This window comes from Coregonus lavaretus, assembly GCF_964263955.1.
Source record: "Coregonus lavaretus genome assembly, chromosome: 8".
In the NCBI taxonomy this organism is placed as follows: domain Eukaryota; kingdom Metazoa; phylum Chordata; class Actinopteri; order Salmoniformes; family Salmonidae; genus Coregonus; species Coregonus lavaretus.
In genome coordinates, this window is record NC_139995.1 from 51,316,597 (window position 1) to 51,387,463 (window position 70,867).

Here is a 70,867-nt window from a genome sequence, read left to right on the forward strand (position 1 = left end):
ACAAAGAGATGCAGTCAGTTTCAGAATGGGTGGCAAAAAACAAGTTAGTCCTAAATATTTAAAAAACTAAAAGCATTGTATTTGGGACAAATAATTCACTAAACCCTAAACCTCAACTAAATCTTGTAATGAATAATGTGGAAATTGAGGAAGTTGAGACTGAACCGCTTGGAGTAACCCTGAATCGTAAACTGTCATGGTCAAAACATAGATGCAACAGTAGCTAAGATGGGGAGAGGTCTGTCCATAATAAAAGCACTGCTCTGCCTTCTTAACAACGCTATAAACAAGGCAGGTCCTACAGGCCCTAGTTTTGTCGCACCTGGACTACTGTTTGGTCGTGTGGTCAGGTGCCACAAAGAGGGACAATTACAATTGGCCCAGAACAGGGTAGTACGGCTAGCCCTTAAATGTACACAAAGAGCTAACATTAATATGCATGTCAATGTCTCCTGGCTCAAAGTAGAGGAGAGATTGACTTCATCACTATTTGGATTTGTGAGAGGTACTGACATGTTGAATGCACTGAGTCCAGAACAGACTATGGGAGGCGCACAGTACTACATAGAGCCATGACTACATGGAACTCTATTCCACATCAAGTAACTCATGCAAGCAGTAAAATAAAAATAAATCAACTTATGGAACAGCGTGGACTGTGGAGACACACACAGGCACATGCATACATGATGACATAGGCACTATACACACATGGACTTTGTGTAGTAGATATGTGGTAGTAGAGTAGGGGCCTGAGGGCACACACTTAATGTATTGTGAAATGTAATGTTTTTCTAATTGTATAACTTCCTTAACTTCACTGGAGCCCAGGACGAGTAGCGGCTGCCTTGGCAGGAACTAATGGGGATCCATAATAAACCCCAGGAAGAGTAGCGGCTGCCTTGGCAGGAACTAATGGGGATCCATAATAAATACAAATACGACAAGCCTCAAGGGAGACAGCTTCTCTTTGTAACAGACTTGCCTGATCCCAGCCAATAATGGTCATGTGCCATTATCCTTTGGGTATTGGGCATGTTTAAACAAGCACAGGCATCATCCTACCATTGTAACAACCAATGCCAGAGTGCTTTGGTAAGAGCTGGTTTAGTATATCGTCTCACCAGGCAGACTATACACTTCCTACTACTCTTACAGAAAGGACAAAACTCACAATTGTTCTTTTTGTTTTTAGACTTTATTGAAAGAGAAACCAAAAGATGTACAATGATACCAAAGAGAAGTCTTCACTGAAGCTAACATCTCTAGTAAGCTCTAAGACCAGACCAAGGACAGTGAATTCCATTGAAACGATAGGAAGCATAATTCACATCACGACAAGATGGAGATTCCTCTTCTAAACCCTCAGAGAACGATGACAAGCAGAGAGGGAGTTAAACAGAACAGTGTTTTAAGTGAGGGATGGTTGCATAGAAGCTTGTTGTGTGAATCACCAAATGGAACTATAAAAAGACTCAATCTCTGCATGATTGAGAAAGTAAAGAACATGAGACGAAAGTGTGTCTCTAATCAGCAGCAAACCACACATTACTAAACAGACAGGTAGATCTGTAATTTACCAATCCCAGCAGCAAAGAGTTAGTTTTACTGTACCAAATACCTGTACAACTGAGACTATTGGGATATTTGGTGTCACCTTCTATACTGCAAACCTGCCATGCACATTTCCATGGTACACTACAGTTATATTTTCAATTGAGGAAAAAGATTGCATTAAGATCTTGAAATAAACTGAATTAAAGTAGTATAAATGACCCCAAAAAAAAAAAAAAAAAGGCATGAAAGAAACACTTAGAAATGCAGTCTCTCTCTTATACTTTTGGCTCCATGGTCCCTTTAATTAGGTAGCTCAAACAATAATACAAAATAAAAACAAAACTGACCTTGAGCTTGCTTACAGGTCATACAATTTACCAACCCCGGTAGAAAACAAGTAACGGAACATGAGGTATATTTCTCAAGCGGAGGATGACCAAAGCATGGCAGAAACCATAAGAGAAAGACGACAATTGCATTAGAAAGACAATTGTCTACCTTAAAAGTAAGCTTCAGCTAAATGCAAACAAAACTCAAAAATTGGTACAGGATCAAACGGCCCAAAAACCTAACTGTCCAGTTTATCTTTTGTAAAATGACAGAATTTTCAGTGTAATTTGGATAACCCTTTAGATGTTCAGGTTAAACAAGGAATGACCCATTTTAGACCCATCTTTAATCAAATGAAAACTAAGCAACAAATAAAAATGAAAAAAATACTGTTGAATAGAACAGACAACTTACATACACTTAGTTCTGATAGCAATTAAATTCACAACCGTATACTTCCCAAAGAATCAGAAAATAAAAAATATACATGATGGCTCAGTTGAGGAAAGTCTGCAAATGTGCAGGCAAATGAGGTAGCATAATACACAAAGGATGACTGGAAACAAGTCCATATGGCTGCTTAGTGACTGTAAACCACAAAAAAGAGGAAAACATTTATTAATGCAGAAGTAAAAGTGATCTCAATCTGAGATTGTAGTTTTGTTTAATTTAGGTAGTTAAATTTAAACTTTGTACTAAATCGATTGTGAATTTCATTCGATATCTCCTCCGATCAAAAGGTTACATTTCTCTAAATGTGATAAAGATTCTCAGTAATAGTTCGTCACACATTTGCGATATTGCAAGAATGATATTGTGTAAGATCCTACCAGGTGTTTGGAAAGCTTATCAAGATAATACCTTTCAACAATATGGCTCAAAAAGCAAAGAAATGAAATATTTTAAATTTAGAACAAACAATCTTAAAACAGAATCAAATAGATCAATATGCTGCTCTTATGTAAAGTGTGAGTTGGAAAAAACAATTCACAAAATACATGAAAATCATGACCAATTAACATATTTTGAGTTGGGAAAGGAGAGGTGGAGTAGGGTGGCAGCCAGTCTCTCAGGAGCAATCCAAGAGTTTAAAAACATGGTACACCTTAAACAGGGTTTTGACATACTACTGGGCTGAGTCTAAATCAAAGAATATCCCTATGGGTGATATCACAATATCCACTCCACAGCATCAATCTCATCACATCTCAAATGGCACCCATCGGCTTTAAAATGCACACTTTCCGAACAAAAATGGCCAAAAAAAAGGTTCAATTAAAGTGTCAAATTAAAGAAAACAATTAAAATGCTCATCTCAATCCCACTTTCAGATGATTATCAAGGCACGGTGGGGCATAATAAAAAAGTGTTTACGTTTTAGGCTACTTGGATTTATATATCATTTGATTGGGGGGAGCAAGGGTGCACAGACCATCTGTAAAAAAATATATTTTTATCAAATCAACAATTTGTTCACCATTTTATGTCATGCCTTCTCAAGTGATGGACAAGTTTAAACGAAACTGGATGAAAATCTGCATGTAGAATAATGTATTTTGTCAATGGAAGATGGGGCAAGATGGTGGAGTGTCAGTGAAGCATGCACACTTAATTGGGCAACGAGAGCCTGAGGTGTTGAAAATATAACAAACGTGTCTTGATACACAGTGCCACCGGTTCACGGGGTGAACCCACAACAAAGACACATTCAGTTCAAACAAACAAACAAACATGGCCATCCTACTACGAAGCAGCAGATATAACGGGTATATCAATATAAATGGAGTACACGTCATCATTATTCTACTATTAATTTCAGGCCAAGTAAAACATTCCCTGTAACAATATAGGTTGGGAACTGTACTGATAAAATACTGATTCCATTTGCGGTATCCGATTAGCAGTTGGCTCGAATGCTTTCTTTTTCTTCACATTTGTCACAATAGATATTTCACAGTCTTCCAAACTACAGTGTCCTTTTCACTGATTCATTGGGTCCAGGAAGTTTGAAAGTGGTACCTGAGACAACAAGGAAAAAAAGGAAATAAATGCATGATTTAAGTCAGAGCTAACATACAAAGATTGTTCAGTTAAAACAAAAGTTTGTATATTTGATCCAAAATTGAATTAAGCATGATGGTAAAAAAAAAAGAGCGCAGGAAAAACAGATGTAGCCTTGCAGCTAGGCCTTTCAACCTTTCCATCACGAGGTTATGTGGTTATGGGTGGCAGACATCAGAGGATTTCAGGGCGAAGGCAAAGAACACCTTCTAAAACCACAATTGACAGCATTCACACAGCCTATGCTACACATTCTCACCATAAACATTTTAATCTCCATGATTAAGCTATTAACAACATACTGTTAGGTCAAGCCAGCGGATTTCTCGGTTGCATAACCTAAAATGTGTTGCATAACCTAAATGTGTTGCACGACCCAAATGTGTGGCTTAAGCAAATGGGTCAGCGGCAGCTAGCGTGAGACATTGAAACACTAGAGGCTCTTAACACCCCACACAGAAATCCTTCTCTGCATGCGGGCCTGGGTAAACAAACACCCGGGTCTTCCACACAGGCCATACTGAGGCCATCTGCCACCAGCTACTCCATGAGGGGCTATACACTCACCAGTGTGTTTACATAATCTGAAAGACAGGCATGGAGTGTGTGTGTAAAAACAGTTTGATAAACAGCCATATTCACCATGATAAATAAATGAATCTTACTATAGCCTACAAACCCAGGCTTGTGTGGGCTCTAGCCTAAAACCATTATTTAACCTAGGTCAGAGTGTGGCTCTGTTTAGAATTGCTGAGTCAATGCAGCAGTGCTCCATCCTGCTGCAGACCATTATGAGGCTACTACGTACATGTCCGACTCATCTGCAGCAGCCACTGCAGTGGGACTAATGTCTGGGTCTGAGCCACAAACCCCAGCTGACTGAAACTTGGCCCTAACATGACACGAAGGCGCAATAGCACTGTTTATCATCATATCCTTACTCAGCAAAAACACAACACCTTCATAAGGTCATATTTTGGTCGTATGTGACATCACCTTTAATTGAAGAAGCTAGTTGTGACAGTGTGATTTTGTTAGTTAGGCACTCGCTCTTTGCACTGGAATTTTAATTAACTTGATTAGAGTTGATACCATTTTCCAGACACGATAACCTTGCTTCTTCTAAAGCCTGGCTTCCTGGTAGAAAGTACTTTAAAAGGAATAAGGACTGGGTGAAAGGAGAATTGTCCTATTTCTGAAGTAAATCTCTATTTTTGATGTAAAATGGCTTGTTATAGATGGGTCCAGACACTTGTTTTGTGATGTTGTTTTTTTGTTGAAAAGTTCCCCAGCCGCGATTCACTTCCTCATTGCTCGTTGTGCAGTATAAGGGCACGCAAAAGAACACAAGCTCCAAAACACCCAAATACGTCCTTTTAGAAACGGACACGCTCTCAGTATAGTGATGTAGGTCTTTAGATGTTGTACACATGAAATTGTGTCATTACGAACTTTATCCGCAACGTTATAATCCATTTTGGTCGAGTCGCGCCATTTCCCCCGCGCAGTTGTGCAGGCCGAGCGTCTCTATAGTACAGACACAGCCCACTCAGCACAGCTTGTAGAAGAAACGGCTCGTGCTGCACAAAATGGTATACAACATTATGGATAAAGTTCGGAATGACACAATTTCATGTGTACAACATCTAAAGACCTACATCACTATACTGAGAGCGTGTCCGTTTCTAAAAGGACGTATTTGGGTGTTTTTGTTCATGTCTTTTACGTGCCCTGACACTAAACAACGAGTAAGTGAATAATAGCTGGGGTACTATTCTCTGGGTGGCTCAGCACTCAGCCCCCCAACATTTTTTAAAAGTCTGACCCCTTTTATAAAACATGACATTTACATAATTTTTTTTAGATTTACTTCAGAAATAGGAAAATTCTCCTTTAACTTTAGACCACAATTAGCTCTGTAGTGACAGTAGCTCTATTGGGTCACATTTTACCATTAGGCGTATGTACTGGGGTCACAGTCTTGGCATCAATCAGGCTGACAGTAGCTGAAGCCCAGACCAGACAGATACTTTTTTTTTTGGGGGGGGGGGGGGGGGGGGGGGGGTAGATTTTTTATACAGCCGACTCTGGGCGAATTCTACAGTTGGAGTACAGACGCTTGTATGTGAATTATTAAGACTTATGAGAGTTCGTCCTAACTCAAATGTATTTAAAGCCACCCTAACATGGTCCTTTGCTGTAGGTAGGCCTAAAAAAACATGTGGTTCTATGATATTTTAGTATTTTATTAGGATCCCCATAAATCAATCCACTGAGTCATTTTTGTATTCCATATATTCTGCAGTAAAACAACCTTTCCTATTCGAAATCCATTGCGGTTACCACTGTGAGGACTGTATGCAGATTGTCATTGTTTGGCTGGCAGTGGCAGATTCTTGCCTAGTGATTCTGTCCTATTTCTCGCCAACCTCTTATGCAACTGGCTTAAAGGGGGATTTAAAGCCTCAGCTCTCTGTCCATGGAGATGACATGTTGTGATAGCCATTTGCTGACTCACCATTGTTACACAGAAGAGTTGGTATTTAGGTTACATTTTGTGGATTCAACTTTTGTCTCAGGGCAATTCCATGGTAACGGCATCGCGCTGGGACTCAGATTTTTTACTTTAAAATGTATGAAAAACAAAAACCATTGATTTCAAAGATTAACAAACCATAGAACTCTATGCACAAGGCCTACTTTTAACAATTTACACAGAACATTTTACAAAAGAAACTAAAATATATGCTCCGAATTATGATTCAACAATGTCTGCAGAAAGAATGGGGTGTCAGCTATGACATAACACATTGACTTTGAAAAAATCTATTTTGGTTTTCGAACTACAGTAAGTGAAGTGAATTTACACCCAGTAATGGAATTGCAGTAACACAATTTCATCATGGGTCCCTGATCTGTACTACACAGAAATGCATCATTATGGATATGAAAGTCATTCTCTTCCTGGTGATGTATCCTCCTTTGCATATTTGGGTATTATTCTACACACTGGCTATTATTTTAATTAGCTCTGCCCCCAAACAGTAGCAAATCTGAACCAATCATAGACATCTATGTTTCACAAGTTTGGACATCAAAGTACAGCACAGTACATTTACATTCATGTCATTTAGCAGACGCTCTTATCCAGAGCGACTTACATACTTTTTTCATACTAGTCCCCCATGGGAATCAAACCCACAACCCTGGCGTTGCAAGCGCCATGCTCTACCAACTGAGCTACACGGGACTACAGTAAAAGCTCAGTAGAGTTCAGTACAGTAGTAGAGTTCAGTACATTAGTGTACTCAACTCGTGTGCTCTAATGTGTACTGTACAGTACTGAAACTATTTTTTACTGTACTGAACTTTACAGTACTGTACTATACTTTACTGTACTCTACTGAACTATAATTTTCTTTACTGTACTTCACAGTACTGTGCTGTACTATACTTGTCTTTACTGTATCACTTAATTCATAAACAAAATTTATATAAAAAATGTATATCAGTAAAAACACTAACTAATTGATAGCTCTACCTTATTTGTTACTTATGTGAACTTTAATTATCCTCCCTCCACATGAGGGAGAGAAATTTGAAAATATCTTAAAGATGTGGGTTTTTGGAAACGGAATTTCAAGGCACAAGGCAATGTTTCTTACAGAAAGCAGAACATTTTCTCCAAAACTAAATATAAAAGTGTTTATATTAGTTGGCAGGGGTCTTACTTCAACATTGTGTTTTGATGTATTTTTAATACCTTTTAAGACTTTTTTTGGTAGATGTTTTTTAAGATCTCTTTGCTTATTCCGATTCTTTGGATGAAAATTGGTTGAAAAATGTATATGCCTTAATAAAAAATTAAAACACAAACATGCTCCTATGAACTTCATGTTGGTGGTCAAGGAAATTACCCTCACACAAACAGTTTATAGCTATTGATAACAGCGCTCTTCTCTACACATGGATACACCTATGGAGGATTTACAGTACACGCTGTACAGGCAAGCCCTGACATAATGCAAGCCGTTTCCCATAGGGAGCATTGACTTACCAGCAGTGTGTGTTTGTGTTTCCTGTTCTGATAACAGTTTATCCTAAGTGGTGTTATGAACAAAACAAATCAAGGGTGCTTCTGTCAGTTATATGCAAGACGTGCCTTGATTATAAAAAACGTATTACATGAATTAATCTCTTTGCTGGCTTGCACTTACGTTATCACCCCTCTATCGCTACATACAAATAACTCTTTACTGTGGTGCCCTTCAGCTGGGATTGGGAAGAACGCTCTGTACTCCTCAACCAGTTCAAAGTGCTGGAGCTAAAGGAATGAAGTTGAAAACATTTGGGGAGCAGGCAGTACAAACATTTGGAACTTATCTATGAGCCGATGCCCTGGCCAGAACATTCTGTCACATTCTGTTACTAAGCATAACTCTACTGGGCTACGGAGACATATTTCAAAGCCATTCTTGCCCCAGAACAGTGCTTGTGAATAATAAAGAAAGTACATGTAGACGAAACACCCAGCGTGAAACATAACCATTGCTAGTAGACAACGCAAAAACAAGTACATCAAAATATGAAAATATTAAATGTATGGATAAGTACCTGGGAAAAAGGTCTAGTTCCGATTCTCGGGAGGGGGGGGGGGGGGTCATGCGGCACACGTGAGCTGGTCCATCCTGTTGTGTAGTTCAAGCGCATCGGGCCGGTCCTGAGGGTTGACCGCCAGCATGTCCTGCAAAAGTTTCTTCACCCCGTCCGACATGGAGGACTTGCGCTTCTGCGGGATGTTCAGTACCATCTTTGGGTTCTCTAGCAGCGCCTCGCCAACCGGCACGATGTCGGCGCCCTGCCTCACGTAAGTTCCCAGCAGCTCGCGCTTGGACTCAGCGTCGATAAAGGTGATTCGCTCCAGCATTGCCCAGATGATGATGCCTAGGGCGAAGATGTCCGCCTTGGCAGTGTAGTGGCCCTCCCACACCTCGGGTGCCATGTAGAAGTCAGAGCCGCACGCTGACGACAGCCAGAACTTGTTGACGTTGACAACGTTTCTGTTCTTGTCCTCTTCGTCCTTCCCGGTGCCTCCTAGTCCGGCACACACCTTGCTGAGGCCGAAGTCGGCGACTTTGAGAACTGGCGTCCCCGACTTTTCGGAGATGAGGATGTTGTCAGGCTTGAGGTCGCGGTGGACAATGTTGTTTTCATGCAGGAAGGCCACAGCGCTGGTGAGCTGGAGCATGAAACTGTTGTTGGTCCGCGGGTCAGGTCGTCGCGACAGGATGAACTGGTTCAGGTCTCCACCTTCACAGAACTCCATGACGAACCACAGGTAGCAGGGCTCCTCTGGGTGGCTCAGCACTCTCTCACCTGCAATGGATGGACACGAGTCAAAAAAAGGTGCAGCAGTACTAAACAGTCAAATGAACCTCTACCTTACAGAACCACGGATACAAATGAGCCAATACTGTGAAAAATAAAGGGAACGATAAACTGATGAATGATTAGCTCGACAAAAGAGTATCATGACTAAGTAATGAAGATGTTTCCTTTTCTGATCGCAGTTTAATATGCAAACTGGAAATGACATGAACATATTACAAAATTGACACATAAAATGCTTTAATTACAAAATCCATCTCTTCTGCTGTAGTATTGCCAAGGAAGCCATATAGGACATTTCAGTCTATAACCTCAGTTAATCCTACTCCCATTATCTATCATTTGTGTGTTCCAGGAAAAAGGTTGCTACAAGCTGCAACTATCGGAATTGCAAGTGGGCTAGGCTGTTGAAAAACCAGTTTGGAACAGCTTGAACGTTCTCGTTTGTATACTATCAACACAACACCTGCTAACCGGGCAAGAGGAACAGATGACTATGGTGCTACACAAACGTCTTCTTATTTACCTAATATTACCTAGGCCTACATTAATACATATTAACCTAGGCTGATATTATAGACTGGTGATAACGGTGGTATCTGCAATTGCTTTCTTCACTACCCGTTACTTGAATAACATTATGATGATACATTGAGCAACTTTATCCAAAGCTTTGTGACTAAGCATGACCTCAAGAAATAGGTAGGAATGTTTATCAAATGGATAACCCATTTAAGGACAAAAGGGCTGGATGAAAGGATTAAATTCAACATTACCGAGGCAATCAAATCAGGCAAACTGTGATCATATCACAGGTACTAATTTGAATACAAACAAGATAAACTATTTCAAATGACAAGGTAGTTGAACGTGTGAGTGAAAAGAGTGGCATGGGCTTGGTAAAGACCTTGACCTACTATAAAATACAGCAATTATGCCTACCAGAAACTAGGCCTGTGACAATAGCCTTATTTGGATATTTTATCCATGGCAAAAAATGAAAACAGAAGCAGACTATATTCTTTAGTCCTTTAAAAACCTGCTACATGTTAAATATTGTGTGCCATAGCTTGGAAAATAAATACATGTGACTGGATGACAACATAATTATGTTTGTTTCCAACATTAGTGCGGTTTTCCTAAAGAAGTTAAAACCACTTCATGTTTTGTTTCCTTGCCACAATACTTATGAGTATCGCGATTACTGGTACCTGAAACCAGGAGAAAATGATTGATCTACGTGCGAAGAATGAGAACCTCAGTCATTATCGGTCCTCTGTGGATACATTATCCCACTTGAATAAGTAGTTTGAATACTGATTCAGTTACCAAATGAAAAGTGATATAAAACTGTACGCAAGTAAACTTAATGCGTGAAAAGGAAAAGCAAACTGACATTCTGTACTGTACTGAAAACAAATCTCTCAGGGTGAACCCTATGGCTTGCAGAGTGTGGTATGGCCTGGCTAATAGCACTTGCATAACAGAGAGGGCCAGCATTGTGACAAGACCGCGACACAGCCATTACAGAGGCTTCCATTTAGTGAGCCAAGATGACGACACTCACAAAGACCCCCAATGAGAGCTGGTACGTGACAGCAACTAACGTATCCCAAATTGCTTTGCTAAAAAGCATTCAGATTGAAGAATTCACGTAAACAAAAACCAGCTGCCAAGGCCGGACAATAACGGATACAATTGTCAATGAAGCAGCAATTGCAACATCGTTTCCAAGCATTTCATTTCAACCTAACCTAGGCTATAACGTTACCGCCTCAACTGATCTTTAAAATTGTTTATTTTTATTTATTTAACCAGGTAAGCCAGTTGAGAACAAGTTCTCATTTACAACTGCGACCTGGCCAAGATAAAGAAAATAACCCGTGAGCGTCAAAATGTAAGGTGTTCATACTACTAGAACATTAAAATCCCAATCTAGTGGATATGATAATCAATGGCTTGACAAAACGAGGCCACTATAATACATATAATTAGGTTACGTCATCATTGAAAATAAAATACATTGCTTCAACGCATTGGTTTCATTTCACACTTTCGTTGAACTAGATAGACAATGGAATGGATACAAAATCCCCACCATATACCATCGGACAGCTGCGGTCATACAGAGAAATTATGACGTAACGTGAATTGATTTATATAGAACTGTGATTTCCACACAATCATCATAGGCTGGATACCTTTTAATGAAGTCTCCACCAACCGCAAGTACTGCTTGGACCGCTTGTTCCCATGACTCATTTTTTGAGCCACACCGTTTCTTTGTAACACACATTCTTCCAATTGCACCACATTCTCGTGTCGTTTCTCCAGGCTAGCAAGGGCCCAGAATTCTGCCAAGGCAAGCTCGACATTTTCTGGTGCATCGCATCGAAGTTTCTTTACTGCAACGCTTGCACCCGACCTCCGTGCAATCGCTTCATAGACCACGCCATAGCTGCCCCTTCCGACCTCACGGAGTAAACTGTACCGTGGAGCCATGACCCTTCGCTCCAAACTCCAATTTTTGACAAAGCCAGCGTCATCCTCCATGGCATCATTGTCGTCTGTGTTCCCAACACTCAAAGATCTTAGGACGTTTGCATTTTCCCTTTTCACAGACGCATCTTGCGTCCCAGTTCTTTTGGCTCTCACACTCCTCGCCCGTCTACGTCTGTTGTCACCTGTATCCATGGGTGTCTTCACGTTAAAAGCGAATGCACGAGGAAATTAGGTCTACACGGTTTTCCTTTCATACCTTTGGACTAAAACGCAAACGAGCGCTTGTTATTTGTACACCTTCCAATATTCGTGAGGATGATTTGATTACACTCGCTCAATGCAGTTACCGCGCACAATCAATATTTGAGCCTAGCTGAGCAAAAATTCAAGGAGGGGAGGGCAGCTCTAGAGACTATCCCATTCTCTTATAGCAGGGGTGTAGGAATGAGGTAATGTGACATTTTAACACAATAATGCTTTCTCAACTGTTTCTGGTTTAAACATTTGCCCATGAATACATTACCATTATAAAACATCAATAAACTAGGCCTACATCAATTGCACAACAGCAAACCTTATCTCTAATTGATAAGAATGGTGCTGGTATTGCAAACACGAGGACCTTTCTTCAGTTCGGCTTCTTGAAATAGGTCCAATGCCTTTAAAACAGCCTAATTTTATCAATTAAATTATGCAATAGAAGTCATACTTTGGATGAAATTGCGTGCACATCTGGGACAATCATTTTATAATTTTTCCAAATGTCCTGGACACATGTATGTAATTTTCTCTCCCCCTCATGTCTTCCCCATATGGTTTCTTCCTTCCAGCATGGTCTTCAACATGCGTGCGATCTCCTCGCACGAGAACACGTGAGGGAGCACACGCAGCCTGCCCCAGGGCAGCTGGACAGCAAATCAAATCAAATATTAGTCGTTAAGTACGCAGTTCACAGCAGGTATAAAAGGTGCAGCGAAATGCTTATGCGCTAGCTCGCTCAACAATGCAGTTAATCAATATCAATAATAACAGTAAAAGAGTCAAGTAAAATAGAAGTAAATAGAAGAGGTAGTAGTCATATAGTAATGGACTGTATTTACACTATATTTACAAATATAAAGTGGTTAGTGACTTGGTCACGCAGTAGAATCAATCAAAACTAATTTGATTTGTCACATGCTTCGTAGACAACAGGTGTAGACTAACAGTAAAATGTTTACTAATGGGTCCTTTTACAACAATGCAGAGTTAAAGATAAGATTTTTAAAAAATACATAAAAAAAAAATATAGTGACACAAGGAATAAATACATAGTGAATAACGAATAAAAATAACGAGCAAAAATAACATAACATCGCTATATACTGTATTGGGAGTAGAAAACAACGTGCCTTCAGAAAGTATTCACACCCCTTGACTTTTTCCACATTTTGTTGTGTTACATACTTTTTTGTCACTGGCCTACCCACAATACCCCATAAAGTCAAAGCTGAAATGTCTTGAGTCAATAAGTATTAAACCCCTTTGTTATGGCAAGCCTAAATAAGTTCAGGAGTAGAAATGTGCTTAACAAGTCACATAATAAGTTGCATGTTCCCACAGTATGAAACAAAAAAAAATGTATGCACTCACTAACTGTAAGTCGCTCTGGATAAGAGCGTCTGCTAAAATGACTAAAATGTAAAAATACATGGACTCACTCTGTGTGCAGTGTTTAACATGATTTTTGAATGACTACCTCATCTCTGTACCCCACACATACAATTATCTGTAAGGTCCCTCAGTCGAGCAGTGAATTTCAAACACAGATTCAACCACAAAGACCAGGGAAGTTTTCCAATGCCTCGCAAAGAAGGCCACCTATTGGTAGATGGGTAAAAATAAAGCAGACATTGAATATCCCTTTGAACATGGTGAAGTTATTAATTACACTGGATGGTGTATCAATACTCACAGTCACTACAAAGATACAGGCGTCCTTCCTAACTCAGTTGCCGGAGAGGAAGGAAACTGCTCAGGGATTTCACCATGAGGCCAATGGTGACTTTGAAACAGTTATAGAGTTTAATGGCTGTGATAGGAGAAAACTGAGGATGGATCAACAACATTGTAATTACTCCACAATACTAACCTAATTCACAGAGTAAAAAAAAGGAAGCCTGTGCAGAATAAAAATATTCCAAAACATGCATCCTGTTTGCAACAAGGCACTAAAGTAATACTGCAAAGAAATGTGGCAAAGCAATTAACTTTTTGTCCTGAATACAAAGTGTTATGTTTGGGGCATTACTGAGTACCACTCTCCATATTTTCAAGCATAGTGGTGGCTGCATCATGTTACGGGTATGCTTGTAATCATTAATGACGGAAGTTTTTCAGGATATTAAAAGAAACGGAATGGAGCTAAGCACAGGCAAAATCCTAGAAGAAAACCTGGTTCAGTCTGCTTTCCACCAGATACTGGGATATTACCTTTCAGCAGGACAATAACCTAAAACACAAGGCCAAGTCTACACTGGAGTTGCTTACCAAGAAGACAGTGAATGTTCCTGAGTGGCCAAGTTACAGTTTTGACTTAAATCTGCTTAAAAATCTATGGCAAGACTTGAAAATTGTTGTCTAGCAATGATCAACAACCAATTTGACAGAGCTTGAAGAATTTTGAAAATATAATGGGCAAATGTTGTACAATCCAGGTGTGCAAAGCTCTTAGAGACTTACCCAGAAAGACTCACAGCTGTAATTGCTGCCAAAGGTGATGCTAACATGTATTGACTCAGGGTTGTGAATACTTATGTAAATGAGATATTTCTGTATTTCACTTTCAATAAATTTGCTAAAATTTCTGAAAACATGTTTTCACTTTGTCATTATGGGATGTTGTGTGTAGACGGGTGAGAAAATATATATTGAATCCATTTTGAATTCAGGCTGTAACACAACAACAATTGGAATAAGTCAAGGGGTATGAATACTTTCTGAAAGCACTGTATATACAGGGAGTACCAGTACCGAGTCGATGTGCAGGGGGTACAACATATACAGTGGGGGAAAAAAGTATTTAGTCAGCCACCAATTGTGCAGTGTTCTCCCACTTAAAAAGATGAGAGAGGCCTGTAATTTTCATCATAGGTACAAGTCAACTATGACAGACAGAATGTGGGAAAAAAAATCCAGAAAATCACATTGTAGAATTTTTAATGAATTTATTTGCAAATTATGGTGGAAAATAAGTATTTGGTCAATAACAAAAGTTTCTCAATACTTTGTTATATACCCTTTGTTGGCAATGACACAGGTCAAACGTTTTCTGTAAGTCTTCACAAGGTTTTCACACACTGTTGCTGGAATTTTGGCCCATTCCTTCATGCAGATCTCCTCTAGAGCAGTGACGTTTTGGGGCTGTCGCTGGGCAACACAGACTTTCAACTCCCTCCAAAGATTTTCTATGGGGTTGAGATCTGGAGACTGGCTAGGCCACTCCAGGACCTTGAAATGCTTCTTACGAAGCCACTCCTTCGTTGCCCGGGCGGTGTGTTTGGGATCATTGTCATGCTGAAAGACCCAGCCACGTTTCATCTTCAATGCCCTTGCTGATGGAAGGAGGTTTTCACTCAAAATCTCACGATACATGGCCCCATTCATTCTTTCCTTTACACAGATCAGTCGTCCTGGTCCCTTTGCAGAAAAACAGCCCCAAAGCATGATGTTTCCACCCCCATGCTTCACAGTAGGTATGGTGTTCTTTGGATGCAACTCAGCATTCTTTGTCCTCCAAACACGACGAGTTGAGTTTTTACCAAAAAGTTCTATTTTGGTTTCATCTGACCATATGACATTCTCCCAATCCTCTTCTGGATCATCCAAATGCACTCTAGCAAACTTCAGACGGGCCTGGACATGTACTGGCTTAAGCAGGGGGACACATCTGGCACTGCAGGATTTGAGTCCCTGGCGGCGTAGTGTGATACTGATGGTAGGCTTTGTTACTTTGGTCCCAGCTCTCTGCAGGTCATTCACTAGGTCCCCCCGTGTGGTTCTGGGATTTTTGCTCACCGTTCTTGTGATCATTTTGACCCCACGGGGTGAGATCTTGCGTGGAGCCCCAGATCGAGGGAGATTATCAGTGGTCTTGTATGTCTTCCAATTCCTAATAATTGCTCACACAGTTGATTTCTTCAAACCAAGCTGCTTACCTATTGCAGATTCAGTCTTCCCAGCCTGGTGCAGGTCTACAATTTTGTTTCTGGTGTCCTTTGACAGCTCTTTGGTCTTGGCCATAGTGGAGTTTGGAGTGTGACTGTTTGAGGTTGTGGACAGGTGTCTTTTATACTGATAACAAGTTCAAACAGGTGCCATTAATACAGGTAACGAGTGGAGGACAGAGGAGCCTCTTAAAGAAGAAGTTACAGGTCTGTGAGAGCCAGAAATCTTGCTTGTTTGTAGGTGACCAAATACTTATTTTCCACCATAATTTGCAAATAAATTCATTAAAAATCCTACAATGTGATTTTCTGGATTTTTTTTCTCAATTTGTCTGTCATAGTTGACGTGTACCTATGATGAAAATTACAGGCCTCTCTCATCTTTTTAAGTGGGAGAACTTGCACAATTGTGGCTGACTAAATACTTTTTTCCCCCACTGTAGGTAGGGGTAAAGTGACTAGGCAACAGGATAGATAATAGACAGTAGCAGCAGCGTATTTACATTTTTTACATTTTAGTCATTTAGCAGACGTTCTTATCCAGAGCAACTTACAGTTAGTGAGTGCATACATTTTTTTTTCATACTACGTATGTGGTGAGTGTGAAAGTGTGTCTGTGTGTGTCTGAGTGTGTGTGTGGTGTCAGTATGCATGTGTGTGCATGTTATATGTGTGTGTTGGGGTGTCAGTATAAGTATGTGTGAGTAGAGTCGAGTGTGTGTGCATAGTGAGTTAGTGCAAAAAAGGGTCAATGCAGGTAATCCGGGTAGCCATTTGATGAGCTATTTAGCAGTTTTGTTTAGAAGTCTTATGGCTTGGGGTTCGAAGCTGTTCAGGGTCCTGTTGGTTCCAGATTTTGTGCATTGGTACCGCTTTCCATGCGGTAGCAGAGAGAACAGTCTGTGGCTGGAGTTTTTGAAAATGTTTGGGCCATCTTCTGACACCACCTGCTATAGAGCTCCTGGATGGCAGTGATGTACAGTTGTGGTTAAACGTTTTGAGAGTAGTATTGGTCTTCACAAAGTTCGCTGCTTCAGTGTTATGAGATATTTTTGTCAGATGTTACTATGGTATACTGAAGTATAATTACAAACATTCCATAAGTGTCAAAGGCTTTTATTGACAATTACATTAAGTTTATGCAAAGAGTCAATATTTGCAGTGTTGACCCTTCTTTTTCAAGACCTCTGCAATCCGCCCTGGCATGCTGTCAATTAACTTCTGGGCCACATCCTGACTGATGGCAGCCCATTCTTGCATAGGTCTGGGGAGTTTCCTGGCCATGGACCCAACATTTCGATGTTTTGTTCCCCGAGCCACTTAGTTATCACTTTTGCCTTATGGCAAGGTGCTCCATCATGCTGGAAAATGCATTGGTCGTCACCAAACTGTTCTTGGATGGTTGGGAGAAGTTGCTCTCGGAGGATGTGTTGGTACCATTCTTTATTCATGGCTGTGTTCTTAGGCAAAATTGTGAGTGAGCCCACTCCCTTGGCTGAGAAGCAACCCCACACATGAATGGTCTCAGGATGCTTTACTGTTGGCATGACACAGGACTGATGGTAGCGCTCACCTTGTCTTCTCCGGACAAGGTGTTTTACGGATGCCCCAAACAATCGGAAAGGGGATTCAGCAGAGAAAATGACTTTACCCCAGTCCTCAGCAGTCCAATCCCTGTACCGTTTGCAGAATATCAGTCTGTCCCTGATGTTTTTTTCTGGAGAGAAGTGGCTTCTTTGTGGCTTCTCCTTTTAAAGCTTACAGTCTGTTATTCTAAATCAATCAGCATGACAGAGTGATCTCCAGCCTTGTCCTCGTCAACACTCTCACCTGTGTTAACCAGAGAATCACTGACATGATGGCAGCTGGTCCTTTTGTGGCAGGGCTGAAATGCAGTGGAAATGTTTTTTTGGGGATTAAATTCATTTTCATGGCAAAGAGGGACTTTGCAATTAATTGCAATTCATCTGATCACTCTTCATGACATTCTGGAGTATATGCAAATTGCCATCATCAAAACTGAGGCAGCAGACTTTGTGAAAATTAATATTTGTGTAATTCTCAAAAATGTTGACCACGACTGTACTGGGCCGTACACACTACCCTCTGTAGTGCCTTGCGGTCGGATGCCAAGCAGTTGCCATACCAAGCGGTGATGCAGCCAGTCAAGATGCTCTCGATGGTGCAGCTGTAGAACCTTTGAGGATCTGAGGGCCCATGCCAAATCTTTTCAGCCTCCTGAGGGGGAAGAGGCATTGTCGTGCCCTCTTCACGACTGTCTTGGTGTGTATTATAAGGGATCGGGGTTTGGCTGGATCTAGACAGAGTCTGACACTTCCCCGATCTACTGAGAGGGGGAGTCATCAGACTCGATCTGCTTCACCTGAGTTCTGAGCACACCTGTCAGTAATTAGAGTAGGATATAAGGTGTGCTCAGAAGTTCAGTCGGTGCGAGGTATTGTTCCTTTGTGACTTGCTAAGCGTTTTGTTCAGAGAGAGAGAGAGAGAGAGAGAGAGAGTTTGTTTTTGATTACCAGTGTACCAGACCTGTGCTTCGTTTTTTGACTCCCCGTATTGCTTAATCTTCTGCTTGTCTATCCCAGTGATTACCGTATTCTGAACCTGTGCCCGTGCCCTCGACTACGACTACGCCCGCTCCCTTGGTACCTCTGCCTGTCTCTGCCTTGCCCGGTTTTGACCACAGCTCGCCAGACCACGATTAAGCTATTCCCTTGTCTGTACTCTAATAAAGCATCGCAATTCTGCGATTGGATCTTACCACTCTGTCCGAGTATTCATTACATGTATGGACCATGATAGATCCTTAGTGATGTGGACAACGAGGAATTTGAAGCTCTCGACTCACTTCACTACAGCCACATCGATGTAAATGGGGGCGTGCTCGGCCCTCCGTTTCCTGTAGTCCACGATCAGCTCCTTTGTCTTACTGACATTGAGGGAGAAGTTGTTGTCCTGGCACAAAACTGCCAGGTCTCTAACCACCTCCCTATAGGTTGACTCATCGTCATTGGTGATCAGGCCTACCACCGTCGTGTCATTGGCAAACTTAATAATGGTGTTGGAGTCGTACATGGCCACGCAGTCGTGGGTGAACAGGGAGTACAGGAGGGGACTAAGCTCGCACCCCTGAGAGTTCCCGTGTTGAAGGTCAGCATGGCAAATGTGTTGCCTACCCTCACCACCTGGGGGCGGCCTGTCAGGAAGTCCAGGAACCAGTTGTAGAGGGAGGTGTTTAGTCCCAGGGTCCTTAGCTTAGTGATGAGCTTTTAGGGCACTATGGTGAGTAAGACAATGTGAGCAAGACAAAAGAGCTGATCGTGGACTACAGGAGAAGTGGGTCCGAGCACGCCCCCATTCACATCGAAGGGGCAGGTCGAGAGCTTCAAGTTCCTTGGCGTCCACATCACTAACAAACTATCATGGTCCAAACACACCAAGACAGTCATTCCCCCTCAGGAGACTTGGCATGGGTCCTCAGATCCTCAAAAATTTATACAGCTGCACCATTGAGAGCATCCTGACTGGTTGCATCACCACTTGGTATGGCAACTGCTCGGCATCCGACCACAAGGCGCTACGGATGGTGGAGCGTACGGCCCAGTACATCACTGGGGCTAATATTCCTGCCATCCAGGACCTCTATACCAGGCAGTGTCAGAGGAAGGCCTCAAAAAGTGTTAAAGACTCCAGCCACCCTAGTCAAATATTTTCTTACTTCCTCTTTGAAAAATTCTGCATTGTTGGTTAAGGGCTTGTAAGTAAGCATTTCACGGTAAGGTCTACACTGGTTGTATTCGGCGCGTGTGACAAATAACATTTGATTTGATTGTTTCCTCGCTTTCAACAGTTAAATACGTTTATTGTCCTTCCTTATCTTCATCATTGTAATGACATGCTTGAATAATATAGGACTAGAATAAGATGCAGACGGTTATCATTTCTCTTCATGAAGATAAATAACTGCTATAGCCTACCTCCATCGCGCGTTCGCTCTTCTTTCAAACTCCCTGTGAGTTCTATTGGCTGTTGTATTTAACATTCAGCAAACAAGAGCTTGCATCCCTCTTCCAATAGTCTATTAGTATAAGAAATGTCCATCAAGCTGTTCTATTCTAGCTTTTCCTGGGACTCCAAGAGCTAGGGAGCGTTTTTTTAAGGAGAGGCCAGCGAAGTGCAGGTGCGTATTGCGCAAGAGACAGAGGCTATAAGTTAGAAGCTTAGCCTATGCATAACCGATCATTCATGAGCTATGTATATGGCTAATACTGCATTGAATTTATTACCTAAAGAGGTAGACTAGGACATTTATATATATATATATACAGTGGGGAGAACAAGTATTTGATACACTGCCGATTTTGCAGGTTTTCCTACTTACAAAGCATGTAGAGGTCTGTAATTTTTATCATAGGTACACTTAAACTGTGAGAGACGGAATCTAAAACAAAAATACAGAAAATCACATTGTATGATTTTTAAGTAATTAATTTGCATTTTATTGCATGACATAAGTATTTGATCACCTACCAACCAGTAAGAATTCCGGCTCTCACAGACCTGTTAGTTTTTCTTTAAGAAGCCCTCCTGTTCTCCACTCATTACCTGTATTAACTGCACCTGTTTGAACTCGTTACCTGTATAAAAGACACCTGTCCACACACTCAATCAAACAGACTCCAACCTCTCCACAATGGCCAAGACCAGAGAGCTGTGTAAGGACATCAGGGATAAAATTGTAGACCTGCACAAGGCTGGGATGGGCTACAGGACAATAGGCAAGCAGCTTGGTGAGAAGGCAACAACTGTTGGCGCAATTATTAGAAAACGGAAGAAGTTCAAGATGACGGTCAATCACCCTCGATCTGGGGCTCCATGCAAGATCTCACCTCGTGGGGCATCAATGATCATGAGGAAGGTGAGGGATCAGCCCAGAACTACACGGCAGGACCTGGTCAATGACCTGAAGAGAGCTGGGACCACAGTCTCAAAGAAAACCATTAGTAACACACTACGCCGTCATGGATTAAAATCCTGCAGCGCACGCAAGGTCCCCCTGCTCAAGCCAGCGCATGTCCAGGCCCGTCTGAAGTTTGCCAATGACCATCTGGATGATCCAGAGGAGGAATGGGAGAAGGTCATGTGGTCTGATGAGACAAAAATAGAGCTTTTTGGTCTAAACTCCACTCACCGTGTTTGGAGGAAGAAGAAGGATGAGTACAACCCCAAGAACACCATCCCAACTGTGAAGCATGGAGGTGGAAACATCATTCTTTGGGGATGCTTTTCTGCAAAGGGGACAGGACGACTGCACCGTATTGAGGGGAGGATGGATGGGGCCATGTATCGCGAGATCTTGGCCAACAACCTCCTTCTCTCAGTAAGAGCATTGAAGATGGGTCGTGGCTGGGTCTTCCAGCATGACAACGACCCGAAACACACAGCCAGGGCAACTAAGGAGTGGCTCCGTAAGAAGCATCTCAAGGTCCTGGAGTGGCCTAGCCAGTCTCCAGACCTGAACCCAATAGAAAATATTTGGAGGGAGCTGAAAGTCCGTATTGCCCAGCGACAGCCCCGAAACCTGAAGGATCTGGAGAAGTTCTGTATGGAGGAGTGGGCCAAAATCCCTGCTGCAGTGTGTGCAAACCTGGTCAAGACCTACATGAAACGTATGATCTCTATAATTGCAAACAAAGGTTTCTGTACCAAATATTAAGTTCTGCTTTTCTGATGTATCAAATACTTATGTCATGCAATAAAATGCAAATTAATTACTTTAAAATCATACAATGTGATTTTCTGGATTTTTGTTTTAGATTCCGTCTCTCACCGTTGAAGTGTACCTATGATAAAAATTACAGACCTCTACATGCTTTGTAAGTAGGAAAACCTGCAAAATCGACAGTGTATCAAATACTTGTTCTCCCCACTGTATATATATATATATATATATATATCAATCTTGAACAGGATTATGCCTATCTATTTTGGATGCATTTATAATTCAATTGACAGAGAGAAAGACCGTTGAGAGAGTGCTGTTGTGCGTATTCGAGTGATATGCTGTTTTAAAACTTAGAAATGCATCTTTACAATGACAAAATAAGGTGAACCCCTGAAAGCCAGATGGAGATGGGTACATTTGACACGCACTGTACTTATATTACTGTAGCATAGGCTGTGCTGCAGCAAATGTAGTCTTACCTTTCACAAGAAAAAAAGTTACCATGATGAGATGTTACATGCATTGTGAGCTGTGCTCCATACTGAGATGTGCTGTCTGTCCCCACCCTGAGCCTTGATGATTCATCATGCAGACAGCAGAGAGTAGGCCATGGCCTGTAGAGAAGCCAGATTTAGACATTGCATGTAATTTAACCGTTCAATTTCATGTCATGGCTGTTCATATAAATAATGTATTATAATTTACCAGTTTCTTGCAGTTATTTATCCAGAGAAAAAGGCGTGGGTTTGGGCGGAACATCTCTGTAAATCTCAGTAACCTGGTTCCTGGCTATTCAACCCTAGTTCAGTCCCAGGGACCTTAGCTTAGTGGTGAGGTCACTATGGTGTTGAACGCTGGGCTGTAGTCAATGAACAGCATTCTCATGTAGGTGTTCCTTTTGTTCAAGTGGGAATTGGCAATGTGGAGTGCAATAGAGATTGCGTCATCTGTGGATCTGTTGGGGCGGGATGCGATTTGGAGTGGGTCCAGGGTGTCTGGAATGCACAGGAGGTTGGTGGCACCTTAATTGGGAAGGACGAGCTTGTGGTAATGGCTGGAGCGGAATTGGTGGAATGGTATCAAATACATCAAACACACAGTTTCCATGGGTTTGATGCCATTCCATTTCATCCATTTCAGACCTTAATTATGAGCCGTCCTACCCTCAGCAGCCTCCACTGCTGGAAGGATGGTATTAATGTGAACCATGACTTTCAAAGCATTTCATGACTACAGATGTGAGTGCTACGGGGCGATAGTCATTTAGACATGTTACCTTGGCATTCTTCTTAGCTACTTTCTGTTTGAGTTTTTGCTTGTAAGTAGGAATCAGGAGGATAGAGTTATGGTCAGATTTGCCAAATATAATAGAACAGCAGAGTTGACTGTGTGTGTGTGTGTGTGTGAGAGAGAGAGAGTTCTGAGTGCGTGTGTGTGCTTGTATGTGTGTGTGTTTATGAGGGTTTGTGTGTGTATGTGTGTGTGTACGTTTGTGTGTACGTTTGTGTGTAAGGGTTGGATGCATGTGTGGGTAGTCAGTGAAAATAGTCTCTAAGGTGCAGATGGTCTCTAAGGTGCAGATAGTCTCTAAGGTGCAGGTCTGTGCAGGGAGACGGTTAGCTGTTCAGCAGTCTGATGGCCTGGTGGTAGAAGCTGTCTCAGAGCCTGTTGGTCCGAGACCCGATGCTCCGGTACCGCTTGCCAGTGAGCACCCATAAAGATAGATAGAGGACTCTTGTGCCCAAAAGCCAGTTTTAGCATGGGCAGCGCCATTGAGGACTTTCACCATTTTTAAGTAGTCAACTGGGTGGGACTTCTTATGGGTTAATGAAGGATCACATAATTCCATCCAGGTCATCAGGAGGGATCAGCCAATTAATTTACACTGATGCACACACCCACACAGATACATACACACACACGTGTGTAAATATTGGACTATAAATTGTGCCTTCCTATATTATACTTATGCTAAAATGTTTATTCTATTCTACTAAGCCATTTACTTCATGTTCGTATTCTTATATTCTATTATTTATTGTTGTTGCATTATAGAGAAGGAACCTGCAAATAAGCATTTCATTGCAATGAGGTGTGTTTGTCAAGGGCTACAAAAAAACGGTGTACTATTGGGGGAACTCGAGGACCCAGGTTGGGAAACACTGGTGTATACACTGTGTATCCTAATAAAACTTGAAACTTGAATTATACTCCTGAGCAAACATTCCATAACTGCAGGTGGCACTACATCCAGGGGCGGTGTGTTCAATAGGGCGATATGGGCGACGCACTGCCAAACGGGAAAAGGAAGGGATTTTTTTTCTAATCAATTATATCACGGCAACAGTAGTTATCAGTGTTGTAATCTAGACGTGTCTGGTCTGATCTGCCACTAAATGTCCAATCAGGCTAAAGTCGTGCTTCAAATGGCCACCCCCCCTTTTTGGGCGATTTCAGTCAGGTTGAAAATCGCCCAGAAGTCTGTCATAGACTCCCATGTAAAATCTATTTTTTTCAAATTTCAGAGCTTTCAATACAATCTCTATGGGTGTCTGAGGGCTTGCACTTACGCGCTTTCGTCATACGTAACGTAACCATGAACGTAACTAAGAAAAGACCGGGTAGCAGCCTCAATCAATTCACTACTACTGTAAAAATGGCTAGCCTTCAGTGCAACTCGATTGTGTCTTTGAAAGAAGTTCCTTTTTGTCGGCGAACAAATCAAGATAAATTGGCAACGAAACAATTAGGACCTCCCAGACCAAATTTAATAATTCAACAGGTTTCTACTAAAGGCGGAAAGTCCTACACCCGAGGATTTTCCAAAAATTGGTACTAACGAAAAAAGAACATTGCCACTCAACTGGATGAGGGATACAGGCTAGCTGTCCGCCGCCACAACGATGAGGTTAGTGTTGATAATCACAAGTTTACTGGAGAACTGAGACCAAGTAGAGACTTTGGACAGGGTGGATATGGTATAATAAAGGCAGTTTATTCAGAGGTAAAGATATCTGGAATCGCGTGCACGGACCCGTTCGTCAAACTCTTAGGGAGCTATACATTAAGCCCCATTACTTACCATATCAGATAAGAGAAATTGCTGCAGCTACATATATTTTACATCCTGGCCCTACATAGTTCACTATTTGCATCACTTACCAAAATATTACATGTGGTCATATATGCTTGGAAAGTGGAGATGCCATAGAACGTCAAAAAAGTAAACATTGCTGGAGACACATTGCCGTTTTGGAGAAGACATCGCGTTTGCTAGCGAAGAGATTTGTTGTGGCAAATGAACTTGGGCTGGGAATTGCCAGGAACCTCACGATAAGATATATGCATTGCGAGTCTCATGATTCTATACGTATTGCGATTCGATACTGTGATTTTATTGCGCACCATATGTCTGTTGCAGAGGGATCAGAAAGCCATGAGAACGAGTTTTGATCAGTCATGGAAATAAAAGTGCTGAAAACAAATTGGCTCCCAATGTGAAAAGATTGAGAACAAGCTATGAAGGAACAATAATGGTGTTTTGGTGCAGGTACAGCCAACTAGCGCTAAAATATTGCGATATTGTCAATACAGTATATCGTAAAGTATCACTATGTAACTCGATTTCTTTCACCCCAATCCCTCAAATTAACGGTAAATAACTGAATTGTTTGCCCCACATTTAGCTAAGATGATTAGCTAGCCAGCTAAAATGTTTTATTTAGTTAGCAGTCGCATCTACAATAGTTTACTGTCAATAACATGTCTCCAAAAATGACGTGGTGTCTCCAATTGTGTTGACATTTGACAATTGCGATGCGCATCCATGAGTATCCACTTTCTGTAGCTCAGCTGGTAGAGCACGGCGCTTGTAACGCCAAGGTAGTGGGTTCGATCCCCGGGACCACCCATACACAAAAATGTATGCACGCATGACTGTAAGTCGCTTTGGATAAAAGCGTCTGCTAAATGGCATATTATTATTATTATTATTATTATTATCTGAAGAGAGCCCCGAAACATTGTGTGCAGACATTTTATGCAATAAATGAAGTAGGTTGAATCTAGTAGTTCTGATCTTCTGATTGGTCCTGATGAGTTGGGCGAGGTCCCCTCCAGGCTACTGTCACTGTTGCATTGGCTCTGAGTCGGGTTCTCTGTCTTCAAATGTTCAGCCTAAGAGAGGGGATTTTTGTGTGTGTGTGTGTGTGTGTGTGTGTGTTTAACAGTGATGATGTGTGTGTGTGTGTGTGTGTGTGTGTGTGTGTGTGTGTGTGTGTGTGTTTAACAGTGATGATGTGTGTGTGTGTGTGTTTGTGTGTGTGTGTGTGTGTGTCCTCAGAGCAAGAACTCGTGAGTTGGAAGAACTGAGAGGCCTATGGCGTGGGTGTTGTCCTTGGCTGACAAGATAGGACCCTTTTGTCCATTGTTATTGGATAGGAACAGAACTTATAACCAGCTCCTGACCTAAATAGATCTTAGCACAACATTTTACTCAACATATCATATTCCATATTCACTATAACAAATATATTTACTACGACATTAGCAAGAACCGCCACATCCTCAGCCGGCTAATCCAGTGTGTGAAGTTTTGCGGAGTGTTTGAGTTAGCTTAGCAAGGCAAAGATGAAACTGAGGGCTCCACCAACCCTGGTAAGCCAACACTTTTGAGATCAGTCAATAAATGCTTCTGGTATTGACTTATATGCTGCCCCTGTCTTCATGTTGTTGCTGGACATATCTTTTTTAAAATGTGTGTAGGTCACCTAAATCATCAGAAAAATTGCCCCCCCTGAGAATTTTTTCAGGAGCCGCCACTGACTACATCACCAACCTTGGCTTTATACCTGTACAAACAACACACTCCAGGTGGCAGTATGCACCCTTCCACGTTGTTTACATTTCCTTTTAAATGTACGTCATTTAGCAGACGCTCTTATCCAGAGCGACTTACAAATTGGTGCATTCACCTTATAGCCAGTGGGAGGTGGGGTGGGGTAAGGGGGGGGTAGAAGGATTACTTTATCCTATCCTAGGTATTCCTTAAAGAGGTGGGGTTTCAAGTGTCTCCGGAAGGTGGTGAGTGACTCCGCTGTCCTGGCGTCGTGAGGGAGCTTGTTCCACCATTGGGGTGCCAGAGCAGCGAACAGTTTTGACTGGGCTGAGCGGGAACTGTGCTTCCGCAGAGGTAGGGGGGCCAGCAGGCCAGAGGTGGATGAACACAATGCCCTCGTTTGGGTGTAGGGACTGATCAGAGCCTGAAGGTACGGAGGTGCCGTTCCCCTCACAGCTCCGTAGGCAAGCACCATGGTCTTGTAGCAGATGCGAGCTTCAACTGGAAGCCAGTGGAGTGTGCGGAGGAGCGGGGTGACAAGAGAGAACTTGGGAAGGTTGAACACCAGACGGGCTGCAGCATTCTGGATGAGTTGTAGGGGTTTAATGGCACAGGCAGGGAGCCCAGCCAACAGCGAGTTGCAGTAATCCAGACGGGAGATGACAAGTGCCTGGATTAGGACCTGTGCCGCTTCCTGTGTAAGGCAGGGTCGTACTCTTTGAATGTTGTAGAGCATGAACCTACAGGATCGGGTCACCGCCTTGATGTTAGCGGAGAACGACAGGGTGTTGGCCAGGGTTACGCCAAGGCTCTTTGCACTCTGGGAGGAGGACACAACGGAGTTGTCAACCGTGATGGCGAGATCATGGAACGGGCAGTCCTTCCCCGGGAGGAAGAGCAGCTCCGTCTTGCCGAGGTTCAGCTTGAGGTGGTGATCCGTCATCCACACTGATATGTCTGCCAGACATGCAGAGATGCGATTCGCCACCTGGTTATCAGAAGGGGGAAAGGAGAAGATTAGTTGTGTGTCGTCTGCGTAGCAATGATAGGAGCGGCCATGTGAGGATATGACAGAGCCAAGTGACTTGGTGTATAGCGAGAATAGGAGAGGGCCTAGAACTGAGCCCTGGGGGACACCAGTGGTGAGAGCACGTGGTGCGGAGACAGATTCTCGCCACGCCACTTGGTAGGAGCGACCGGTCAGGTAGGACGCAATCCAAGAGTGAGCCGCGCCGGAGATGCCCAGCTCGGAGAGGGTGGAGAGGAGGATCTGATGGTTCACAGTATCAAAGGCAGCAGACAGGTCTAGAAGGACAAGAGCAGAGGAGAGAGAGTTAACTTTAGCAGTGCGGAGAGCCTCCGTGACACAGAGAAGAGCAGTCTCAGTTGAATGACCAGTCTTGAAACCTGACTGGTTTGGATCAAGAAGGTAATTCTGAGAGAGATAGCAAGAGAGTTGGCTAAAGACGGCACGCTTTACCAACTCATAGAAGTAGTAGAATAAGAAAATTGACTAATTCAAAATGGAGATGGTAGAACCCCACAGTGGAGGTGTCATAATACCCATAAAACCTAACGGTCAAACAGGGAAATGGTTCCAATAGTTTTTCCACCATTCATTTTTCCCATAGAGAATTTTAGAAATGCTTAAAATAAGTGCTGTGTTTCGTGTAGGGTAAATCTCTCTCGGACAAGGTGACTTTTATCAATATATTCGGCTCTATTTACTCTCAGATTCGAAAATGCAAATTAGCATCAAAGTAGACATCATGCAAGACTACAAATCCCTGCAAGCTCCTGCACGTCATCTCTAGCTGACACCTTGTATTGGGTCAATTTAAAACTTGCAGGGATTTGTAGACAGTTCACAGAATTGTCAATTTAAAGAAATGTTGCCAATTTATTCATTACTAAATTTAGCTAACATTAGATAGTTAATTCAGATTCGTACATTTGCCTCAATTGGGTAGTCTCATCCAGATCATCATGGCATTTGTAGTTCTTTATGATAGCCACATTAGCAGCTAATTATCATTTCATTTTTGGGGGGTAAATACAGACTAATATTTTGATAAAAGTCACCTTGTCCTAGAGAGATTTCCACAGTTATCAAAACGTCACGCCAGAGTAAGCCTACACGAAACACAGACCTTATTGTAAGTGTTTCTAAAATCCCCTATGGGAAAAATTAATTGTGTAAAAACGATTGGAACCATTTCCTTGTTTGACCTCTAGGTTTTATGGGTATTATGACTCACACTGTGGTACTCTATGGCACTGCCCATGCTCTCACAGACTCCATAATGGGACAGATACAATGTTGCATCCTCTAACTATATCTACAGTTGAAGTCGGAAGTTTACATACACCTTAGCCAAATACATTTAAACTCCGTTTTTCACTATTCCTGACATTTAATCCTAGTAAGAATTCCCTGTCTTAGGTCAGTTAGGATCACCACTTTATTTTAAGAATGTGAAATGTCAGAATAATGGTAGAGAGAATAATTAATTTCAGCTTTTATTTCTTTCATCACATTCCCAGTGGGTCAGAATATTAGTATTTGGTAGCATTGCCTTTAAATTGTATAACTTGGGTCAAACGTTTCGGGTAGCCTTCCACAAGCTTCCCACAATAAGTTGGGTGAATTTTGGCCCATTCCTCCTTACAGAGCTGGTGTAACTGAGTCAGGTTTGTAAGCCTTGCTCACACATGCTTTTTCATTTCTTCCCACAAATGTTCTAAAGGATTGAGGTCAGGGCTTTGTGATGGCCACTCCAATACCTTGACTTTGTTGTTCTTAAGCCATTTTGCCACAACTTTGGAAGTATACTTGGGGTCATTGTCCATTTGGAAGACCCATTTGCGACCAAGCTTTAACTTCCTGACTTATGTCTTGAGATGTTGCTTCAATATATCCACATAATTTCCCTTCCTCATCATGCCATCTATTTTGTGAAGTGCACCAGTCCCTCCTGCAGCAAAGCACCCCCACAGCATGATGTTTCATTAGAGGACATTTCTCCAAAAAGTACGATCTTTGTCACCATGTGCAGTTGCAAACCGTAGTCTGGCTTTTTTATGGCGGTTTTGGAGCAGTGGCTTCTTCCTTGCTGAGCGGCCTTTCAGGTTATGTCGATATAGGACTCGTTTTACTGTGGATATAGATACGTTTGTACCTGTTTCCTCCAGCATCTTCACAAGGTCCTTTGCTGTTGTTCTGGGATTGATTTGCACTTTTCGCACCAAAGTACGTTCATCTCTAGGAGACAGAACGCATCTCCTTCCTGAGCGGTATGATGGCTGCGTGGTGCCATTGTCAGGGGCTGATGTGGATGTGGTGTTGGAGTCAGGCGCAGGACACAGAGGCTTAGTCCAACAGACTTTACTTGGAGAAACACGTCAATACAAAGTAACGGGCCTCAAAACCAACGGAGGCGAGCGATTACGCAAACAGTGCGCAAATACACAAAATACAAAAGGATACGCAAATAGTGCGTCCGACTCTAAATACAAGAGCAAAATACAAAGCACCAACGGACAGGCGGAACAATTACACACAACTAACTACAAACAAAACGAGAAACTTATAGGGGACATAATGAACACTAAATGGAAACAGGTGTACAAGGAAGACAAAACCAAACAAACATCGATAACATTCAACGGTGGCAGCTAGTACTCCGGGGACGACGAACGCCGAAGCCTGCCCGAGCAAGGAGGAGGAGCAGCCTCGGCCGAATCCGTGACAGTACCCCCCCTTGACGCGCGGCTCCAGCCGTGCGCCGATCCCGGCCTCGGGGACGACCAGGAGGACGCGGAGCAGGGCGCGTGGGATGACCATGGTGGAACTCAGTCAGGAGAGATGGATCTAAGATGTCCCTCCTCGGCACCCAGCACCGTTCCTCCGGGCCGTACCCCTCCCACTCCACGAGATATTGGAGACCCCCCATCCGACGTCTCGAATCCAAGATGGACCGAGCTGTGTACGCCGGAGCCCCCTCGATGTCCAGTGGGGGCGGAGGAGTCTCTCTTATCTCATCGTCCTGGAGTGGACCAGCTACCACCGGCCTGAGAAGAGACACATGGAACGAGGGGTTAATGTGATAATCAATAGGCAGTTGTAACCTGTAACACACCTCGTTCAATCTCCTCAGGACTTTAAATGGCCCCACAAACCACCGACCCAGCTTCCGGCAGGGCAGGCGGAGGGGCAGGTTTCGAGTCGAGAGCCAGACTCGATCTCCAGGTGCGTACACCGGACCCTCACTGCGGTGGAGATCGGCACTCTCCTTTTGTCGACAGATGGCCCGCTGCAGATGGACGTGTGCAGCGTTCCACGTCTCCTCCGAGCGCCGCACCCACTCATCCACCGCAGGAGCCTCGATCTGGCTCTGATGCCATGGTGCCAGAACCGGCTGATACCCTAACACACACTGGAAAGGGGTTAGGTTGGTGGAGGAGTGGCGGAGAGAGTTCTGTGCCATCTCTGCCCAGGGGACATACCTCGCCCACTCCTCCGGCCGGCCCTGGTAATAAGATCTCAGAAACCTACCCACATCCTGGTTCACTCTTTCTACCTGCCCATTGCTCTCTGGGTGGTACCCCGAGGTAAGGCTCACCGAGACCCCCAAGCGCTCCATGAACGCCCTCCAGACTCTGGAGGTGAACTGGGGACCTCGATCAGACACTATATCCTCGGGCACCCCGTAGTGCCGAAAGACGTGGGTGAACAGTGCCTCAGCGGTCTGTAGGGCAGTAGGGTGACCCGGCATTGGGAGGAGACGACAGGCCTTAGAGAACCGATCCACAACGACCAGTATAGTGGTATTCCCCTGAGAGGAGGGAAGGTCTGTAACGAAATCCACCGAGAGGTGAGACCATGGCCGTTGTGGAACGGGCAGGGGTTGTAACTTCCCCCTGGGCAGGTGTCTAGGCGCCTTACACTGGGCGCACACCGAGCAGGAGGAGACATAAACCCTCACATCCCTAGCTAACGTTGGCCACCAGTACTTAGCGCTAAGGCAGTGCACTGTCCGGCCAATACCTGGATGTCCAGAGGAGGGGGACGTATGAGCCCAATAAATCAGACGATCCCGAACCTCGAGCGGAACGTACGTCCGACCCACAGGACACTTTGGGGGACTAGGGTCGGTACGCAACGCCCGCTCGATTTCTGCATCGACCTCCCACACCACCGGTGCCACCAGACAAGACTCCGGCAGTATGGGAGTGGGCTCAATGGACCTCTCCTCTGTGTCATACTGCCGGGACAGGGCGTCTGCCTCACCGTTCTGGGACCCAGGGATGTAAGTTATTTTAAATACGAACTGGGTTAGAAACATGTTCCACCGAGCCTGACGAGGTTTCAATCTCCTAGCTGCCCGGATGTACTCCAGGTTACGGTGGTCAGTCAAAATGAGAAAAGGGTGTTGAGCCCCCTCAAGCCAATGCCTCCACACCTTTAGGGCCTGTACCACGGCTAACAGCTCCCTGTCCCCTACGTCATAATTTCGCTCCGCTGGGCTGAGCTTCTTGGAATAAAAAGCACAGGGGCAGAGTTTAGGTGGCGTGCCGGACCTTTGCGACAGTACGGCCCCAATACCGGCCTCTGACGCGTCCACCTCTACCTGGAATGGTAAAGCGGGGTCCGGATGCGCCAGCACCGGAGCCGAAGTGAACAGGTCCTTCAGTTTCCCAAATGCCCTGTCCGCCTCAGCTGACCACTGCAAACGCACCGGGCCCCCTTCAGCAGGGAAGTTATGGGAGCTGCCACCTGTCCAAAACCCCGGATAAACCTCCGGTAGTAATTGGCAAAACCCAAAAACTGCTGCACCTCTTTAACCGTGGTTGGGGTTTGCCAATTACGCACCGCTGACACACGGTCAACCTCCATCTTCACCCCTGACGCGGACAACCGATAACCCAAAAAGGAGACAGACTCCTGGAAAAACAGAAATTTCTCTGCCTTGACATACAAGTCGTGCTCCAACAGCCTCCCCAACCCTCGGCGCACCAGGGCTACATGCTCGGCTCGGGTAGGAGAGTACACTAGAATGTCGTCAATGTACACCACCACACCTTGCCCATGCATGTCCCGGAAGATCTCATCCACAAAGGATTGGAAGACTGAAGGAGCATTCATTAACCCGTATGGCATGACGAGATACTCATAATGACCCGAGGTGGTACTAAATGCGGTTTTCCATTCATCTCCCTCCCTAATGCGCACCAAGTTGTAGGCGCTCCTGAGATCCAGATTTGTGAAGAAACGCGCTCCGTGTAATGATTCCGTCATACTCGCAATCAGAGGGAGTGGATAACTGTATTTCACAATGATCTGATTGAGACTACGGTAATCAATACACGGGCGCAACCCTCCATCCTTCTTCTTCACAAAAAAGAAACTCGAGGACGCAGGGGAAGTGGAGGGCCGTATGTATCCCTGTCTCAGAGACTCGGCTATGTATGTCTCCATAGCCACCTTCTCCTCTTGAGACAGAGGATACACATGGCTCCGCAGAAGCGCTGCTCCTGTCTGGAGGTCTATCGCACAATCCCCCTGTCTATGAGGAGGCAACCACGTCGCCCTCGTCTTGCTAAACACGAGTGCTAAATCCTCATACTCAGGGGGAATGTGCATTGCGGGCACTTGGTTCGGACTCTCCACCGAGGTCGCCCCCACGGAAACACCTAGACATCGCCCTACACACTGGGCAGACCACTCCTTGAGAGCCCTCTGTTGCCACGAAATGGAGGGATTATGAGTAATTAACCAGGGAAGCCCCAGCACCACAGGATACGCAGGAGAGTCGATCAGATATAACTGAATAGTTTCCTCATGACCCCCCTGCGTACTCATCTTCAGTGGTGCTGTAACCTCTCTAATCAACCCCGATCCCAACGGGCGGCTATCTAGTGCATGGACAGGGAAGGGAGCATCAACAGGAAGGAGGGGAATCCCTAACCTTACACAAAAATTCCGATCAACAAAATTCCCAGATGCGCCTGAATCGACTAGCGCCTAATGCTGGGAATGAGGTGCAACCTGAGGAAATCTTACAGGTATACATAAGTGAACAACAGAGAGCTCTGGGTAAGTGGGGCGCCTACTCACCTGAAATGACTCCCCAGTGCGTGGCCTGTTGTCCCGTCCCCCTGGAGACCCTCCCCAGCACCTAGCCGCAGTGTGCCCTCCACGGCCACAGTTGGTGCAGGGGACGGCCCCCCTCGGGCTCCCTCTCCTCCTCTCTCTAGCGCCAGCACCCCCGAGCTCCATAGGGCTCGGCTCGGAGGTGCTGGAGGGTGGAATGGACGGCCCCCACTCGGGACGTCCGCGGGTGGCCAGCAGGGTGTCGAGACGGATGGACATGTCCACCAACTGGTCGAACGATAGGTTGGTGTCCCTGCAGGCCAGCTCTCGACGAACGTCCTCCCGTAGACTGCATCGATAGTGGTCGATGAGGGCCCGCTCATTCCACCCCGCATCCGCCGCTAGAGTCCGGAATTCCAGGGCGAACTCCTGTGCGCTCCTCTTCCCCTGTCGGAGGTGGAATAGACGCTCCCCCGCCGCTTTCCCCTCAGGTGGATGGTGGAACACTGCCCTGAAGCGGCGGGAGAACTCCGCGTAGGTGATGGTGGCGGCGTCTATTCCCCTCCATTCGGCGTTGGCCCACTCCAACGCCTTGCCGGAGAGACAGGAGATGAGGGCGGAAACGCTCTCGTATCCCGAGGGCGCCGGGTGTATGGTGGCCAGGTAGAGTTCCACCTGCAGGAGGAACCCCTGAGACCCGGCTGTGGCGCCATCATACGCCCTCGGGAGCGAGAGCCGAACCCCACTGGCTTCCGGAGCTGGGATGGGAGGACTGACCGATGGTGGTGGTAAGGTTGGAGGAGGTGTGGGCACTCCTCCGGTCTCCCATCGGCGCAGAGTGTTGATCACCTGCAGGGCGGATCCGAGTTGATGGATCCTGGCGTCTTGACCGCTGACTCGATCCTCCAGCGACTCGGGTGCTGCTGCTGCTCCTGCTGACTCCATAGTGGTGTGTAATTCTGTCAGGGGCTGATGTGGATGTGGTGTTGGAGTCAGGCGCAGGACACAGAGGCTTAGTCCAACAGACTTTACTTGGAGAAACACGTCAATACAAAGTAACGGGCCTCAAAACCAACGGAGGCGAGCGATTACGCAAACAGTGCGCAAATACACAAAATACAAAAGGATACGCAAATAGTGCGTCCGACTCTAAATACAAGAGCAAAATACAAAGCACCAACGGACAGGCGGAACAATTACACACAACTAACTACAAACAAAACGAGAAACTTATAGGGGACATAATGAACACTAAATGGAAACAGGTGTACAAGGAAGACAAAACCAAACAAACATCGATAACATTCAACGGTGGCAGCTAGTACTCCGGGGACGACGAACGCCAAAGCCTGCCCGAGCAAGGAGGAGGAGCAGCCTCGGCCGAATCCGTGACAGCCATGGTGTTTATACTTGCGTACTATTGTTTGTACAGATGAACGTGGTACCTTCAGGCGTTTTGAAATTGCTCCCAAGGATGAACCAGACTTGTGGGGGTCTACAAATTTTTTTCCTGAGGTCTTGGCTGATTTCTTTTTTATTTTCCCATGATGTCAAGCAAAGAGTCCCTGAGTTTAGGTAGGCCTTGAAATACATCCACAGGTACACCTCTAATTGACTCAAATGAGCCTATCAGAAGCTTCTAAAGCCATGACATAATTTCCTGGAATTTTCCAAGCTGTTTTTAAGGCATAGTCAACTTAGTGTATGTAAACTTCTGACCCACTGGAATTGTGATACAGTGAATTAGAAGTGAAATAATCTGTCTGTAAACAATTGCTGGAAAAAGTACTTGTGTCATGCACAAAGTAGATGTCCTAACCGACTTGCCAAAACTATAGTTTGTTAGCAAGAAATTTGTGGAGTGGTTGAAAAATGAGTTTTAATGACTCCAACCTAAGTGCATGTAAACTTCCGACTTCAACTGTATGTGTGCACCACAGTCCACAAAAGGAACAAGACAGGCAGTGTTAAAAAAGGAACATACATACATTTTGCACATTCCTCAGAGGAAAGTGGGAATGAAGTATTATTGCGTAAAATGCGCATGGTCGTTTGGGATAATTATTGCAGAGCTACTGTCTTTGCCGTCTCTTATCTTTCAATTAGGTTCCATATTATGGCTATATGTTCTTTATATGAGTGCCTTGGTAAATGGCAGGGACCGTCAAAGGAATATATTTAATGAGTCTTTCATTTATTATGATACAGAAATAATAGGCTATTTTGGAAACACTGTTTTGAAAACCTTGACAACTTTTTCATTTTTTAAATATATATTTTTAAGTAATGTGAAATAAAATACAGTACAACATCTATTAGTACGCTTGCGCTCCAATCAAGTCATTCAATCTTATTTGTGACCCGCCTATTGCGGCAAATTCAGGTTCTCTGAAGCTTATAGTTAGTCCTACACTCTTAGAAAAAAGGTGCTATCTAGAACCTAAAAGGGTTCTTTGGCTGTCCCCATAGAATAACTCTTTGAAGAAGCCTTTTTGGTTCGGTATAACTCATTTTTGGATCCATGTAGAACCCTTTCCACAAAGGGTTCTATTTGGAACCCAAAAGGGTTCTACCTGGAACCAAAAAGGGTTCTACCTGGAACCAAAAAGGGTTCTTGTATTGTATTGTTGTATGTTTTAATTCTGTAATGTATTGATTGTTGCTGCCTTCTTGGCCAGGTCTCCCTTGAAAAAGAGACTATGGGTCTCAATGGGCTTTTCCTGGTTAAAAAGAAATGAGTAAACCCATCCCATTTCCCATGTCTGCAATAACTCCATGTGGGTTGCCTTATACCCTTCTGACATCAGCCTCTATAAAACAAATATAAGATGGCCACAGATGACCACAACCCTCCACCCTGATGAGTCTCTGGTGAGAGAATGTCTCGGGGTGAAACAAGAATCAAACCCCAAACTCATAAAATAGGAACAAACTAGCCATTGTTCCCAGAATAAGGATGCATTTATTTGAACTGGACCTATTTTTGGTAGAATTTCAATTCTCATAACATTGTTCCTGAAATCACTAGTTATTGAGTAGTTATTAGGAAATATGCTAAATGATGATACAAAGCAACGTAGCCTACATTTGTTGCACTCAACATTGCAAATTATTTTGATTGTAGACTGGCCCTGGAGTTCAGAGTGCATCTATTCTTGTCCACTATACTGATTTGTGTTCTAGCTCCCAATTGGACAGATATACAAATGCTAAAATATCATTAGTCTTCAAATATATCCTAATTAAATATGACTCATTAATTTTTTGTACATCATACAGATCTCATCTTCGACTTGGGTACAATAAGATTTTGCTTTGTTGTTCAACTCACCAACCGAGATGGTAGCTTTGTTGTTCAACTCACCAACCGAGATGGTAGCTTTGTTGTTCCACTTACCAACCGAGGTGGTAGCTTTGTTGTTCAACTCACCAACCGAGATGGTAGCTTTGTTGTTCAACTCACCAACCGAGATGGTAGCTTTGTTGTTCAACTCACCAACCGAGATGGTAGCTTTGTTGTTCCACTCACCAACCGAGGTGGTAGCTTTGTTGTTCAACTCACCAACCGAGATGGTAGCTTTGTTGTTCAACTCACCAACCGAGATGGTAGCTTTGTTGTTCAACTCACCAACCGAGATGGTAGCTTTGTTGTTCCACTTACCAACCGAGATGGTAGCCTACTTATTGGGTCTTGATGCCCCCCTGTGTACTTCAAAAGAACTGCATCCACTGCATCCAGAGGAACCACAGTCACCATAGTCATCCCAGTCACCCCAGTCAGTTCATTGTAAATTGAACGTGTCTAAACTGAGCCGTATAATAAGAGTCTGGTAGCAGCAGTTGTGATGTGTGTGTAGCATGAATGTATGTGTGTGTGTGTGAGTGTGTGCATGAGTGAGTGCATGTGTGCTAAAGTGTGGAGAATCAGTGCAGGTGGTCAGTCCAGTTCAACAGTGTTCAACAGTCTGATGGCTTGTAGATAGAAACTGTCTCTGAGCCTGTTGGTATCAGACCTCATGCTCCGATACAGTCTGCCTGATGGTAAGGGAGTGAACAGCTCGTGGCTGGGTTGTGTTGGGTCCTTGATGATGCTGCGGACCTTCCTCAGGCACCGTTACGAGTAGATGTCCTGGATGGGTGGGAGCACGGTCCCAGTGATGTCCTGGATGGGTGGGAGCACGGTCCCAGTGATGTCCTGGATGGGTGGGAGCACGGTCCCAGTGATGTCCTGGATGGGTGGGAGCACGGTCCCAGTGATGTCCTGGATGGGTGGGAGCACGGTCCCAGTGATGTCCTGGATGGGTGGGAGCACGGTCCCAGTGATGTCCTGGATGGGTGGGAGCACGGTCCCAGTGATGTCCTGGATGGGTGGGAGCACGGTCCCAGTGATGTGCTGGGCCGTCTTCACCACCCACTGGAGGGCCCTGCGGTCATGGACGGAGCAATTCCGGTACCAGGCCGTGATGCAACCGGTCAGGACGCTCTCAGTGACTCTCTCTACTGCAGTCCCGTTGATGTGGATCAGGGCATGTTCCCTCCTCTGCTTCCTGAAGTCAACAATCAACTCCTTTGTTATTCTGAAGTTGAGTGAGAGGTTGTTGTCATGACACCACAATTCCAGTTCACTCACCTCCTCCCTATAGGCTGACTCGTCGTTGTTGTTCATCTGGCCAACAACCGTGGTTTCGTTCAGCGAACTTGATGATGGAATTGTTGTCGTGCAAAGCCACGCAGTTATGGGTGAACAGGGAGTAAAGCAGAGGACTGAGGACACACTCCTGGGGGGCCCCTGTGTTAAAAGTCAGAGTGGAGGAGATGTTGTTGCCAATCCTCACAGCCTGTGGTCTGCCCATCAGGAAGTCCAGGGTCCAGTTGCAGAGGGTGGTGTCCAGACCCAGGGCTCTGAGCTTGGTGTTGAGCTTGGAGGGAACAATAGTGTGGAATGCTGAACTGTATACTCTTAGAAAAAAAGGTGCTATCTAGAACCTTAAAGAGTTCTTCAGCTGTCCCCATAGGAGAACCCTTTGAAGAACCATTTTTGGTTCCAGGTAGAACCCCTTTCGGTTCCATGTAGAACTCTTTCTACAGAGGGTTCTACAGGGAACCCAAACGGGTTCTACCTGGAATCAAAAAGGGTTCTTAAAAGGGTTATCCAATGGGGACAGCCAAATAACCCTTTTTTCTAAGAGTGTAGTCAATGAACAGAATTCTCACATTTTATTTTTACTTTATTTAACTAGGCAAGTCAGTTAAGAACAAATTCGTATTTACAATGACGGCCTACACCGGCCAAACCCGGACGACGCTGGGCCAATTGTGCGCCGCCCTATGGGACTCCCAATCACGGCCGGTTGTGATACAGCCTGGAATCGAACCAGGGGGTCTGTAGTGACGCCTCAAGCACTGAGATGCAGTGCCTAAGACTCGGGAGCCCGAGTGACAAGAGCCACGTGTTCCTCTTGTCCAGATGTGTTACGGCCGTGTTAATAGTGATGGATATGGCATCTTCAGTGGATCTGTTGGAGTGGTAGGCAGATTGGAGTTGGTCCAGTGTGCCTGACATGCTGGCCTTGATGTTGGCCACGACCAGCCTCTCTAAGCACTTCATGATGACCGAGGTGAGCGCGACGGGGCGATAGTCATTTGGGCATGTCACGACTGCCAGTGAGAGCCAGGCGGAAGAGCTGAAGAGAGAGAATGCAGGTATGGTATGGATATGAAAGTATAAAATTAGGGTTTTATTGATCATTTGGTCAGTGCTAGACATTTTTTCTTATATTTTATTAATCAGTCGGACTGCCAGAAGGTGAAGCGTGATTCATCACTCCAGAGAACGCGTTTCCACTGCTCCAGAGTCCAATGGCGGCAAGCTTTTCACCACTCCAGCCGACGCTTGGCATTGCGCATCGTGAACTTAGGCTTGTGTGCGGCTGCTCGGCCATGGAAACCCATTTCATGAAGCTCCCGACGAACAGTTCTTGTGCTGATATGCTTCCAGAGGCAGTTTGGAAATCGATGGTGAGTGTTGCAACCGAGGACAGACGATTTCTACGCTCTACGCACTTCAGCACTCGGCGGTCCTGTTCCAAGGTCTTGTGTGGCCTACCACTTCGCGGCTGAGCCGTTGTTGCTCTTAGATGTTTCCACTTCCCAATAACAGCACTTACAGTTGACCAGGGCAGCTCTAGCTGGGCAGAGATTTGATGAACTGACTTGTTGGAAAGGTGGCATCCTATGACGGTGCCATGTTGAAAGTCACTGAGCTCTTCAGTAAGGTCATTCTACTGCCAATGTTTGTCTATGGAGATTGCATGACTGTGTGCTCAATTTTATATACCTGTCAGCAATGGGTGTGGCTGAAATAGCCGCATCCACTAATTTGAAGGGGTGTCCACATACTTTTGTATATGTAGTGTAGTTGTGAAATGTTTAGCCCTAGGGGATGGCATGTATACAGTACAGTGTGTTGGATAACAAAAATATGTGTCACTCCCCCTGTGTTCACAGAGAGGCCAAAGGTGGCATTCTCTGCTGGTTTAGGTATTAATGTTGGACCCTTCAGTACTGACACCACTCTGGTCTACCACAAAGTCCTCACCAACATAAGCCAAGCCTACAGTCCAATTACAGGTACTGATCACACACCAATCAATATAATAGAACACAAGTGTCCACAGGGGCCAGCTATAGAGTCCACCATCACTATAAGATGCTGCTCCAATGTCTATGAGAGATGGACAGTGTTGATCTCACCCTGCCTTTCCTCTGCTGCAGGTATCGTCACAGCACCAGTGAGAGGAGTCTACTTCTTCAGATTCAGTGCCATGGACAAGCGCTAATCGCAATACCTGAGCGTACGTTTGTTCAAGAATGACCAGAGTATAATGTGGCCTCATCAGTGGAACAGTCACGGAAATGTTGCGAGTGTATGCAAAGGAGTGATTCTAGAGCTGGAAGAGGGAGACTTGGTCTTCATGCGCCTCCCCTCAAGCTTCAGTCTCTATGGTGATAGCGATAATGGCTGTTTATTCAGTTGTTTCCTGCTCTTCCCTATGTGAGGGGGAACACCATAAACAGTGTTATATCTAGACATCGGTTACTCTGAGCTCCATTGTTCCCGTTTTAAATATACATTACATAAAATGGCAACAATGGTCATGACTAATCTTTTGTATCATTTGTTGAATTTTATTCAATAACATTAGTATTTCTGTGAATTGTATGTCTGTATCTTGTTAAAATGTCTGTATTATTCCCCTCAACTAAATGCTATATACTGTCCCATGTTCTTAGAAAAGCTAGTGTAGTAGCAGCAGGGGTCCCTAAAGGGTTCCTCGGCTGTACCCATAGAACAACCCTTTTTAGTTCCAGGTAGAACCCTTTTGGATTCCATGTCGAACCCTCTGTAGAAAGGGTTCTACGTGGAACCCAAAAGGGTTCTACCTGCATCCTAAAAGGGTTCTTCAAAGGGTTCTCCTATGGGGACAGCCTGAGAACCATTTAAGGCTCCCGAGTGGCGCAGCGGTCTAAGGCACTGCATCTCAGTGCTTGAGGCGTCACTACAGACCCCCTGGTTCGATTCCAGACTGTATCACAACCGGCCGTGATTGGGAGTCCCATAAGGCGGCGCACAATTGGCCCAGCGTCGTCCGGGTAGGCCGTCATTGTAAATAAGATTTTGTTCCTAACTGACTTGCCTAGTTAAATAAAGGTAAAATAAAATAAAAAAGGTTATAGATAGCACCTTTGTTTATACAAGTGTAGAGGGGGAACAGCCAGAGAGTGGCTGAAAACAGCCAAGGGGAAGTGCACTACCACCTGTGCCATAAAGCTCCAGACCTTTTAACAGAACACTTATAGCTTCACATACAAGTAGGCTACAGTCTTAAAGGGATAGTTCACACATAATAAATGGTACGTGATGTTCTACTTATCTTGGCTCTTGATGATTGACCCAGACAGAATATGGTGTTGGTAATTAGTATTGCAATAATGAAAAAGTATTACTTTCTGTGTATTATTAAATGAATCATGGCTTGATAAGAGGAATATATATATATATATATATATATATTTATTATATCAATCTACAACTATCCCTACAAGATCTATGTCACTGTAGTTGAATCATGGGCTCTATCAAACTGAGCGTCAGTGAGAAGGTTACAGTTTAACTCCCAAACACACATACAGTATGCTTATGAATAATGGGTCAGGGTGATATGATGAAATTATAGTGTGTTGATGGTCAAAACCCAAATTGAGGTCTTAGCTCCCTCTAGTTGTGAATAAAGAAGTGACATATACATTAAATACATAGCAGGGCTAGTTTAATATACAATGATTAAAACATTTCACAATCATTATAAAACATACAAAACATCTGACTGAGTATAAAGCACCTCTAACACTTAAAAAGCATATGTACAAAAAGTCAAGGTTAACAACAAAAAGGTAGAAATATATATATTAAATCTTTTTGTATTACCAGTGCAATGATTGTCGCTTTTCTTTTATACATAGTTCTGAAATACACAATGGTATTGTAATGATAACGGTCCATATTATATTCATATGCAAAAAACAATCATAAAAATCGACTTCATTAACTCTTCAGTAGTGCAAAAGTCTTCCCTTTTTCACAAGTGTTAAAGATCAAGACATCAAGCAGCACCTTAGCAATGCATATCTACATTTTCAAAATCATCCCCAGCAGTCAATTGTAGGTACTGCAGAATCTCTAGCATTTTCTTTTTCGCAACTTCGAAGCTACTTTGGCCTTTGATTTGGTTTTGACGTGTGGGTTTTGAACTTGAATGTCCTTAGCAGGATCCACCACACAGCCACGTTCCTGGTAATGAACCAATAGCTTCCTCCACAGTGAATTGCACCACAGCAACTCTCGGTTTCCTAAAGGGAAACAAAGAGCAAATGTAAACCGCCAAGACGCATGTCAACGCCAGCGCCAGTAGAGGCTGAGAGCAGACGTAAGGAATGAGGAATTCGAAAATAAAACACCTTTGTCCCGTTCTACAGTGTTTTCCATGCAAGTGTACAAAAGAATGTAACAACAATGGGAATCTAACAATAGACAAGGGACAAGCAACACTGAAGCATGCATGAGAGCACCAGCTGTTCCGGATGACTATGTGATCACGCTCTCCGTAGCTGTAGCCGTAGCCGATGTGAGTAAGACTTTTAAGCAGGTCAGACAGATTACCAGGACGTGTACTCCGAGCATGTGCTGACCAACTGGCAAGTGTCTTCACTGACATTTTCAACATGTCCCTGACTGAGTCTGTAATACCAACATGTTTCAAGCAGACCACCATAGTCCCCGTGCCCAAGGACACTAAGATAACCTGCCTAAATGACTACCGACCCGTAGCACTGACGTCTGTAGCCATGAAGTGCTTTGAAAGGCTGGTTATGGCTCACATCAACACCATTATCCCAGAAACCCTAGACCCACTACAATTTGCATACCGCCCCAACAGATCCACAGATGATGCAATCTCTATTGCACTCCACACTGCCCTTTCCCACCTGGACAAGAGGAACACCTACCTGAGAATGCTATTCATTGACTACAGCTCAGCATTCAACACCATAGTGCCCTCAAAGCTCATCACTAAGCTAAGGATCCTGGGACTAAACACCTCCCTCTGCAACTGGATCCTGGACTTCCTGACGGGCCACCCCCAGGTGGTAAGGGTAGGTAACAACACATCTGCCACGCTGATCCTCAACACGGGGGCCCCTCAGGGGTGCGTGCTCAGTCCCCTCCTGTACTCCCTGTTCACCCATGACTGCATGGCCAGGCACGACTCCAACACCATCATTAAGTTTGCCGACGACACAACAGTGGTAGGCCTGATCACCGACAACGATGAGACAGCCTGTAGGGAGGAGGTCAGAGACCTGGCAGTGTGGTGCCAGGATAACAATCTCTCCCTCAACGTGACCAAGACAAAGGAGATGATTGTGGATTACAGGAAAAAAAAGAGGACTGAGCACGCCCCCATTCTCATCGACAGGGCTGTAGTGGAACAGGTTGAGAGCTTCAAGTTCCTTGGTGTCCACATCACCAACGAACTATCATGGTCCAAACACACCAAGACAACCGTGAAGATGTCACGACAAAGCCTATTCCCCCTCAGGAGACTGAAATGATTTGGCATGGGTCTTCAGATCCTCAAAAAGTTATACAGCTGCACCACCGAGAGCATCCTGACTGGTTGCATCACCGCCTGGTATGGCAACTGCTCGGCCTCCGACCGCAAGGCACTACAGAGGGTAGTGCGTACGGCCCAGTACATCACTGGGGCCAAGCTTCCTGCCATCCAGGACCTCTATACCAGGCGGTGTCAGAGGAAGGCCCTCAAAATTGTCAAAGACTCCAGCCACCCTAGTCATAGACTGTTCTCTCTGCTACCGCACGGCAAGCGATACCGGAGCGCCAAGTCTAGGTCCAAAAGGCTTCTCAACAGCTTCTACCCCCAAGCCATAAGACTCCTGAACAGCTAATCATGGCTACCCAGACTATTTGCACAGCCCCCCCACCCCCACCCCATCTTTTTACACTGCTGCTACTCTGTTAATTATTTATGCATAATCACTTTAACTCTACCCACATGTACATATTACCTCAACTACCTCAACTAGCCAGTGCCCCCGCACATTGACTCTGCACCGGTACCCCCCTGTATATAGCCTCCCTACTGTTATTTTATTTTACTTCTGCTCTTTTTTTCTCAACACTTTTTTGTTGTTGTTTTATTTTACTTTTTTATTAAAAAATAAATGCATTGTTGGTTTGATTTGATTGTTAATTCACTTTTCAGTGCACACTATCATTGCACCTATTTCCTTAATTTAGACTCTAAAGGCCGGTTTCCTGGACACAGATTAAAGCTAGTCATTTAAAGTGGTTTTTAGTACAGGACTAGGCTAAATCTGTCTGGGAAGCTGGCTATATGAGTGCTACAGTGGTGCCTGATATGAGTCAACAAGGTGAACAGAGAGACATTGGCTGTATAATATCACCTGGAACATTTTCTTACCAATAATGCACAGTCCCTCCTGAGCCCGAGTGATGCCCACATTGACTTGGTTTGGGTCTATGATGAAACCAAGCATCTTGATGAGCCATGCTTTGGTTGGCTCTGTGTCAATTTCCGACTTGGGACAAGAGCGCACAGTGGACAAGATGACATAACGCCATTCACTTCCTGTAGAAAAAAAGTATAAATACTCAGCTGGAGTTCAGTTTCCCTTCCCTTTCTATATATTGTATCTTTTATATACTGTATCTTTGTGCTCCATGGACAAAATAACTGTACCTTGACTCTTTGTGATGGTGCTCACGTTGACATTCTGGATATGGTTGTTTAACAGGGTTTCATTCACCTTGGCTACCTGGGCATTGTATGGCGTTAGAATAGCTATGTCTCTAGCTGCCACCCCAGCACGCTTGATCAACAGAGAAGCGATGCGAACCTGACAAAAAAACAAAATGTTGATGTTTCACCGTTAGCATGGCATTATGCATTGACAGTGTTTTGTAACCTTGCTTGGTTGTTGTTGCTCACCGATTCCTCAGCCTCTGCGAAGTTGGCCTTTGAGTTTTCGTTCCCCCGTTCGGTGGAGACCACAAGACTGATCTCTTTTCCGTCAACATGTCCAAAAAGGATGGGTGTCAGATGTTGAGACTGAGTGAGCAGGACGCTGGCCTTCCGAGGTGCTCCAGTCTTGAGAATACCTTTGTAGAACTCCTTTGAGGGAAACTCACAAATACGCTCATGCTGAAAAGACAAAATTGCAGTGAGTAATTCCCAAAGTTCTATACGAACAAAATGAAAATGATGACAAAGACAATAGAGAATGTTCGTGCAAGTTTGCAATCAGATGTGGAATGTCAGAGAACAATCAAACCACACAACTTCTACTATAGAACACGGAAACATTTCCGAAACCAATGCATGCTTCATACCATTCTGTACTGCGTATCAAGCATCAACGCCTTTTCCATGTAACGCTCAAACAGAGATTTCCTCATGCCCAACCTTGCTGAAAGATCACAATGCGTAATGGGCTGCAATTGCTTGTGATCGCCGAGTAAAACAATCTGAAAGGATAATACATAATCATAAGATCGGTTACATCCTCTGTAGCTCAGCTGGTAGAGCACGGCGCTTGTAACGCCAAGGTAGTGGGTTCGATCCCCGGGACCACCCATACACAAAAAAAAAATTATGCACGCATGACTGTAAGTCGCTTTGGATAAAAGCGTCTGCTAAATGGCATATTATTATTATTATTTAACCTTTTCCCTGCTTGCAACTTGAGAAATTAATTAGTCATTGATGATCAATTACCTGTTCGGGTTTATGGGTCACAAGGGGGATGAAGGCTTCAGGCTCAGTTGCCATGGCACACTCATCAATGATAATCTGTTGCAAATCCAGTTTGGAGAAGTTGGGATTTGACGCCGCAGTACAAGTGCAGAGGATGACATCATGCCTCATCAACTCATGATTCCGAGCATGACTTAGGAGGACTTTGTAGCTTAAAGTTAAAAAGATATATGGGAAAATACACCAAATTGATAAAAAAATCATAACGCATGTCAGAATTATACATGAATTAGGTAAACGTATGCTCTTCAAAGAGCATCATCTGTGGTTAATTATTTACATGAAAGTACCTCTCAATCTCCTTGTCTGTGAGATCCTTTCCCATTTGAATTCTTGCATCAAAATCAATAATGTCATTGGAGAATGGGTTCTCCGGCATCCGAATAAGATGATGCAACGTGATGGAACTGAAAACAATCAAAAAGCAAACCATCCTTACACAGGCATAAACAGACATCATGTCATAACTCTGTATGCCGAGTAATGATCAGTGATGAAACAAATAGTTATGCAATGCAAATATAAAGCCTCAACTTTCATCATAGTACCGATTTCTACGGCCCAACCAAAATACACACGGACAGTTCTTTCCCTGCACTTAGACAAAAGTCAGCCGACCTGAGCTCTCTCTTGGGTCTCTCCTCCCTGATTGACCTGCGTGACAGCTTCAAGTTGCTGCCAGGGTAAGGAAACTCCAACATCTCCATCTGCTCACTGTAAACTCGGAGTGGCTTCAACACCTCCCGGAGTTTCAGAAGTTGACCTTTGACAAATATGATGAGACAAGTTTTAGTGCTATGCAGTGCTTGACTTAAGGACTGAAATAGGTGCCGGTACTCATTTTGGTGCCGGTACTGTTAATATTTAGGTGCATGAACTCCTCAATACTTTTGAGCTAATATTCTATAGGAGGTGCAGGAACTCATGCAGAAGACAATTTGAGGTGCTGGTAGTCAGTTCCGGTAAGCTCCTGCCCAAGTTAAGTACTGGTGCTATGACAGTGGTATGGTTATCTGACTGCAAACGTATCTGACTCACTGAGACCTCACAAAAAGAGACAGTGACACAGGCCCACATTGAAATCAATTGCAGATGAAGCCATACCTAACATAATGTAAGGAGAAGGGGGGGGGGATTCTTACCAGCTACAACATCCACCGATTTATTAGAGGGTCCGCAATATAGAATGCACCTCCTCTTTGAAGACCCATTAGCTGCTTTAGGCCTTATGTGGTTTGGGACTTTTTGGTTTTGCAGAAAGAACCAATAAACAAGGTGGACTCCAACCACCGTCTTCCCAGTGCCTAAGAAAATGGTTAGAATGTATTAACATTATAACTGAACTGCATGATGAGAAAGGTAATATAGGCTTTGTAAAACATCCAAGTGCTTACCTGGTGGCCCCTGAATGAGAGTGAATCGGTTGTCGAGGGCCTCTTTAATAGCTTTGGTTTGGCTGTTATTCAGAATAGGAAACTTGACGGAGGAATGACCTTTGATCTCAAACCTGGCAGGTCTCAGCTCTTTAGTTACAGGTGCTGTGTAAAACAATACCACAAAAAATGTTCATGCCTGATCATTTCATAACATCCTCACAACCTCACTTATTACAAGCAGACATGAGACATGAATTTACCGTGAATTTATTTGTCAAAGTTAAAACTAAAAATGTATAAAAATTCAACAGAGAGTGAATTTGCTGGGTATAGATGGTGGCTTGTGTAGTGTTCTGAGGTAAAATGTGTTAGGTGTATCTACCTGAGTTTGTCCTCTTGCCAAGAGCAATGTCCTTCACAAGTTCGTTAGCCTGAGTGAGGTTAGTGACGGCAGTCTCTTTACGCCTGAAAATAACACAAAATCATTCATTTAATTGCACATCTTATCTTCTTTTGACGCTACAAACACATTTGTATTAGAATATTAAATAGTCCAAATACTTACACATCAGGTAGCAGCTTTGGAATCAATTCCACTGTGAATTTAGTATCTTTCCCGAAGACCCTCTCTGGAATCTTGGCCATGGGCATGTGATTAATCCGGAAGTCTATCTGGACATAGAAGAGCTTTTTAGCTTCTTCCTCATCAGTGACCCCAGTGGTTATTCCATGAGCAACCCAAATGAGAGATGGGATATTGGTGAGGTCCACATGCTGATCATCATCAGCGCCATTGTTTGTCAAATCCGCTCGATTTTGGTACCTCATCCGGATACACAGAAAGCTGTGTTTGAGACCGTACTCAATGGCCCACTGTTTCATCTTCTCAAGTGGCAACTGGAAGAATCCACCAAGTTGTCTCTCCTTCTGTATCTGTTTCCATGTCAAAGGCACATCTTCAAGGACAATGCTGTCATTTTCTGCTACAGCATTGGAGGCTGACTCCATCTCACACAATGGTTTCCATATCTTCTGATAGTCCCAGTAAGTGGTGTATGTTTGCTTCGACGAATGGAGTGCATACTTGGAGAAACACAGAGTTGGGTCTTTTGAGTGTTCCAAGCAAATCTCAAACTTGTTACGTACAACAAGCATCTGAACCACAGGTATTAATAATCCCCGCTGTGTGTCAGTGCCCAGTTGCACCTCAAGTGTTTCACCAGGCTTTACCCTCAAAGGCAATTCAATGTAATGACCTGGATTTGGATTGGTTCTGGCCATCGTTGGTGTATATTGGAGCAGACCTGAGCAGACCTGTTGGTTATCATTGACACTTGAGCTGATGGTCTGTAAGGATTGGAACACGATGTCCCAGTTCTTCTCATTCAGAGCTGACAGCATCCCTTTCCACAAGTCTGTTGGCACTGATGTCACAAATGGATGAGGCAACTGTGGTTGCAGTTCAGCGTGGATGTTCTCATTTGTGAAGGAGTATACTCTTCTCTTCCATTTCAGAACCACATGGTTGTCATGCTCATTGTACTCTGGTTGGTCTGTTAACTGCAGATCCCTATACATGATATGGATTACGTCTGGCATTGAGGTTCGATTAAATGGAAAATACACCCTTAAACTCCTTCCAACTGGGGAGGCATCAATGACAAAGGCTACCTTCTGTGCACTTTGATTGTTCAGCTGCGTTGCAAGACTCAAGCAACGAGCTTTCTTCTCGTACATCTTTTGCTTATCAGATCTTTCAGAAAAACTCAGACAGGACTGGTCAATTTCCAAAGAAGTGTACCTGACTGCTTTGTTTTCAAGAACTGAGTGCAGGAGCCTCTGAACAATAACGTCCACGTACCGACGAATGGGCGAGGAAGCCCAAGTGTAGCTTTCAAGCTGAAGGTCATAGTGGCCAACTCTAGATAGGTACGTTGAGTTAGAGCGTAGAACATATGCTCTACGGATCGTCTTCCTGAATTCAAGGATCACAGGCAGTAGCTGGGGATGAATGTCATCAGTTGTTATCAGGTCCACAATTCTAGGGATATCCTTGTCTTGCAGTGCTGACTCAAGACTCCTCACAATGGATGTTAACAGAGAGAATGTCTCAGATGGCTGGACAACTTGACCCCGATGGGCTTTCTTCTCTGCTCCCGTTGCAAGCATCTGATTGGTCAAACCTGGGTAAGGCTTAGAAACCGCATCCCTCTGGTTATCATCAACGTTACCAATCTGATCAATGCAGTGGCAGAAATGAATGGACAGGGGAATCAAAGAACTGTATTTTTCTTTTAGTTGACAAAGCTTCTCTGTGTTTGGCTTGTCTTGGCATCTGACTGGGGTGCAGCTAACTGTCTTTGCATCTTTGAGCAACAGTTCAGTGACAGCGTGGTTAAACATAACCATGAGCTCTTCCACCATCTTATGAGACCGTCTTCTACCAACGATTACATCATCATCAGGTGACTTATAGCACCAGTCTTCCAGTTTCCTGTCCTTTCTGTGAACCTCAGAGAAGTGACATGCTTTAGCGAGGCAGCCCTCCAAAGTGTCATATCGTTGGCCATTATCAGCAGAGTTTTGGATGATGTTTTCAGCTTCCTCATATGACAACTTTCTATCTGACTTTATTACAGATAGGCTAAACTTACTTGTCTTGATGCGGTCCGTTTTCTTGTCAATTTCCACCATCAATGATATGGCATTTCGTTCATATCCAGGGAGTAGACTGAAATCCTTGGTGCTCAGACAATGTGGGAACATATAAACAGGCTCTTTTCCAGGGGGATAAAAAGCAGTTCCATTCTGTTGTGCATTTTTGTCCAATGGGCTGTCCTTGGTCACAAGGCTTGCAACATCAGCAATGTGAACTCCAATCTCATATTGTTCATCTAAATCTCTTACACTGATTGCATCATCAAGATCCTTGGAATGTGCTGGGTCAATTGTAAAGGTTGTGAATTTTCGATAATCCATTCGACTTTGCGTATCTGTGTTCAGTTCCTTGACAATTTCATGGTCTTTCTCAACAGGAGGGGCCCTTGTCAGTTGATACTCTATGTCCAATACTTCTAGTCCACTATCTAAAGATGTCACTTTGGGAAGGACTTTTACGACAACTCCTAAAGGGTATCGAAATTGCTCTCGCCACTTCAAGACTTTGACAACAAAGAGATTGTTTCTTTTGGATTCCTCATTTATCTTCACAAACTCTTCAAATCTCAGATCCTCCAGTTTTCGCACTGCAATGTAGTTTGGCTTGTCCCTCCAAAATGGGGTGTAAATTTTGGAGATGCAGTTGTTGATGGGTGTCATCACCTGGGTGTCATGGTTATCAATGGTACAGACAAACAACATGGAGGCATTTTTAACCTTCAGCACATCTAACACTTTCCCATTTGGGGGATGGCACTCATTGTCCAAGATCTCCACAATAACCTGATCTCCAGGAAAAGAACGACCAAGATTCTTTCTACCTTTGATAGAAATGCAGAGGGAGGGCTCTTCAAGAGGTATGGCGTAGCCTGAGTCAAACCTCTCCAAATTCAAGTGACAGTGTTTGTAGATACTCGGGTCTCTCTTTATCGATGCCTGAAGATACAAAGGGGAGCTTTCTTGGCTTGTGTTAATCTCAAGTCCATCTAATGGGTTGACAATTGGCTTCCCCTGGGTGATACCCAACAGGCCGTCAGCTGTTACAGTGAGTCGTACATCTTTACCCTCGTCAAGAAGCTCCCTCAGTATTGGATCATCTATGTCAGGTATCTCAGATATTGATGACTCACTATCACTGTTGTCCTCCTCATCCCCTTTGAAAAATCTTGAAATCTCTCTTACTTCCTGTTTCAAGTAATCTTCAGTAAGGGTTTGCGGATCTGCACTGTGTTTGCTGATGCAGTGGTCTATGTAGGCTTTCCATATCCTTGAGCTTTTCCCAAAGTAGCAAAGAGCAGCAGCATCTCCAACCACAACAACCTGGGATTGAGCCCTAGTCATGACCGTGTTCAGCACGCGAGCATCGTTGAAAAACTGGTGACAAGGTGAGTCAGAGGAAAGGAGGCTGTCACGAGTTTGAACGGCTGTCAATACTATTGCCCTGAACTGTTTGCCTGTTAAGAAATGAAAACAACATGTCAAAGTTTTTATACACTGCTCAAAAAAATTAAGGGAACACTTAAACAACACATCCTAGATCTGAATGAATTAAATAATATTATTAAATACTTTTTTCTTTACATAGTTGAATGTGCTGACAACAAAATCACACCAAAATTATCAATGGAAATCAAATGTATCAACCCATGGAGGTCTGGATTTGGAGTCACCCTCAAAATTAAAGTGGAAAACCACACTACAGGCTGATCCAACTTTGATGTAATGTCCTTAAAACAAGTCAAAATGAGGCTCAGTAGTGTGTGTGGCCTCCACGTGCCTATATGACCTCCCTACAACGCCTGGGCATGCTCCTGATGAGGTGGCGGATGGTCTCCTGAGGGATCTCCTCCCAGACCTGGACTAAAGCATCCGCCAACTCCTGGACGGTCTGTGGTGCAACGTGGCGTTATTGGATGGAGCGAGACATGATGTGCTCAATTGGATTCAGGTCTGGGGAACGGGCGGGCCAGTCCATAGCATCAATGCCTTCCTCTTGCAGGAACTGCTGACACACTCCAGCCACATGAGGTCTAGCATTGTCTTGCATTAGGAGGAACCCAGGGCCAACCGCACCAGCATATGGTCTCACAAGGGGTCTGAGGATCTCATCTCGGTACCTAATGGCAGTCAGGCTACCTCTGGCGAGCACATGGAGGGCTGTGCGGCCCCCCAAAGAAATGCCACCCCACACCATGACTGACCCACCGCCAAACCGGTCATGCTGGAGGATGTTGCAGGCAGCAGAACGTTCTTCACGGCGTCTCCAGACTCTGTCACGTCTGTCACATGTGCTCAGTGTGAACCTGCTTTCATCTGTGAAGAGCACAGGGCGCCAGTGGCGAATTTGCCAATCTTGGTGTTCTCTGGCAAATGCCAAACGCCCTGCACGGTGTTGGGCTGTAAGCACAACCCCCACCTGTGGACGTCGAGCCCTCATACCACGCTCATGGAGTCTGTTTCTGACCGTTTGAGCAGACACATGCACATTTGTGGCCTGCTGGAGGTCATTTTGCAGGGCTCTGGCAGTGCTCCTCCTGCTCCTCCTTGCACAAAGGCGGAGGTAGCGGTCCTGCTGCTGGGTTGTTGCCCTCCTACGGCCTCCTCCACGTCTCCTGATGTACTGGCCTGTACACTACGCTGACAGACACAGCAAACCTTCTTGCCACAGCTCGCATTGATGTGCCATCCTGGATGAGCTGCACTACCTGAGCCACTTGTGTGGGTTGTAGACTCCGTCTCATGCTACCACTAGAGTGAAAGCACCGGCAGCATTCAAAAGTGACCAAAACATCAGCCAGGAAGCATAGGAACTGAGAAGTGGTCTGCGGTCACCACCTGCAGAACCACTTCTTTATTGGGGGTGTCTTGCTAATTGCCTATAATTTCCACCTGTTGTCTATTCCATTTGCACAACAGCATGTGAAATGTATTGTCAATCAGTGTTGCTTCCTAAGTGGACAGTTTGATTTCACAGAAGTGTGATTGAATTGGAGTTACATTGTGTTGTTTAAGTGTTCCCTTAATTTTTTTGAGCAGTGTAGTATACAACCCATTATTATGTTCAAGGAAAGGGTTATATGAAAGTCAAAATCACAGTCAAAAATATACCTTGAACATTGGCTATATTTTCCACAGTCACTTGGCCATGTCTTTTTTTCCGAAGCTCTTTCCGGATCAGTGAAACCTATGAACCAATATATGTCACAAAAAATACAATTACAACATGTAAGACTTCAAATACAATATTGTCAATAGATTATCCTTTGCTCAAGAAATACATGATAAAAATGGTGGTATGTTCAAAAGCCAAAAATACCTGGCATCCTTCAGACAGGACACAAATTGAGCTTTGATCCTGATTTCCCCATGCGGGTGGCCAATCTCTGAGCAGATTTTGCACTATTTCAACCACGGATGCAACCTCTTTACGGTTAAACCACGACATGGATGTGTTGTCCAAGTGAGATTCTCCTCTGACATGGTGGAACCTCAGGGGGTGGCAGTTCGGATGAGCTGGAACATTACCTACAGCCTTGATGGCATCAGACTTGCCAACGTAGAAGTTAGTGGACACAAATTCTACTATCTCTTTTGTGGAGCGATAGTTCTCGTTGAAAATGATTCTGCTTTTCAAAGCTGCACTACTCTCCTGGGCTTGATAGTAGTGGAACAGACGGTTCAGCAAGGTGTGATTGGAGCGTTGGTCATCATCCACTGAAAAGAGCTTTGGCCCCATCTGCATGTGATCTCCAGCTAGAACCACTCGAGTTACTGGCCCAGCCAGACCAAGGGCCATCAGAGCTTCACATTCAAGCATCTGGGATGCTTCGTCAATCAGGATGTGGGTGAAGTAGCCGTCAGGGAGCTTCAGGTCATGGAAGTGCCTTGCCATTGCAGTGGTTGTTATGACCACCCTACAGGAGTCCACTGTATCTTTGTCAGGGAGGGAGAACAATTGGCCGTTTTCGGAACGAGGACAGTACTGTAAGGTGATCTCATCAGTAGATTGTACGGATGATTCTTCTGCCTTTATTCTAAGAAGTTTGATTTCAAGTTCTCCAGAGTTGACACACTCATGGAAATGACCCTTCACATACAAATCTGCAGAACTGAAGAAAATAATGAGTGTAATCTCTTCTATGGCTTCACTTACAATGTACTTTTGTACCAACAATAATAATTCACCAGGTTAATAACGATAGCATGTTCCAACTATAAAAAATAAAAATAATTTTCATAACTTCTACTGTACTACTACAGGCTCTAGTTATATATACTTGCTACGATTATAAACATAATTATTGAACATTTCGAGGCCACATACTGTATAGTCAACCCATTGAATAACCGATATTATAATTATCCAGAGCGACTTACATCAATTCCTCTGTCTCCTACCTGTTTGTAAGGGTGCAGATCAGTACTTTGGTGTGAGGCTGCCGTAGCAGCTCCTTGGCTGCCGTAGCGAGAGTAAGGGTTTTCCCAGTTCCAAATGGTCCATAAATGAGGAGTGGTGCCACGCTCCCTCCTCCATCAGTATCTCCAACGATAAATTCCATAGCTGCTTGCTGCCTTGCATTGAGGTTGTAATTTTGCTGTGTTTTGCTCACAGGGACACTGCAGTTCCTGAAGTCTGGCAACACTCTCTCTGTGTCTGGAAGGAGATCTATGGCTTTGTGCATCTCACAGAACTTCAGACGATTCAGCTGGAACTGGACTTCCATTTCACATGTTTCATTTCTTTGGAGCTTCAGGTCAGAGCAGCATCTTTTAGACAGCTGCAAGTGCATTTTATTCTCACTGGTGGCGTCTCTGAGGATGATGGCTTCGTAGACCTTGTGACTTTGATTATCTGAAGATACTGGTGCTATGAGAGCTGACTGGATGCCTCGTCTCAGCATCAAACCCTCTGGGGTGTCTGGGGTGAGATTATAAGGAACTGAGACGGCACAGAATAGTTCCCCCAAAGGAGCTATCTTCATCCCAAACTGAGGGTCGTCTACAGTGGCCTCTAGGTTGACCGACAAGGTGATGGTCGCTCGAACATTGAGTCTTAAAATTGTATAGAATGTGGAAAGATTTAGGTAGGTTGATTGCCATTTTAACTCATGTATATTTACCAATGTAGATGTTTTACTATATAGTATTCAATAAATACTCTAATTGCTATCATTACCTTGAAACCACCTGATCTTCTGCCTGCTCCTCTGTGTACAGGAAGCTGTGCATTCTCTCTTTGTAGTTCTGGTGATTAATGGGCGTGTTGCAGTCATCAAGTGGTTTATACAGCATGCTAATCTGATGCTCGTATTCCTTAAGCAGCTTTTCCTGTGCCTCTGTCTTCTCCAAGTATGGGATGATGTCCCTGTTCCCCTGATGCCAGCGTTCTTGATTTAAAGATGGATGGATTTCGTCTTGTGGTGGCGCCACTAGATGAATGGAAGGCTCTTTTCCAACGTCAACCTTGAGTTTCTGCAAGAGCACTGGCCTTGTGTCAAAGTCAAACACCAACCACTGTTCGTAAAGACCCGGGTTGTTGGACTTGAAGGACACGGTGATGTCATAGGTCATGTCTGAGTTACAGAACTGTTCACTCGTGGAGTAAGTGCAGGGCTCAGGACTGTTTTCATCCAGGGAGAAAGAGGCCCCAGGTTCCTGTTTCAGTAACGCTATATGTGCAAGTAGTCTCTGTAAAAAAGCATTGGACACAATTCATTAGGATGCCACTACTACAATCTTGTGAGTTAAGCAATTTGGACACAATTTCTGTTGCAGATGGAAGTTGCAAGTGACATCATCTCAAGCAACTTTGCCTCTACACAAAGCAATTCAAACGCAATTGCATACATCCAATCTTGTCATACATCACATCATGGTTTCATAAATGATTTGCTTATACAAACATTTGGTAATTGTAACAGCATCAAAATAGACCAAATGCAAGAGCACTGGCCTTGTGTCAAATCTAACCAAGCTAGTGATGAGCTAGCTAGTGCAATTCATGCTGGACAATGTCAGTTAAAACTGGACAGAGAAAGGTCTGGGTTCACTTTTAAAATAAAATGTATTGACTGCCAGACTATGTACATAAACCATGACTAGCCATGGTGTCTAGAATGTTTTATACATTTCCTATTTGGAATTGTGTCATGGTTTGCAACAGCTGTGTTGACATGACAACTGGGTCAGAGTTCTGAACAGAACGATATGACGAGTCATGTAAACCTTTTTTTGCTGACTGATTGGACATTGCATACATTAATTTGCGTGAAATAGGATGGATTTCTATATCTTGTGATGCAATGCAACTAATTTGGGGTGACACACTGAGCAACCCAGATGCAACTTTGTTCCAAGCAACATAAATCGCGTCCAGATTGCTTCGTGTGACATCGGCTTAAGGCTGCAAAAAAAATCATTAATACGTTTATTTTTGTGAAATAATTATATTGCAAATGCACGACCATTGAATAGAACTGGTAAACTGACTTCCTCATAATTACCTTGAAATGCAATCAAAGGCGGTGGGACCCTACTGCAATCTTTTTTTGTAAGGGGTCGTCCGATATAAAGACGCAGTGGACTGTGGTATTTTGGATGCAGTAATTGCATAATAACTGCAGTGTACTGTAGTTGAACTGCAGTTATACTACACTGTAACTGGAAAAAGGCGGTCACGTGTTTTAGCAAAGCAGAGGTCCCAAGTTCGAGCCAGGTATGAGCCTAATCAGGGGGGAGTCGTACTCGCTAAGCAAGCATCTTGACGTCCATAACATTTGCAGGACTGAGTGGCGACTTTACATGGAGTACTCTTTTAAGTACAACAAGGTAATAATGGTATGTTAGCCTTACCTCCGACTGTATTCTGAACTTCCATGTCAGCGGCACATTTTCTCTTTGACCTGAAATCATCAGGTCCTTGTCACAGCTGATATTCACACCAGACACTGCCTCAGACATCTGAAAATGGACGGTATAATCACAATGGCACAGAATGTTTGTTTGTGTTAAAAAGCTTGTAATATTTTATGCAGTGTAAATGTAATTTTTATCAACGTAATTCGCTTATAAATAAACTTGTCTTAGACCAAATCGCTTCATGACAGTTCTGACTGTGTCCCTGCTTCAAAACAGTTGGCATGGAATGACTCTGGGGTATTGGGTTACATATCCACAGCCATTGGAGGCTCGGTAGTCCCGCCTTAACACTAATTTGCTGATAGGACTGTCCATCAATTTGTACATTACAGGCACTCAAGCTGCATTGCGCTGCAGGGCTGTGAACGTACCATAGAGTTTATTTGTCACTCTATTGATTCGTCACGGTCTCAGCTTCTATCTAATTTAAAGTTTGTCCCTCTGTGATGAACACAAAGTGGTTTTGTATCACATCTTCAAATTGTGTTCTGTTTCTTTAAATTAAATTAAATATAAATCAGTGCGTTAGTCGTAGAACGATAGGTCGCTGCAGTAGACTCTCAGAACCAGGAAATGAGTTGTATTTTACCTGACCAGTACAGTATTAAAGGCAACTGAAATCTTATAACGTGTCAATTTTAAAGTTGATTGCGAGTACAGTGCATTCGGAAAGTATTCAGACCAATTGACTTTTTCCAAAATTTGTTACATTACAGCCTTATTCTAAAATTGATTAAATTGTTCTCCCCTCCCTATCAATCTACATACAATACCCCATAATGACAAAGCAAAACAATTAAAATATATATACATTTACATAAGTATGACCCTTTACTCAGTACTTTGTTGAAGCACTTTTGGCAGCGATTACAGCATCAAGTCTTCTTGGGTATGACGCTACAAGCTTGGCACACCTGTATTTGGGGAGTTTCTCCTATTCTTCTCTGCAGATCCTCTCAAGCCCTGTCAGGTTGGATGGGGAGCGTTGCTGCACAGCTATTTTCAGGTCTCTCCAGAGATGTTCGATCGGGTTCAAGTCCGGTCTCTGGTTGGGCCACTCAAGGACATTCAGAGACTTGTCCCTGAAGCCACACCTGCGTTGTCTTGGCTGTGTGCTCAGGGTCGTTGTCCTGTTGGAAGGGGAACCTTTGCACCAGTCTGAGGTCCTGAGCGCTCTGGAGCAGGTTTTCAACAAGGATCTCTCTGTACTTTGCTCCGTTCATCTTTGCCTCAATCCTGACTATTCTCCCAGTCCCTGCCGCTGAAAAACATCCCCACAGCATGATGCGGCCTCCACCATGCTTCACCTTAGGGATGGTGCCAGGTTTCCTTCAGACATGACGCTTGGCATTCAGGCCAAATAGTTCAATCTTGGTTTCATCAGACCAAATAATCTTGTTTCTCATGGTCTGAGTGTCTTTAGGTGCCTTTTTGGCAAACTCCAAGCGGGCTGTCATGTGCCTTTTACTGAGGAGTGGCTTCCGTCTGGCCACTCTACCATAAAGGCCTGATTGGGGGAGTGCTGCAGAGATGGTTGTCCTTCTGGAAGGTTCTCCCATCTCCACAGAGGAACTCTAGAGCTCTGTCAGAGTGACCATTGGGAGGCCACATGATGGAGGCCACTGTGTTCATGGGGACCTTCAATGCTGCAGACATTTTTTGGTACCCTTCCCCAGTTCTGTGCCTCGGCACAATCCTATCTCGGAGCTCTACGGACAATTCCTTTCACCTCATGGTTTGGTTTTTGCTCTGACATGCACTGTCAACTGTGGGACCTTATATAGACAGGTGTGTGCCTTTCCAAATCATGTCCAATCAATTGAATTTACCACAGGTGGACTCCAATCAAGTTGTAGAAACATCTAAAGAATGATCAATGGAACAGGATTCACCTGAGCTCAATTTCAAGTCTCATAGCAAAGGGTCTGAATACTTATGTAAAAAAGGTATTTCGGTTTTTTATTTTTAATACATTTGCAAAAATGTATAAAAAACTGTTTTCGCTTTGTCATTATGTGGTATGGTGTATAGATGGCTGAGGATTTTTATTTATTTAATCCATTTTAGAATAAGGCTGTAACGTAACAAAATGTGGAAAAAGTCAAGGGGTCTGAATACTTTCCGAAGGCACTGTATATTTAATAGAAATGGCCTTACAATAACAGCCTTGTTGATGCTAGCCCTATACTCTCTCAGTAGATTGTCCTGGTATGAAAGTAAACCCTGCTCTTCAGCAGCAATAACTGTCTTCCGATCAGTCTTGTCTCTTGTGCGCCACTCCTGTAGTTCTTCCGCTGAGTGAGCATCAACACAGTTGCTCCCAAGCTCACATGTAGAGGCCCTCCTATGGATAAATTACATTACATTTTATGTTTTAGAAATGTTAATTGCTGTTATTATGAATCACATTAGATATCCAACTATAAGTGTCTGATGAATAGGATCAGCTCAATATTAGGAAGGTGAACCTAATGTTTGGTATACTCAGTGTATGTGTTGTGTGATACTGACTGGGTGTAATGTACCTTTCACACAATTTGTAGGCTTGGTTGGTTTGAGGTGGGTCTCGATACTTCCACTCAGTCGTTGTCTCATTGTTATACTCGCTGGTCCTTTTGATGTGGTTGAACGTGTTGAGGTGGTTCTGGTAACATCCCCATTGAGAAAACGATAGACTGCAGGCTTTGCAGTAGTGCTGGGTCAGAGACAGAGAAGCTGCTGCCACCGGCTGATGTTTATGTACAGCCAGAAGCAGCTCAGAGCGAACAAACCCCTCCTGGCTCTCAGCTGTCCACACGGTCATCTCTACCTCACTGTGTGCAAACCAGCATCGATGGGCGCCATGCCAGCATTGCTCACCCTTCTCAACATACTTACAGTACTGCCATGAGCGGATGTTCAAGTGGGGCAGGATGGGCAGCGGCCTGACCTCCTCATACAACAGTGTATTTTGCTTGTCACAAAGAACTAGAGTTGCCTTCCAAATGTGCCTGTGTCTGGAATTGCACTTCAAGTTGTTGCCCTTCCAGGAGATGTGCCGTGGACTGCGATGGAAGCAGGGTTCGCAGAGCTCCATGAACTTGCCAGGGAACCGGCGCTGAATTCTCTCTTTCGTAGTCATAGCGTAATCCCGGTTTTCTTCTGAAATTAAAAAACAAAGCATGACAGGTTTTTGTACATAGATCAATTTTTAATTTAGTCCATTATTTAATTATTGATAGAGGCAAATGGTAGTGTGACACTTCAGTCCTTGATATCATGCATACAGTGCTATGAAAAAGTATTTGCCCCCTTTCTAATTTTCTCTACTTTTGCATATTTGTGATACTGAATGTTATCAGATCTTCAACCAAAACCTAATATTAGATAAAGGGAACATAAGTGAACAAATAACACAACAATTACATATTTATTTCATTTATTTCATTAACAAAGTTATGCAACACCCAATTCCCCTGTGTGAAAAAGTAAATGCCCCCTTACACTCAATAACTGGTTGTGCCACCTTTAGCTGCAATGACTCCAACCAAATGCTTCCTGTAGTTGTTGATCAGTCTCTCACGTCGCTGTGGAGGAATTTTGGCCCACTCTTCCATGCAGAACTGCTTTAACTCAGTGACGTGTGGGTTTTCAAGCATGAACTGCTTGTTTCAAGTCCTGACACAACATCTCAATTGGGATTAGGTCTGGACTTTGACTAGGCCATTCGAAAACGTCCAATTTGTTGCTTTTTAGCAATTTTCATGTAGACTTGATTGTGTGTTTTGGATCATTGTCTTGCTGCATGACCCAGCTGCAACCCATCTCGTCCAAAAAGTTGACTCAAGTTTGCCAAAAAGCACCTGGATGATCATCAAGACTCTTGGAAGAACGTTCTATGGACAGATGATTGGACAGATGATTCAAAAGTATAACTTTTTGGACGACATGGTTCCAGTAATGCCTGGCGAAAACCAAACTCTGCATTCCACAGTAAGAACATCATACCAAAGGTCAAGCATGGTGGTGGTGGTGTGATGGTTTGGGGATGCTTTGCTGCCTCAGGACCTGGACGACTTGCCTTAATAGAAGGAACCATGAATTCTGCTCTGTATCAGAGAATTCTACAGGAGAATGTCAGACCATCCGTCTGTGAGCTGAAGCTGAAGCGCAGCTGGGTCATGCAGCAAGACAATGATCCAAAACACACAATCAAGTCTACATGAAAATTGCTAAAAAGCAACAAATTGGACGTTTTCGAATGGCCTAGTCAAAGTCCAGACCTAATCCCAATTGAGATGTTGTGTCAGGACTTGAAACGAGCAGTTCATGCTTGAAAACCCACACGTCACTGAGTTAAAGCAGTTCTGCATGGAAGAGTGGGCCAAAATTCCTCCACAGCGACGTGAGAGACTGATCAACAACTACAGGAAGCATTTGGTTGGAGTCATTGCAGCTAAAGGTGGCACAACCAGTTATTGAGTGATATTATGTTTTTATGGTATAATGATGTCATGTCATAGTTTCGTGGGGAACAGGTTAGAGTTACTAGATAAGTGGTTAGGAGACAGAAAGTCTACATTCCATTATGTCAAATGAGATTACTGATGTTTAGGATAGCATGAGTGATGGGCAGGATACTGACTTGGGGTAAAGAGTGATGAACATCAAAGACAGGGAGTGCCCATGGAGACTTACCAGATGTATGCCAGGAAGAGGGTAATAGAAGGTATATAAGGTAGAGTGTCTTCTTTGTTCAAGTTAGTTCGTAACACCAAGGGCAAAGCTCTGGTCATTGTTGTAACGAACCCGGTACCGATCATTAAACATTTGCATTAACTGTCTACAAAGTGTCTAAGTATATCCTTGCATCCTTGATTCTTTGATACCCGAGAAACTCATCATAACATTGAGTGTAAGGGGGCAATTACTTTTTTACACAGGGGAATTGGGTGTTGCATAACTTTGTTTATTAAATAAATATGTAATTGTTGTGTTATTTGTTCACTTATGTTCCCTTTATCTAATATTAGGTTTTGGTTGAAGATCTGATAACATTCAGTATCAAAAATATGCAAAAGTAGAGAAAATTAGAAAGGGGACAAATACTTTTTCATAGCACTGTATCTAAACTTTTACTAGAGATCGTTTAGTTATGTCTTGACCTTTCTTGTAATAAGTAAATTAATAATTAATCACAGCAATCCAACATTTGAGTATAGTGATACAAAAAATAGTGAAAATGCTTAGAAAATTGCTTTGAAGTGTGAACCAGCAACATTCCTTGTACTGTTCCAGTTAACTCGGCTGACACTAGCTGCACATTGAATTATCATGCAAACAGTAGGTAATAGTGCCTTTAGCTTTTTATCACTTTCATAGAGGCACATTATAGCCAATAAAGTGGAAGTAGTTTCCATAGCTGTTTCCCAACAGATGAAAGGGGAAACCCAGATGTATCACAAGGGGTAAAAACCGGAAGCATCTGGTGGGGGCTTCTACTCACCACCAGTGGCTGGAAGTAGGATAAGATGGAGCAAGCTGAAACTCTGCCAACATTCTGCTAATTTTCTCATAGATTAAACTTCTGACCTCAGTTTTCTGTTCCCAAAACTAGAATATGTTATGAACAGAGTGTACTAAGTGTTGTAGCCTTGACCCTTTGCCAAAGTGCATTTCAGAGAATAGGCATTCCCTAACAGAAATATGCAAATACATGCAACACGCCAATTGGACCTCGCTAGCTTGTGCTTGCATCTGCCCACCTCCTTGCTTGTTCTGCCCACTGTGTCTCAGCGGTTCCCATTGTAAAAGGACCATCTGTCCCATATGGGTTAGTTAAGGATCTTTGATTCTACTTAAAGCTCCAATATGTAACTTTTTGGCCGACCCGACCAAATTCACATACAGTGGGGAAAAAAAGTATTTAGTCAGCCACCAATTGTGCAAGTTCTCCCACTTAAAAAGATGAGAGAGGCCTGTAATTTTCATCATAGGTACACGTCAACTATGACAGACAAATTGAGGGGAAAAAATCCAGAAAATCACATTGTAGGATTTTTAATGAATTTATTTGCAAATTATGGTGGAAAATAAGTATTTGGTCACCTACAAACAAGCAAGATTTCTGGCTCTCACAGACCTGTAACTTCTTCTTTAAGAGGCTTCTCTGACCTCCACTCGTTACCTGTATTAATGGCACCTGTTTGAACTTGTTATCAGTATAAAAGACACCTGTCCACAACCTCAAACAGTCACACTCCAAACTCCACTATGGCCAAGACCAAAGAGCTGTCAAAGGACACCAGAAACAAAATTGTAGACCTGCACCAGGCTGGGAAGACTGAATCTGCAATAGGTAAGCAGCTTGGTTTGAAGAAATCAACTGTGGGAGCAATTATTAGGAAATGGAAGACATACAAGACCACTGATAATCTCCCTCGATCTGGGGCTCCACGCAAGATCTCACCCCGTGGGGTCAAAATGATCACAAGAACGGTGAGGAAAAATCCCAGAACCACACGGGGGGACCTAATGAATGACCTGCAGAGAGCTGGGACCAAAGTAACAAAGCCTACCATCAGTAACACACTACGCCGCCAGGGACTCAAATCCTGCAGTGCAAGACGTGTCCCCCTGCTTAAGCCAGTACATGTCCAGGCCCGTCTGAAGTTTGCTAGAGTGCATTTGGATGATCCAGAAGAGGATTGGGAGAATGTCATATGGTCAGATGAAACCAAAATATAACTTTTTGGTAAAAACTCAACTCGTCGTGTTTGGAGGACAAAGAATGCTGAGTTGCATCCAAAGAACACCATACCTACTGTGAAGCATGGGGGTGGAAACAACATGCTTTGGGGCTGTTTTTCTGCAAAGGGACCAGGACGACTGATCCGTGTAAAGGAAAGAATGAATGGGGCCATGTATCGTGAGATTTTGAGTGAAAACCTCCTTCCATCAGCAAGGGCATTGAAGATGAAACGTGGCTAGGTCTTTTAGCATGACAATGATCCCAAACACACCGCCCGGGCAACGAAGGAGTGGCTTCGTAAGAAGCATTTCAAGGTCCTGGAGTGGCCTAGCCAGTCTCCAGATCTCAACCCCATAGAAAGTCTTTGGAGGGAGTTGAAAGTCTGTGTTGCCCAGCGACAGCCCCAAAACATCACTGCTCTAGAGGAGATCTGCATGGAGGAATGGGCCAAAATACCAGCAACAGTGTGTGAAAACCTTGTGAAGACTTACAGAAAACGTTTGACCTGTGTCATTGCCAACAAAGGGTATATAACAAAGTATTGAGAAACTTTTGTTATTGACCAAATACTTATTTTCCACCATAATTTGCAAATAAATTCATTAAAAATCCTACAATGTGATTTTTGGAATTTTTTTTCTCATTTTGTCTGTCATAGTTGACATGTACCTATGATGAAAATTACAGGCCTCTCTCATCTTTTTAAGTGGGAGAACTTGCACAATTGGTGGCTGACTAAATACTTTTTTCCCCACTGTATGTTATTTTCATTGAAGGCAAGTCTAAGAAGCGGTAGATTTGTTCTATGTGTGCTATTTCTATGCATCCCGTTCTTAAGTTTAGTTTTTCCATCTTTTACTTTTGGTTTTGTAAACCAGCTTTAAACAGCTGAAAATACAATATTTTTGGTTAAGGAAAATACTTTTCACAGCGGTTTAGATGGTAGAATGTGTCACGACTTCCGCAGAGGCTGCCTCCCCTCCTTGTTCGATTAGGTTTCGGCGTTCGGCATCACCGGCTTACTAGCTACTGCCGATCCATTTATCATTACTCCATTTGTCTTGTCTTATCAATCACACACACCTGGTCCTTATCCCTCATTAGTCATTGTATAAGTGTTCCCTCTGCTTCCTTGTCTGTGTGGGTGATTGTTTGTAGTGAGCTGTGTGTAGCTCGGTTGAGCTACCCTTACCATGTTGTTGCCAGGGTAGATATTTCCCCTGTGCCTATGTATTATTGGATATCTGTTACAGTGTATTTGCCAGGGATGATAGTTTCCCCTGTGTCTGTGTCGTTGATCACTATTTGAGCGCATTTGTGTGTCAACTAAGGATTAAACGCTGTATTCGGTGATTACCCTCCTGCGCCTGACTCCTTTCATCACACTCATCACAGAATGATTCTCTACACTATACGTTGCTTGTTTTGTCACATAAACTGAAATGCCAAGAGTGTGCAAAGCTGTCATCAAGGCAAAGGGTGGCTATTTGAAGAATCTCAATTTGTTTAACAATTTATTGGTTACTACATGATTCCATATGTGTTATTTCATAGTTGTGATGTCTTCACTATTATTCTACAATGTAAACAATAGTAAAAATAAAGAAAAACCCTTGAATGAGTAGGTGTGTCCAAATTTCTGACTGGGAGTGTATATATTTTTTAAATTTATTAATATACCTATAAAGCAATTCTCAATTCAACAGACTGACTGTTCTCAATTAACCACTTTCATGGTACAGACAACATTAACATTAAACAATACAGATATACAGTAGCTATGAACTTCAGCTTTAAAAAACATTCTGTTTTACTGAGGTATCCAATTCAAATCTCTGTAGTTATACTGTAGGTCACACTCAGAGAGCAAGAAAATAGCAACATTAACTGGCAATAGATTAATTGTAAGATTCATTGGTATACTGTCTGCAGTCATATCACAACATCTACAGCTGGATGTGGTATGACGAATTGTTTACGTTTCCACTATCAACATAATGAACAACAACAGGAATGTGAAAAATGTACTTGCCTCTTAGGAAAATATGACCTGTACCATGTCTATGGCGTGTTGTCCTCTTGAAATAAAGCCTGTGAAGTCATTCATCAGCTCATGTTAGAGCTCATGTTACGCTACAGTTCCAACACACTTCTGAATATCGTATTGTCTTGTATTGGACATGAAACACTTCAGGAAGTGCTGCTGCAGTATTTATGGTGTGCGTGAACAACCACTAGATCCCTCCCTAGCAACAGCAACAACATTACAACTCTGTCAGTTTTGTTTTTTCCAGAAATGAAACCTAAATCATACTGTAGGTTTCACTTTGAGGTGGACATAGAACCTATTATTTATCAGGAAGGAATGCACACACCAAGGTCTGACAGTAGCGTATTGTGAGGTCATACTTTGCTGACATGCAAAACCGGCACAGCTATAAAACCATAAAGTCAGCATGATTACATTGTGGTATCAATTGCCTTGACTTTTTCCACATTTTGTTGTGTTACAGCCTGAATTGAAAATGGATTAAATTTAGATTTGTTTTTCACTAGCCTAAACACAATACCCTATAATGTCAAAGTGGAATAATGTTTTTCGAAAATTTTACAAATTAATTAAAAATGAAAAGCTGAAATGTCTTGAGTCAATAAGTATTCAACCCCTTTGTTATGGAAAGCCTAAATAAGGTCAGGAGTAAAAATGTGCTTAACAAGTCACATAATAAGTTGCATTGACTCACTCTGTGTGCAATAATAGTGTTTATCATGATTTTTGAATCTTTACTTCATCTCTCTACCCCATACATACAATTACCTGTAAGGTCCCTCAGTCGAGCAGTGAATTTCAAACACAGATTCAACCACAAAGACCAGGGACATTTTCCAATGCCTTGCAAAGAAGGCCACCTATTGGTAGTAATGTTACGTTTGATACCAGAGCTCTGAGGCATGCGTAGAAATCGCTAAGCAGTTTACTTCGAAGGAGTGTGCCGATGCCTGTATCACTTTATCAGAAGCACGTGCTCAATGACATCTGAAGCTTCGTTTCATTGAACAACCACCAGTCTGAGCACTGACGGAGGGATTGTGCGTTCCTGGTGTCACTCAGTCAGTTGTTGCCATCCTCTGTAGCTCAGCTGGTAGAGCACGGCGCGTGTAACGTCAAGGTAGTGGGTTCGATCCCCGGGACCACCCATACACAAAACAAAACAAATGTATGCACGCATGACTGTAAGTTGCTTTGGATAAAAGCGTCTGCTAAATGGCATATTATTATTATATCCTGTACCTGTCCGGCAGGTGGGATGTTCGGATGTACCGATCCTGTGCAGGTGTTGTTACACGTGGTCTGCCACTGCGAGGATGATCAGCTGTCCGTCCTGTCTCCCTGTAGCGCTGTCTTAGGCGTCTCACAGTACGGACATTGCAATTTATTGCAGTCCTCATGCCTCCTTGCAGCATGCCTAAGGCACATTCACGCAGATGAGCAGGGATCCTGGGCATCTTTCTTTTGGTGTTTTTCAGAGTCAGTAGAAAGCCCTCTTTAGTGTCCAAAGTTTTCATAACTGTGACCTTAATTGCCTAACGTCTGTAAGCTGTTAGTGTCTTAACGACCGTTCCACAGGTGCATGTTCATTAATTGTTTATGGTTAATTGAACAAGCATGGGAAACAGTGTTTAAACCCTTTACAATTAAGATCTGTGAAGTTATCTTTGAAAGACAGGGTCCTGAAAAGGGGAAGTTTCTTTTTTTGCTGAGTTTATATATTCCTGCTGTATGAATATCCAAGTGTTTGTATGTTATACTATAGCATCCATTGTTAGAACAGCATGCAAACCGTTCAGACGGGTGAGCGCATACCAGCCAACCGTTCAGATGGGTGAAGGCATACCAGCCAACCGTTCAGATGGGTGAAGGCATACCAGCCAACCGTTCAGATGGGTGAAGGCATACCAGCCAACAGTTTTTACAAGTTAACTTTTTGTCCTGAATACAAAGTGTTATGTTTGGGGCAAATCCAACACAACACATTACTCTCCATATTTTCAAGCATAGTGGTGGCTGCATAATGTTATGGGTATGCTTAGTTTAGTTTTAGTTTAGTTTAATAATAATAATAACCAGCACACATAAAACCTGATAAACCCATACCCATACCCACAATAGTCTGGGACTTATTTCCATTGTGGTCCTCTTGTAATCGTTAAGGACTGGAGAGTTTTTCAGGAGTGGCGCAGTGGTCTAAGGCACTGCATCGCAGTGCTAGCTGTGCCACTAGAGATCCTGGTTCGAATCCAGGCTCTGTCGTAGCCGGCCGCGACCGGGAGACCCATGGGGCGGCGCACAATTGGTCCAGGGTAGGGGAGGGAATGGCCGGCAGGGATGTAGCTCAGTTGGTAGAGCATGGCGTTTGCAACGCCAGGGTTGTGGGTTTGATTCCCACGGGGGGCCAGTATGAAAAAAAAAAAAGTTTATAATAAAATGTATGCACTCACTAACTGTAAGTTGCTCTGGATAAGAGCGTCTGCTAAATGACTAAAATGTAATGTCAAATAGAAACAGAATGGAGCTAAGCACAGGCAAAATCCTAAAGTAAATCCTTAGAGACTTACCCAGAAAGTCTCACAGCTGTAACTGCTGCCAAAGGTGCTTCTACAGAGTATTGACACAAGGGCGTGAATACTTATGTAAATGAGATATTTCTGTATTTTATTTAAAAAAAATTGCACACATTTCTAAAAACATGTTTTCACTTCGTCATTATGGCATGTTGTGTGTAAATGGGTGAGGAAAAAACATACAGTGGGGAGAACAAGTATTTGATACACTGCCGATTTTGCAGGTTTTCCTACTTACAAAGCATGTAGAGGTCTGTAATTTTTAGAAAATCCAGAAAATCACATTGTATGATTTTTAAGTAATTCATTTGCATTTTATTGCATGACATAAGTATTTGATACATCAGAAAAGCAGAACTTAATATTTGGTACAGAAACCTTGTTTGCAATTACAGAGATCATATGTTTCCTGTAGGTCTTGACCAGGTTTGCACACACTGCAGCAGGGATTTTGGCCCACTCCTCCATACAGACCTTCTCCAGATCCTTCAGGTTTCGGGGCTGTCGCTGGGCAATATGGACTTTCAGCTCCCTCCAAAGATGTTCTATTGGGTTCAGGTCTGGAGACTGGCTAGGCCACTCCAGGACCTTGAGATGCTTCTTACGGAGCCACTCCTTAGTTGCCCTGGCTGTGTGTTTCGGGTCGTTGTCATGCTGGAAGACCCAGCCACGACCCATCTTCAATGCTCTTACTGAGGGAAGGAGGTTGTTGGTCAAGATCTCGCGATACATGGCCCCATCCATCCTCCCCTCAATACGGTGCAGTCGTCCTGTCCCCTTTGCAGAAAAGCATCCCCAAAGAATGATGTTTCCACCTCCATGCTTCACGGTTGGGATGGTGTTCTTGGGGTTGTACTCATCCTTCTTCTTCCTCCAAACACGGCGAGTGGAGTTTAGACCAAAAAGCTCTATTTTTGTCTCATCAGACCACATGAACTTCTCCCATTCCTCCTCTGGATCATCCAGATGGTTATTGGCAAACTTCAGACGGGCCTGGACATGCGCTGGCTTGAGCAGGGGGATCTTGCGTGCGCTGCAGGATTTTAATCCATGACGGCTTAGTGTGTTACTAATGGTTTTCTTTGAGACTGTGGTCCCAGTTCTCTTCAGGTCATTGACCAGGTCCTGCCGTGTAGTTCTGGGCTGATCCCTCACCTTCCTCATGATCATTGATACCCCACGAGGTGAGATCTTGCATGGAGCCCCAGACCGAGGGTGATTGACCGTCATCTTGAACTTCTTCCATTTTCTAATAATTGCGCCAACAGTTGTTGCCTTCTCACCAAGCTGCTTGCCTATTGTCCTGTAGCCCATCCCAGCCTTGTGCAGGTCTACAATTTTATCCCTGATGTCCTTACACAGCTCTCTGGTCTTGGCCATTGTGGAGAGGTTGGAGTCTGTTTGATTGAGTGTGTGGACAGGTGTCTTTTATACAGGTAACGAGTTCAAACAGGTGCAGTTAATACAGGTAATGTGTGGAGAACAGGAGGGCTTCTTAAAGAAAACTAACAGGTCTGTGAGAGCCGGAATTCTTACTGGTTGGTAGGTGATCAAATACTTATGTCATGCAATAAAATGCAAATTAATTACTTAAAAATCATACAATGTGATTTTCTGGATTTTTGTTTTAGATACCGTCTCTCACAGCTTTGTAAGTAGGAAAACCTGCAGAATCGGCAGTGTATCAAATACTTGTTCTCCCCACTGTATATCCATTTTGAATTCAGGCTGTAACACAATACAATGGGGAATAAGTCAAGGGGTATCAATACTTTCTGAAGGCTTTGTATATATGAAAAAAAACTCTTACACATTATTTAACCATTCTACCACCACCTATTAAAACTTGGAAAAATTGTATGGCTTTTAAAGATAATTCTCACAATTATATAGTTCTGTCTAATGATTGACAGGCTTTCTTGTGGAGATGTCATGGTGCGTTAATTATAGGAACTAAATAATAATTTTAATAGTGCCCAAAACCCTTGTGAAATTGCATTTGACCAAAGGAAAAAGGTATGTTCACTTGCAGCGTTTGTAAATGCAATGCAGCTTTGACTGAATAAAACCATTTAAAATGATTTACAGTATACCTTCATTTATGACCAATAGGCTAAATAGTCATATTTACTTAATAGTTCATTGGAAAGAACTTTGAGCATGGCACTAAAAGATGACACAACACAGATAAGCCACAGTTATGTCAGAAGGGTTAAACAAGGACAAGATTGGGTTGAATTATAAATATTTTTAACAGCCAGCTGTTTTACAATCAGCTAAAGAATGTGCACACATATCACCGACAGGTTACTTGTTGTATTGGACCTCTAAATAAGTTCAGATACCAGAATGAATTTGAGGCCATGTCTAGACTTGACAGTTCATGCAGCTTTTTATTCTTATCATGGAGTTCTGGTTATGGAATTACAA

General features: G+C 43.6%; 2 protein-coding genes across 2 annotated transcripts; both read right to left on the reverse strand.

Moving 5' to 3' along the window:
- Window positions 1-8,608: 8,608 nt before the first annotated feature.
- On the reverse strand, window positions 8,609-12,111 carry LOC311133915 (serine/threonine-protein kinase 35-like; the record flags this gene model as incomplete). The annotated part of the gene is made up of 2 exons (XM_084167528.1): window positions 11,538-12,111; window positions 8,609-9,324 (listed from the first exon to the last, which is right to left on the reverse strand). Exons 1-2 carry the CDS (start codon window positions 12,028-12,030, stop codon window positions 8,609-8,611), a joined length of 1,209 nt encoding a protein of 402 aa, XP_084023654.1. The 5' UTR covers window positions 12,031-12,111.
- A 29,918-nt stretch (window positions 12,112-42,029) lies between these two features.
- On the reverse strand, window positions 42,030-60,219 carry helz2a (helicase with zinc finger 2a). Its single transcript, XM_084168077.1, has 19 exons — window positions 59,610-60,219; window positions 59,242-59,428; window positions 57,019-57,126; window positions 55,343-55,854; window positions 54,565-55,218; window positions 53,483-54,275; window positions 53,275-53,350; window positions 48,074-51,620; window positions 47,891-47,973; window positions 47,527-47,670; window positions 47,275-47,436; window positions 46,751-46,895; window positions 46,423-46,539; window positions 46,094-46,283; window positions 45,709-45,843; window positions 45,308-45,520; window positions 45,059-45,215; window positions 44,780-44,947; window positions 42,030-42,626 (listed from the first exon to the last, which is right to left on the reverse strand). The coding sequence occupies exons 1-19, from the start codon at window positions 60,203-60,205 to the stop codon at window positions 42,457-42,459; spliced, it is 8,157 nt and encodes a 2,718-aa protein (XP_084024203.1). The 5' UTR covers window positions 60,206-60,219; the 3' UTR covers window positions 42,030-42,456.
- Window positions 60,220-70,867: the final 10,648 nt, after the last annotated feature.

Bases quoted from the DNA above. Each gene is read 5' to 3' on its own strand.
- helz2a (XM_084168077.1), bottom strand. From the start codon at position 60,205: ATGACTACGAAAGAGAGAATTCAGCGCCGGTTCCCTGGCAAGTTCATG. The intron at 46,540-46,750 runs GTCGGCTGACTT...GATTGTTTTCAG, and splicing joins AGACCCAAGAGAGAGCTCAG to TTCCATCACGTTGCATCATC. The intron at 46,284-46,422 runs GTACTTTCATGT...TTTAACTTTAAG, and splicing joins ACAGACAAGGAGATTGAGAG to CTACAAAGTCCTCCTAAGTC.